Here is a 53,826-nt window from a genome sequence, read left to right as displayed (position 1 = left end):
AAAATCAAAGAAACACATTGACAACCATAAAATAATAGTAGGGGATTTTAACACCCCCCTCACTGAAATGGACAGATCATCTAAGCAAAAGATCAACAAGGAAATAAAGGCTTTAAATGACACACTGGACCAAATGGACTTCACAGATATATTCAGAACATTCCATCCCAAAGCAAAGGAATACACATTCTTCTCTAGTGCCCATGGAACATTCTCCAGAAGAGATCACATCCTAGGTCACAAATCAGGTCTCAACCAGTATCAAAAGATTGGGATCATTCCCTGCATATTTTCAGACCACAATGCTTTGAAACTAGAACTCAATCACAAGAGGAAATTTGGAAAGAACTCGAATACATGGAGGCTAAAGACCATCCTACTAAAGAATGAATGGGTCAACCAGGAAATTAAAGAAGAATTTAAAAAAATCATGGAAACCAATGAAAATGAAAACACAACTGTTCAAAATCTTTGGGATGCAGCAAAGGCAGTCCTAAGAGGAAAGTATATAGCAATACAAGCCTTTCTCAAGAAACAAGAAAGGTCTCAAGTGCACAACCTAACCCTACACCTAAAGGAGCTGGAGAAAGAACAGCAAATGAAGCTTAAACCCAGCAGGAGAAGAGAAATAATAAAGATCAGAGCAGAAATCAATGAACTAGAAACCAAAAGAACAGTAGAACAGACAACAAAACTAGGAGCTGGTTCTTTGTAATAATTAATAAGGTTGATAAACCCCTGGCCAGACTTATCAAAAAGAAAAGAGAAAGGACCCAAATTAATAAAATCATGAATGAAAGAGGAGAGATCACAACCAACAGCTAAGAAATACAAACAATTATAAGAACACATTATGAGCAACTATATACCAGCAAATTAGACAATCTGGAAGAAATGGATGCATTCCTAGAGGTGTATAAACTACCAAAACTGAAGAAGGAAGAAATAGAAAACCTGAGTAGACCCATAACCAGTAAGGAAGTTGAAGCAGTAATCAAAAATCTCCCAACAAAGAAGAGCCCAGGGCCAGATGGCTTCCCAGGGGAATTCTACCAAACATTTAAAGAAGAATTAATACCTATTCTCCTGAAACTGTTCCAAAAAATAGGAATGGAAGGAAAACTTCCAAGCTCATTTTATGAGGCCAGCATTATCTTGATCCCAAAACCAGATAAAGACCCCATCAAAAAGGAGAATGACAGACCAGTGTCACTGATGAACATGGATGCAAACATTCTCACAAAACACTAGTCAATAGGATCCAACAGTACATTAAAAGGATTATTCACCATGACCAAGTAGGATTTATTCCTGGGCTGCAAGGTTGGTTCAACATCCACGAATCAATCAGTGTGATACAATACATTAATAAAAGAAAGAACAAGAACCATATGATCCTCTCAATAGAGGCAGAAAAAGCATCTGACAAAGTACAGCATCCTTTCTTGATTAAACCTCTTCACAGTGTAGGGATAGAGGGAACATACCTCCATATCATAAACGCCATCTATGAAAAAGACACAGCGAATATCATTCTCAATGGGGAAAAACTGAGAGCTTTCCCCCTAAAGTTAGGAACATGTCAGGGATGTCCATTATCACCACTGCTATTCCACACAGTACTAGAATTCCTAGCGTCAGCAATCAGACAACAAAAAGAAATAAAAGGCATCCAAATCGGCAAAGAAGAAGTCAAACTCTCACTCTTTGCAGATGATATGATACTTTATGTGGAAAACCCAAGAGACTCCACCGTAAAACTGCTAGAACTCATACAGGAATTCAGTAAAGTGGCAGGATATAAAATCAATCCACAGAAACCAGTGGCATTTCTATACACCAACAAGACAGAAGAAAGAGAAATTAGGGAGTTGATCCCATTTACAATTGCACCCAAAACCATAAGATACCTAGACATAAATCTAACCAAAGAGGCAAAGCATCTGTACTCAGAAAACTATAAAATACTCATGAAAGAAATTGAGGAAGACACAAAGAAATGGAAAAACTTTCCATGCTCATGGATTGGAAGAACAAATATTGTGAAAATATCTATGCTACCTAGAGCAATCTACACATTCAATGCAATCCCTATCAAGATACCATCCACTTTTTTCAAAGAAATGGAACAAATAATCCTAAAATTTGTATGGAACCAAAAAAGACCCCAAATAGCCAGAGAAATTTTGAAAAAGAAAAGCAAAGCTGGTGGCATCACAGTTCCGGACTTCAAGCTCTATTACAAAGCTGTAATCATCAAGACAGTATGGTACTGGCACAGAAACAGACACATGGATCAATGGAATAGAATAGAGAACTCAGAAACTGATGCTTAACTTTATGGTCAAATAATCTTTGACAAAGCAGGAAAGAATGTCCAATGCGAAAAAGACAGTCTCTTCAACAAATGGTGTTGGGAAAATTAGACAGCCGCATGCAGAAGAATGAAACTGGACCATTTCCTTACCATACACAAAATAGACTCAAAATGGATGAAAGATCTAAATGTGAGACAGGAATCCATCAAAATCCTAGAGGAGAACACAGGCAGCAACCTCTTCGACCTCTGTCACAACAACTTCCTCCTAGACACATCGCCAAAGGCAAGGGAAACAAGGGCAAAAATAAACTATTGGGACTTCATCAAGATAAAAACTCTTGCACAGCAAAGGAAACAGTCGACAAAACCAAAAGACAACTGACAGAATGGGAGAAGATATTTGCAAATGTCATACCAGATAAAGGGCTTGTATCCAAAATCCATAAAGAACTTATCAAACTCAACACCTAAAGAATGAAAAATCCAATTAAGAAATGGGCAGAAGACATGAACAGACATTTTTCCAAAGAAGACATCCAAATGGCCAACAGACACATGAAAAAGTGCTCAACATCGCTCGGCATCAGGGAAATCCAAATCAAAACCTCAAGGAGATACCACTTCACACCAGTCAGAATGGCTAAAATTAAGAAGTCAGGAAACAACAGATGTTGGCGAGGATGCGGCAAAAGGGAAACCCTCCTACACTGTTGGTGGGAATGCAAGCTGGTGCAGCCACTCTGGAAAACAGTATGGATGTTCCTCAAAAAGTTGAAAATACAGCTACCCTTCGACCCACTAATTGCACTATGGGTATTTACCCCAAAGATACAAATGTAGTGATCCAAAGGGTTACGTGCAGCCCAATGTTTATAGCAGCAATGTCCACAATAGCCAAACTATGGAAAGAGGCTAAATGTCCATCAACAGATGAATGGATAAAGAAGATGTGGTATATATATACAATGGAATATTATGCAGCCATCAAAAAAAAAACAAAACAAAACAAAACAAAAAAACGAAATCTTGCCATTTGCAACAATGTGAATGGAACTAGAGGGTATTATGCTGAGCAAAATAAGTCAATCAGAGAAAGACAAGTATCATATGATCTCACTGATATGAGGAATTTGAGAAACAAGACAGAGGATCATAGGGACAGGGAGGGAAAAATGAAACAAGATGAAACCAGAGAGGGAGACAAACCATAAGAGACTCTTAATCTCAGGAAACAAACTGAGGTTTGCTGGAATGGAGGGGGGTGGGAGGGAGGGGGTGGGTGGGTGATGCACATTGGTGAGGGTATGTGCTATGGTGAGCACTGTGAATTGTGTAAGACTGATGAATCACAGAACTGTACCTCTGAAACAAATAATACATTATATGTTAAAAAAAAAAAAAAAGGAAGAAGAAGATAGTAGGAAGGGAAAAATGAAGGGGGGGGAATCAGAGGGGGAGACAAACCATGAGAAACTATGGATTCTGAGAAACAAATCGAGGGTTTTAGAGGCAGGGGGAGGGGGATGGGTTAGCTCGGTGATGAGTATTAAGGAGGGCACGTATTGCATGGAGCAGTGTTATACACAAACAATGAATCATGGAACACTACATCAAAAACTAATGATGTAATGTAGGGTGACTAACATAACATAATAAAATAAAATTTAAAAAAAAAAAGTAATCTCTACACCCAATGTGGAGCTCAAACCCACAACTCTGAGCTCAAGAGTTGCACGCTCTACCAATTGAGCCAATCAGGCATTCCATAGATATTTTTAATCAATAAAAATTTTAGCACCCATCATCTATCAGTCACTTAGTAAGTGCTAGGGATGCACACTATTCCGCTCTACTTATTCAGTTTCACTTTCCAGGGTTTCAGTTATCCAAGGAAACCATGGTCTGGAAGCAGATGATCCTCCTTCTGACGATATGTCATAAGGTCAATAGTACCCTAATACTACTTTACAGTGACTATGTCACTCACCTCACTTCATCTCATCACATAGGCATTTTTATCATCTCACATCCTCACAAGATGAAGAAGTATGAGTATAGTATCATAAGATATTTTAAGATAAAAACTACATTCACGTAACTTTTTTATAGTATATTGTCTTATTTTATTATTTTTTATCTATTTATTTTATTAATGTTGTTGTTAATCTCTTACTGTGCCTAATTTATAAATTAAATTTTATCATAAGAATGTTTGTATAGGAAAAAATATGGTATATATAGGACTCAGTACCGTCTGTGGTTTCAAAGATCTACTGGGGGTCTTGGGACATATCCCTGGCAGATAAGTGGGGATTATTGGAATATAGAAGAAAAATGGGGTTCAGATTCCAGTAGATGGACAAATACTTCCTTTTTCTTTTATCATATTAAGACCTGGAGGAAGAGCATTCTAGACAATAGTGCAAAGCCCCTAAGGAGAGTATGAGTCTCATTTGTTTAAAGAACAAGATCAGTGTGGCTGGAACAAGATTAAGAGAGTTTGTAGAGAAAAAAGTCATGTAAGACATGGCAAAGGCTTTTGATTTTATCCTAATGTTAATCAGTGCAGAGGTCTCCACCCTAATACTTGATTATCATATTTCATAAAGACAAATAGAAACACGAAATCTGTCAGTGATTTTTTCTGCTTTTTTTCTTTTTTTTCTTTTCTTTTTTTCTGCTTTTTTTCTAAAGATTTCTTTATATTTTCAAAAATAAATCCAGACAATAGAATATTATTCAGCACTGAAAAAACTATCAAGCCATGAAAAGACATCTAGGAAACTTACATGCATATTACTAAGTGAAAGAGGCCAATCTAAAAAGTTTACATGGTGCATGATTCCAAGTGTATGACACTCTGGAAAAGACAAAACTATGGACACAATAAAATATCAGTGTTTGCCAGGAGTTGGGGGGAGGGAGGAATGAATAGGCAGAACGCAGATTATTTTTAGGGCAGTAAAACTATTCTGTATGATACTATAATGATGGATACATGTCATACACATTTGTCAAAACCCACAGAATATACAACACCAAGAGTGAACCTAGTGTAAACTATAGACTTTGGGTGATAATGATATGTCTGTGTAGGTTCATTGATTGTAACAAACATACCACTTCGGTGTGGGATGTTAATAGTGAGGAAAGGTGTACGTGTGTAGGGACAGATGATGTATGGGAACTCTGTATTTTCTGCTCAATTTTGTTATGAACTTAGAACTGCTCTAAAAAACAAAATCAATTTGAGGAAAAAAATATACATACATACATACAAACATGTAAATAGAAATAAAGAGATAACATAGAACAGTAGAACCTAAGGAGAAGCAAATCAGGAAGAAAGATATCAGGAAGTAAGAAAGAGCTAGTAGTTTTCATTGGTAACAAGAGGAATTAAGCATTCCTACATTGAAAGAATGGGGAAAGAACTTACATTTTTGCACTCTTGCAGGGCGAGGGTGGGGGATATAAAGCTGGCCCTGGATGTCCACCAACAGTGAGAAATGATGAGCAGTGGCCCCTCAGAATAGAAATGTGTTCTCTGAAAGCTCAGAGAAGAGACACCTAACCCAGACTGGGAGAGGGTGTTTATGTTGAAAGAGTATTTCAGGAAAGAATTTTCTGTGAGGAAACATTGACTATGAGTCCCGGAGGACATTACACAAGCCCTCACCTAACTGCCCACCCACATGCCCCCCCATCTCTCATCTCACACCCCACTAAGTAGGCAAAGGCATTCGCATGCTACTTGTCCTCGGTAACCATAGCAACTTCAGATCTGCTATGACTTTGTGTCACCTGGACTTTGTCAGTCCTTAGAATTTCCTAATCTCAGAGGTGACTTTACACAGACTCTTCAAGTTACAACAGAATTAATAGCTCAGAAGTCTTTTATGAATAACTGAAACCTGATCTGACAGGGCCAGCTGGTTCCACCTGACCCTAGCCTTCTTTAGATTTCTTCTTGACATCGTCTTCATCTGTGTTCTATTATTAAGGCAGTCACTGCCAAGAAATGCCTGAGAAGATAGTGACCCAGGAAAATATCTTGGTTCTGGGTAAAGTCCTTCTAATTATCCTATTTGGCAAGAGCGTAGTGCAAACAGATGTGGGAATGGAAGTAGGAGACAGAAAAGGAAACGGAGTGAATATGAGTGGGAGCAGTTGAGAACAGTCAAGGGAGACTGCCCTGGTGAATACGATATGAGTAAATCCAGATGCTCTCAGTTTTGGAAGATCCTTGAGGACATATGCCAGAAAGATACCATCTTCCTTGATCAACATCTCTCAGAATCTATGCTTTATGAGTAGATTTCAATATCAGAACCTTCTTCTACTACCAGAGGACCCAAGGTCTTATTTTGAATCTAATTTGGAAATCAAGAAATATATAATGAAATTATTCTGTAGTTTTATTTGAACCAACCTCAGTAATTTTCAGTATTCTCCAATGCATTTTTTCCTTCACTAGCAATTACTAATTAATCACTTAATTGTTTTGTAATGTTTTCATGTCTTATACTTTTTTAACCTATATACCATCTTTGGACAACCATTCGTATTAATTATGTGCCATTTAGAGTATACCTTTTGTCACAAATTTTCCCTTTCAAATCATTAAATGAGAGTATAAGGGGTATTCTCTTTTTCATTTTGGGGAAACTAATGAATAAACTAAATTAGTAGATGCATAATCATAAACACTTCAGAGGTCTGTTATGAACAGCAATTGACAGATTTTGCAATAGAGAGCTGTACATGTTGCTTTTTATTAGAATGGGTATGCCTTCAATTTTTTATAGGTCTATCAAAATCAGGTATGTTTCTTTTTTCTAATCTAGAGTTTAATCTCATAATGATCTGTGAGCTCTTTTTTAAAGTCGGGCACATCTAACCATTTCAGGTCGTGACTCTGTGTCCTGCCCAGTCATCCCCAGCTGCCTACACAGTTGTGTCCCCACAGGGGTCCTGACCTAACAAGCCCACATGCACTTACACACAGTCCTATTCTTGGAACAGATTTCCCAAAAGCAGAGGCCCAAAAAAGAGTCTGTGTCTGAGAGCTGAGGCCAGAGAGCTTTTTACTGTCTCATGCTGAGAACAGATTACATGCTCACAGACCATTTTGGCTTTTGCCCTCATATCATTCTTCTCTGATAGTCCCAAGCTTACTTAACTTATTAATGTAATGTACATTGAGATATCTATATTAAATATGTAATGTATACTAAACAATGTGTTGTAGTGTCACAAAATTTTAATTTATTTAGTAAATATTTAACACTATTTAGTGCCAGGCATTGTTCCATGCACTTAAGAAATAATAATCCTCATAAAAATCATATAGGATCAAATACTATTGTCATTCTCATTTTAGAGATAGAGATATTAAGATATAGAGATGTCAAGTAACATATCTATGTTCACATAATCATTACATGGCAGGATGGCATTTAAACTCAGAGGGAGAGGAAAAAAGGTTATGTATTTTGGCCTCTCTATGTTTCTGTTACCACACCACACAAAAGTAGTGCTAGAGATTTGTTATGCGTCAGTAGCCAGAGCTCACTCTGCAGGCCCATTGTAGGTGTGGTGCTCACAGAGGAAGGCAAAGTGAGTGTGGAACAGGTGATGATTACTGCTGCTATGACAGGGTCAGGGATAAATTCTAAAACATCTCACTGCGTAAGTTAAGGATTCATTGAAAAAATGGAAAACTTCAATGCCAAGGATCAACCACATAAGGAAAGGCCACCTGCCCTCTCCCACAGAGGCATCTACCTTCCAGAGCTGGGACCTCACCTCCTTATTGTTCCCCTGTTTATAGGGCAAATGTGAGAAGGTGGCCTTGTCAGTGGGGATATTCAGATTGGTGCCAAGAAGAGAGGATTTGGGCAGATATTTACAAGAGTTGTCGGAGGTGGGGGGAGCTGCCTGGGTGGCTCAGTGGGTTAAGTGTCTGACTTTTGATTTTGGCTCAAGTCATGATCTCAGGGTCATGAGATCTAGCCCCAAGTTAGGCTCCATGCTGGGTGGAAAGCCTGCTTAAGAGTCTCTCTCTCTCCAACAGATGAATGGATAAAGAAGATGTGATAGATGTGTGTGTGTGTGCACACACCCGCGTGCACACACTCACAATGGAATATTACTCAGCCATCAAAAAGAATGAAATCTTGCCATTTGCAATGACTTGGATGCAACTAGAGGGTATTATGCTAAGCAAAATAAGTCACTCAGAGAAAGAAAAATATCATATGATTTCACTCATATGTGGAATTTAAAAAACAAAACAGATGAACATAGGGGAAGGGAGAGAAAAATAAAATAAGATGAAATCTGAGGAGACAAACCATAAGAGACTCTTAACTCTAGGAAAAAACTGAGGGTTGCTGGAGGAAAGGTGGGTGGGGAGGAGGGATCATAAGGTGATGGGCATTAAGGACAGCACGTGATGTAATAAGAACTGGGTGTTATATACAACTGATGAATCATTAAACACTACTCTGAAACTAATAATACACTGTATGTTAATTAACTGTTTTAAAAAAAAAATGGAAAAAAAAGATTCTCTCTCTACCCCTCCACCCCCTCTCCCCCCCCCCCACTCATGGGCACCCATGCTCACACTCACTCTCTCTCAAAAAAAAAAAAAAAATTTTTTTTTTTTTTTAAAGAGTTGTCTGGGAACACTATGGGGACCTTCAGCCCATGGGAAGTAGTAATTCTTCTGGCAGGAAGTTGACTATTGGCCTCAGTTCAGCCCCAGCAGCTGGCAAAAGAGGCTCCCTGGGCCAGACAATCCAAGTGAGTACATAGGTGGCCTTCAGCCTCTCTTCTCGCTGCATGGTGGTGAGTCAGGGTGGAGACCTACGTGGCTGCTCAATGCAAAACACCATGGTCAGAAACCAAACGAATGGTGGCTTCAAATATGAGCCACTAATTTAAGAAAAATACAAGGTCTGGATTGCAGAATTGCAGAAATTGGTTCTCAGTCAAGTTGTAATTCACATGAATTCTTGTAGCATATCCAGATAAGGGCAGCAATTTTAATATGTCTCAAGAAACACCATATCGTGATGTGTGTATGAATATGCAGATGTATATATATATACATGTGTGCATATATATATTCATATTCAGATAAGCTCTAAATGTTAACAAAACTATTTATCTGAGGAGGAAGATAAAAAAGAAAAAAGAGGACTCCATGAATGGGGTTAAGGAAGAAGAAAAATAATTTATATCATTTAGACACTTCTGACAAAAAGAAAATCTTTCTAGATTTCTAGTGACTAAACTGCTTTAAAGAGCAGATGAAGCCTTTTGTACAATAATTAGAACTAAAAGACTCAAAATAGAAAGACTGTTGGTTTTATACAAATTTGTGAAAGGAGCACCAAACGGAAAGTAAAAAAAAAAAAAGTTTAGCACTAATTGACCTAATGACTATGACAGTAGATAAGCCATTTAGACCAGTATGGCCTGTATTTTTCTACTTAATTCTTTCATTGAACAAATATTTATTGAGTGGCACTGTTCTAGGCACTGGAAATACACTGGGGGGGTGGGGGGTGGGGAATAGGCAGCATCCCTGCCCTCCTGGAGCTCAGTTCTAGTAGGACGACATTATACTCAGCAAAATGCATGGATTTCCGAACTAGATCATCTCTATTGTCCCTTCTAGGCCTAGGGACATCTCATGGTGATTGGGAGGCTGGCCTGTGCCCTGAAGTCACTGAATAGCCAATTTGCCAAATGGCCTTGCTTCTTGTTAACACCTAAGTTTTAATTAGCTAGATTTTGTTTTATAGCCATAAGACCGTTTTACAGAATATCACATTCAATTTGTCTTTGACCCAGCTCCCTGTTGCTATAGCTGCAGACTTCCTCAATAAAGGCTGGGCGACAGCCCAAGAAGGGGAGCTTGGGGAAAAGAGGACCAACAGTGAAGGGACAAACAAGAGGGCTTCTGTGACTGGGCTGGAAGCCTCGAGCCTCTCTTCCCCCTGCCCTGGATTTCTGTGTCCCCCATAACTCTGTTCAGACCCTTGCAGACTGACATGATATGAGAAAGGAAAGAGATACAAAGGCTACATGGGGAAAGCCCCTTAGAAAATACTAGACTTCCACGGGGATTCCCTCCATAGAGGAAGTTCAAAAATTTAAATTTCGGTCTCGATGGCCATCTGGTGGTCAAAGGGCCACATCACATCCTTTTGTTGCATAACAAAATCTGATTCAAGTTTAAGATTGTTAAATTTCTTTTTTTTTTAAGATTTTTTATTTATTTATTTGAGAGAGAGAATGAGAGAGAGAGCACATGAGAGGGGGGAGGGTCAGAGGGAGAAGCAGAGTCCCTGCCAAGCAGGGACCCCTATGCGGGACTCGATCCAGGGACTCGATCCAGGGACTCCAGGATCATGACCTGAGCCGAAGGCAGTCACTTAACCAACTGAGCCACCCAGGCGCCCTAAATTTCTTGTAAGAAACAAAACAAACGAGGGGCGCCTGGGTGGCTCAGTCCTTAAGCATCTGCCTTTGGCTTCGGTCATGATCCCAGGGTCCTGGGATCAAGCCCTGCATCAGGCTCCCTGCTCGGCGGGAAGCCTGCTTCTCCCTCTCCCACTCCCCCTGCTTGTGTTCCCTCTCTCGCTGTGTCTCTCTCTGTCAAATAAATAAATCTTTAAAAAAAAAGAAAGAAAGAAAGAAAAGAAACGAAACAAACAAGCAAAGGAAAAGAGAGAAAGAGAAATCAAGAAACATACTCATAACTATAGAGAACAAACTAGTGTTTCCCAGAGGGGAAGTGGGTCGGGAGATGGGTGAAATAGGTGAAGGGGATTAAGAGTACAATTATTGTAATGAGCACTGAGTCATGTACAGAAGAGTTGAATCGATATATTGTACACCTGAAACTAATATAACACACTATGTTAACTATACTGGAGTTAAAATTTAAAAATAAAATAATAAAAAAGATTGTTAAATTTCTTAACTTTTTTCACCTGGAATTTTATTAGAAAATGTGTCCATACCTGCATCCTATGTTATGTTAATAAAGCTTGTGCCCTTCCTAGGGTGAAAACTTTAACATTACAATGAAGCAGAGGTAACTCAGACAAGGGGAGGCAGGAGAGTCAAAGGAGATGTGATGACAAGCAGAAATCTGAGTGAAGTGAATGCTGGAGGGGCGACAAATGAAGAACTTGAGGTGGCCTCTAGAAGCTGGAAAAAGAAGGATATTCTCCTCTAGAGCCTCTAGAAGGAATGCAGACCTGCTGACACCTTGATTATTCCCATATGACCTATTTCAGGCTTATAACCTCCTGGATGGCCAGACAATAAATTTGTATTGTTCTAACTCACTAAATTAGCAGTTATTTGTTACAGCAGAAATAGGAAACTGATAATGAAAAGCAATAGAGCTCCGAGCTCAAGTTCTGGAGTCAAACAGATTTGAATTCTTATCATAGCTACATTACCTCCTACCCATATGAACTTGGGTGTTCATGAACCTCTCTAAGCCTCTATTTTTCACCTGTAAAATGGGACTGCCCAATAAAGTCTGTGTGTGGAAAGAAAAAATGGGGAAGCAGTGAGGTCTGCTGTTGTTCATAAGAAGCCTGATACAAATATTTGACATTTTAAACCATGTCTACTTATAACTTTGTTTAAAAGGTTAAATGAGGGGCGCCTGGGTGGCTCAGTCGTTAAGCGTCTGCCTTCGGCTCAGGTCATGATCCCGGGGTCCTGGGATCGGGTCCCGCATCGGGCTCCCTGCTCCGCGGGAAGCCTGCTTCTCCCTCTTCCACTCCCCCTGCTTGTGTTCCCTCTCTCGCTGTGTCTCTCTCTCTGGCAAATAAATAAATAAAATCTTAAAAAAAAAAAAAAAAAAAAAAAAAAAAAAAAAAAAAAAAAAAAAAAAAAGGTTAAATGATTCTGGGGTGCCTGGGTGGCTCAGTCAGTTAAACAACCAATTCTTGATTTCAGCTGCAGTCATGATCTCAAGGTCCTAGAATCAAGCCCTGTGTTGGGCTTTGAGCCATGCTTGGTGTGAAGTCTGCTCAAGATTCTCTCTCTCTTCCTCTCTCTCTCTCAAAAGGAAAAAAAAAAAAAGGTTAAATGAGTCTAAAGTATTAAAATACTTAGGGAAATAAAAAGAAGAGAGGGGGGCGGAGCAAGATGGCAGAGGAGTAGGAGACCTGGATTTCGTCTCCTCTCAGGAATTCAGCTGGATAGGGATCAAACCATTCTGAACACCTACAAACTCAACAGGAGATCGAAGAAAAGAATAGCAACAACTCTCTGAACAGAAAAGCGACCACTTTCTGGAAGGTAGGACGTGCAGAGAAGTGAATCCGAGGCGTTATTCGGAAGGATAGACGGCGGGGGAGGGGCCTCCGTCGGCCGCTTCTGGCAAGTGATAGAGCCACGGAGCACAAAATCGGAACTTTTAGAAGTCTGCTCCGCTGAGGGACGTCACTCTGGTGGCGAAGTGGGGGGTGGAGCCCTCGCGGGACAGTGTGGTCTCAGGACCCTCGGGGTCACAGAAAGACCGGGGGTGCCTGAGTGCGGCAGAGCTCCCAGGTATCGGAGCAGGGAAGCCGGCAGCAGAGACGGAGCCGAGGCGCGGGCTCTCAGCTCGGGGTTGCTATAAGCCGTGATCCGCGGCACAGTCGGGCCACTGCTCCTCCAGCAGGGACCCAACAAGCGGCAAATCCGGGGAGACTCACCTTCTTCCCCCGGGAGGAGAGGTGCGGGAGCGCACCGCGGGGATCTGCTGGGTTTGGAGACTCCACCCGGGGTCGGGTGCCAGATAGAAAGGCGCGGTCACAGGCCGGGTGAGCGCGGAGTGTGGCCGAGACCGGGGAGACGGGAGTGACTGACTGCTTTTCTCTGGGGGCTCGCTGAGGAGCGGGACCCCGAGTTCTCGGCTCCGCGGGGGCGGAGACTGGGAGGCCGCCATTTTCACTCTCCGCCTCCAAAGCTGTACGGAAAGCTTGCAGGGAACAAAAGCTCCCGAGAGCAAACCCGAGCAGATTACTTAGCCCGGACCGGGCAAGGGCGGGGCAATTCTGCCTCCGGCAAAGACATTTGGGAACCACAGCAACAGGCCCCTCCCCCAGAAGATCAGCGAGAACAGCCAGCCAAGACCAAGTTTACCGATCAATGAGAATGGCAGAACTCCAGCGCTAGGGGAATACTGCACATAGAATTCATGGCTTTTTTACCATGATTCTTTAGTCTTTCAAAGTTAATTATTTTTTTTAACTGTCTTTTTTTCTTTTTTCCTTTTTTCTTTTTTTTTGAATTTTTCTTTTTCCCTTTTTCAACCAACATCTTATCAATCCCTTTTTAAAAAAAAAAAATTTTTATTTTTCATTTTTAAAGTCATATTCTATCCCTGCATAGTAGTTACCCGTATTTTTGGCATATATATATAAGTTGTTCTCTCTTTAAAATCTTGAGATAGTTTCTTCTAACAGATCAAAATATACTCTAAATCTCTAGTGTATGGTTTTTTTCTACTCCCCTGCCTGATCACATTCTCTCCCTTTTTTCTTTCTTTTTTTTTATCCTCTTCTTTCTTTTTTCAAACAACTTATCAAATCCTTTTTTAAAATTTTTTATAATTTCCATCTTTACAGTCATATTCCATCCCTTCATCATATCAACCCTTATTTTTGTACATATATAAGTTTTTCTTTCTTTACAATTTTGGGAGGGACTTTCTTTTAACAGACCAAAATACACCCAAAATCTAGTGTGTGGCACTGATCTATAATCCAGCCTGATCATATTTGATCACATTCTGTTTTTGTTTTGTTTTGTTTTGTTCTGCTTTTGTTTGTTTTTATCTTTATCTTTTTCTTTTTTCTTTCTTTCTTTCATTTTCTTTTTTCTCTCTTTCCCTTTCTTTTCCCACTGCTTCAGGTCTTTTCTGATTTGTTTAGAGTATATTTTCTGGGGACGTTGTTACCCTGCTAGCATTTTGTTCTCTCATTAATCTATTCTCCTCTGCACAAAATGACAAGACGGAAAAAATCACCTCAACAAAAAGAACAAGAGGTAGTACCGACTGCCAGGGACCTACTCAATACGGACATTAGTACGATGTCAGATCTAGAGTTCAGAATCATCACTTTAAAGATACTAGCTGGGCTTGAAAAAAACATGGAAGTTATTAGAGAAACCCTTTCTGGAGAAGTAAAAGAACTAAAATCTAACCAAGTAGAAATCAAAAAGGCTATCAATGAGGTGCAATCAAATATGGGGGCGCTAACTGCTAGGATAAATGAGGCAGAAGAAAGAATCAGTGAGATAGAAGACCAAATGATGGAAAATAAAGAAGGTGAGAAAAAGAGAGATAAACAACTACTGGATCACGAGGGCAGAATTCGAGAGATAAACGATACCATAAGACGAAACATTAGAATAATTGGGATCCCAGAAGAAGAAGAAAGAGAGAGAGGGGCAGAAGGTATAATGGAGCAAATTATAGCAGAGAACTTCCCTAATTTGGGGAAGGAAACAGGCATCAAAATCCAGGAAGCACAGAGAACCCCTCTCAAAATCAATAAAAATAGGTCAACACCCCGACATCTAATAGTAAAACTTACGAGTCTCAGAGACAAAGAGAAAATCCTGAAAGCAGCTCGGGAGAAGAGATATGTAACCTACAATGGTAGAAACATTAGATTGGCAACAGACTTATCCACAGAGACCTGGCAGGCCAGAAAGGACTGGCATGATAGATTCAGAGCACTAAATGAGAAAAATATGCAGCCAAGAATACTATATCCAGCTAGGCTGTCATTGAAAATTGAAGGAGAGATAAAAAGCTTCCAGGACAAACAAAAACTAAAGGAATTTGCAAACACGAAACCAGCCCTACAACAAATATTGAAAGGGGTCCTCTAAGCGAAGAGAGAGCCTAAAAGCAACATAGACCAGAAAGGAACACAAACAATATACAGTAACAGTCACTTTACAGGCAATACAATGGCACTAAATTCCTATCTTTCAATAGTTACCCTGAATGTAAATGGGCTAAATGCCCCAATCAAAAGACACAGGCTGTCAGATTGGATTAAAAAACAAGACCCATCGATATGCTGTCTGCAAGAGACTCATTTTAGACCCAAAGACACCCCCAGATTGAAAGTGAGGGGGTGGAAAACCATTTACCATGCTAATGGACACCAAAAGAAAGCTGGGGTGGCAATCCTTATATCAGACAAATTAGATTTTAAACCAAAGACTGTAATAAGAGATGAGGAAGGACACTATATCATACTTAAAGGGTCTATCCAACAAGAAGATCTAACAATTGTAAATATCTATGCCCCTAACATGGGAGCAGCCAATTATATAAGGCAATTAATAACAAAAGTAAAGAAACACATCGACAACAATACAATAATAGTGGGGGACTTTAACACCCCCCTCACTGAAATGGACAGATCGTCTAAGCAAAAGATCAACAAGGAAATAAAGACTTTAAATGACACACTGGACCAAATGGACTTCACAGACATATTCAGAACATTCCATCCCAAAGCAACGGAATACACATTCTTCTCTAGTGCCCATGGAACATTCTCCAGAATAGATCACATCCTAGTCATAAATCAGGTCTCAACCAGTACCAGAAGATTGGGATCATCCCCTGCCTATTTTCAGACCACAATGCTTTGAAACTAGAACTCAATCACAAGAGGAAAGTCAGAAAGAACTCAAATACATGGAGGCTAAAGAGCATCCTACTGAAGAATGAATGGGTCAACCAGGAAATTAAAGAAGAATTAAAAAAATTCATGGAAACCAATGAAAATGAAAACACAACTATTCAAAATCTTTGGGATACAGCAAAGGCAGTCCTAAGAGGAAAGTATATAGCAATACAAGCCTTTCTCAAGAAACAAGAAAGGTCTCAAGTACACAACCTAACCCTACACCTAAAGGAGCTGGAGAAAGAACAGCAAATGAAGCCTAAACCCAGCAGGAGAAGAGAAATAATAAAGATCAGAGCAGAAATCAATGAACTAGAAACCAAAAGAACAGTAGAACAGATCAACGAAACTAGGAGCTGGTTCTTTGAAAGAATTAACAAGATTGATAAACCCCTGGCCAGACTTATCAAAAAGAAAAGAGAAATGACCCAAATCAACAAAATCATGAATGAAAGAGGAGAAATCACAACCAACACCAAAGAAATACAAACAATTATAAGAACATATTATGAGCAACTCTATGCCAGCAAATTAGATAACCTGGAAGTAATGGATGCATTCCTAGAGATGTATCAACTACCAAAACTGAACCAGGAAGAAATAGAAAACCTGAACAGACCTATAACCACTAAAGAAATAGAAACAGTCATCAAAAATCTCCCAAAACACAAAAGCCCAGGGCCAGATGGCTTCCCAGGGGAATTCTACCAAACATTTCAAGAAGAATTAATACCTATTCTTCTGAAACTGTTCCAAAAAATAGAAATGGAAGGAAAACTTCCAAACTCATTTTATGAGGCCAGCATTACCTTGATCCCAAAACTAGACAAAGACCCCATCAAAAAGGAGAATTACAGACCAATATCCCTGATGAACATGGATGCAAAAATTCTCACCAAAATACTAGCCAATAGGATCCAACAGTACATTGAAAGGATTATTCACCACGACCAAGTCGGATTTATCCCTGGGCTGCAAGGTTGGTTCAACATCCGCAAATCAATCAACGTGATACGATACATTAACAAAAGAAAGAACAAGAATCATATGATCCTCTCAATAGATGCAGAAAAAGCATTTGACAAAGTACAGCATCTTTCTTGATCAAAACTCTTCAGAGTATAGGCATAGAGGGTACATACCTCAATATCATAAAAGCCATCTATGAAAAACCTACAGCGAATATCATTCTCAATGGGGAAAAACTGAGAGCTTTCCCCCTAAGGTCAGGAACGCGGCAGGGATGTCCACTATCACCACTGCTATTCAACATAGTATTGGAAGTCCTAGCCACAGCAATCAGACAACAAAAAGAAATCAAAGGCATCCAAATTGGCAAAGAAGAAGTCAAACTCTCACTCTTTGCAGATGATATGATACTTTATGTGGAAAATCCCAAAGACTCCACCCCAAAACTGCTAGAACTCATACAGGAATTCAGTCAAGTGGCAGGATATAAAATCAATGCACAGAAGTCAGTGGCATTCCTATACACCAACAACAAGTCAGAAGAAAGAGAAATTAAGGAGTCGATCCCATTTACAATTGCACCCAAAACCATAAGATACCTAGGAATAAATCTAACCAAAGAGGCAAAGGATCTGTACTCAGAAAACTATAAAATACTCATGAAAGAAATTGAGGAAGACACAAAGAAATGGAAAAACGTTCCATGCTCATGGATTGGAAGAACAAATATTGTGAAGATGTCAGTGCTACCTAGAGCAATCTACACATTCAATGCAATCCCCATCAAAATACCATCCACTTTTTTCAAAGAAATGGAACAAATAATCCTAAAATTTGTATGGAACCAGAAAAGACCCCGCATAGCCAGAGGAATGTTGAAAAAGAAAAGCAAAGCTGGCGGCATCACAATTCCAGACTTCCAGCTCTACTACAAAGCTGTCATCATCAAGACAGTATGGTACTGGCACAAAAACAGACACATAGATCAATGGAACAGAATAGAGAGCCCAGAAATGGACCCTCAACTATATGGTCAACTAATCTTTGACAAAGCAGGAAAGAATGTCCAATGGAAAAAAGACAGTCTCTTCAACAAATGGTGTTGGGAAAATTGGACAGCCACATGCAGAAGAATGAAACTGGACCATTTCCTTACACCACACACAAAAATAGACTCCAAATGGTTGAAAGACCTCAATGTGAGACAGGAGTCCATCAAAATCCTAAAGGAGAACACAGGCAGCAACCTCTTCGACCTCAGCCGCAGCAACTTCTTCCTAGAAACATCGCCAAAGGCAAGGGAAGCAAGGGCAAAAATGAACTATTGGGACTTCATCAAGATAAAAAGCTTTTGCAAAGCAAAGGAAACAGTCAACAAAACCAAAAGACAACTGACAGAATGGGAGAAGATATTTGCAAATGACATATCAGATAAAGGGCTAGTATCCAAATAAAGAACTCATCAAACTCAACACCAAAAGAACAAAGAATCCAATCAAGAAATGGGCAGAAGACATGAACAGACATTTTTCCAAAGAAGACATCCAAATGGCCAACAGACACATGAAAAAGTGTTCAATATCGCTCGGCATCAGGGAAATCCAAATCAAAACCTCAATGAGATACCACCTCACACCGGTCAGAATGGCTAAAATTAACAAGTCAGGAAATGACAGATGTTGGCGGGGATGCGGAGAAAGGGGAACCCTCCTACACTGTTGGTGGGAATGCAAGCTGGTGCAGCCACTCTGGAAAACAGTGTGGAGGTTCCTCAAAAAGTTGAAAATAGAGCTACCATATGATCCAGCAATTGCACTACTGGGTATTTACCCCAAAGATACAAAAGTAGGGACCCGAAAGGCTACGTGCACCCCGATGTTTATAGCAGCAATGTCCACAATAGCCAAACTGTGGAAAGAGCCAAGATGTCCATCAACAGATGAATGGATAAAGAAGATGTGGTATATATATATATATATATATATATATATATACACAATGGAATATTATGCAGCCATCAAAAGGAATAAGATCTTGCCATTTGCAACGACGTGGATGGAACTGGAGGGTATTATGCTGAGCGAAATAAGTCAAACAGAGAAAGACATGTATCATATGACCTCACTGATATGAGGAATTCTTAATCTCAGGAAACAAACTGAGGGTTGCTGGAGTGGGGGGTGGGGTGGGAGGGATGGGGTGACTGGGTGATGGACACTGGGGAGGGTGTGTGCTCTGGTAAGCGCTGTGAATTGTGCAAGACTGTTGAATCTCAGATCTGTACCTCTGAAACAAATAATGCAATATAGGTTAAGAAAGAAAAAAAAGAAGAAGAAGAATGTAGCAGGAGGTGAAGAATGAAGGGGGGGGAATCGGAGGGGGAGAAGAACCATGAGAAACAATGGACTCTGAAAAACAAACTGAGGGTTCTAGAGGGGAGGGGGTTGGGAGGATGGGTTAGCCTGGTGATGGGTATTGAGGAGGGCACGTTCTGCATGGAGCACTGGGTGTTATGCACAGACAATGAGTCATGGAACACTATATCTAAAACTAATGATGTAATGTATGGGGATTAACATAACAATAAAAAAATTTATTAAAAAAAAAATAATAACATTCAACACAAAGAGTACGGCCACAGGAATATAGAGACATTTTATAATGATCTAAGGGTCAATTCGTTAGAAAAATATGAACTCATATACATGTATGCACCAAATTAAAGGAAGTAATAAATAAAAAAAAAAAAAAGAATTACTGGGAACTCCAAAGAGCTTTAGTTTATGTGGGTTATGTCAAGCAATACTTATCATATTAGAAATTAAAACTGAAAAACTTTTAATATTCATTTGTTCGTTTAAATAACAGTAATAAACCCATGACATGTTAACATAAATAACATATTTATGAAAAGTAGCTATATTTTATAGCACAGAAAAAATAGTGAGAGAAAAGGAATTCTTTTACATTTTAAAAAATCTTTTTAAAGATTTATTTATTTAAGAGAGAGAAAGAACACACCTGAGTGGGGGGAGGAGCAAAGGGAGACAGAGAGAGAGAATCCCAAACAGCTCCATGTGAGGCTTCATGTGGGGCTCAATCTCACAACCCTGAGATCATGACCTGAGCCAAAATCAAGAGCTGGAGGTTTAATCGACTGAGCCACACAGGTGCCCCTAAAAAATCTTTTTAATGTCTCACTTAGTTATGACTCACTTGGTCATATATTCTTCTACATTCAGTCTGTAACAATATATTTTTACAGACTTAATATGTTTTGGTTAAAACACATGAAGAAAATGTGGCCTCACTCAGATAGGTAGCTGGAAAGAGGGGAAGAAATTTAATAGCCTTTCCGTTACTGTGTATATTCTTCTTTGATAAGACACTAAAACTCAACAAATGGTAGATTTTTACAAATTAGTTGCAGTGTGGAATCTGAAATCTTATCAATGATCTTTTCATGTTCTGTTATGTTAAAATTCATTGGTCTACCTTGTACTTTGGACCTTCTAACCATGATAATTTTGCAGTATCATGCATTGATCATTTGGAAAGAGGTTCACAGGATTATGCCAATCTCCAAAACGTTGACACGGTTCACTAAACAATATGAAAAGATCGTATTTGGTAATATCACCATTAATCTCATCCAAATAATCTTTATTATTGGGAAGCTGCGGCAAACACAAATTTTCCAAGATTTTAATTTTCTCTGGAGAACTGATTTTCACTGTCAATATCATTTTCTTTGAAGTGACAGGCTTCTTTTGTTTATTTTTGAGAAAATGTCTACCAAACACACCCAAGGCATAATAACCATAGTGTGTCGGTCGGTCACTCTTTCAAGAAAAATCACAGTCCATTCGAAAGAGAAGAGAAGGCTAGTTTTACCCACAAGCCAAGCAATTACACAGTGCTTTTTCACAAGATAAATGTCTTTCCATCACTTTGCAGCAGAAATGCTAATTTGTCACATCGTGTATTAAAAAGATGCCTATTTGAGATTCAAAAGTTAGTAAAGCTAATGATTTTTATTGCTTTATCAAGGCTATCTTTAAGTGAAACTGGTCTTTTTGAGGATTTTTCACTGCAGGTGCATGGCAGCCAAGGATACCATGACTACTTGTACAGTTTGGTGTTACTGCCTGGATTCGCGCTAAGGCACCAAAAGTTTTACGCACCGTAGATTTTGCATCACCAGTACAAATACAGTGAAAAGAGCAAATAAGATCTTATTATTATTATAAAAAAAAGTTTTGACCTTACAGATCCCGCAAAAAGGTCTCAAGGACCTCCTGGAGTCCACAGACCACAACTCGAGAACCACTGTACTCGAGGGACACTGACATAACAGCATTAAACATGTTATTACTCACAGAACTAAGACTAAAAAGGGAGCAAGTATCCTGTGTAATGGTATGTGATCCATTAATCTAGATATAGGATAACTATAAGAAGGAAAAATGATGAGAACAAAGCAAAAGGAATATTAACGGTTTTCAGTTATCATTTTGGTGGTTGTTTGTAGTATGAGTATCATTATCCTCAGACAGCTGTGTGCATTCATTTGGTAAAAGCAAGTGAGTATGGGTGGATATTCTAATTGTATGTATCCCTGTGTCTCTGTTTGTGTGGAAGAAAGGAGACACAAGTGTAATATAGAAGGGATTAACTTTTTAATTATAGATACATAAATTTTATACTTCTATAAATATGAATATTGCACAAAAACATTTTGTTTCCACCAGAAAGACCTGATATAATGACGAACTCCTAACTCCACATTATGGTCTTAGTGACATTTCCCACTAAAAGAAGCCAGGGCTTTCTAAAACAATAGCTGGTTGCAGGTCTGGGCAGGAGATGTACAGAACATCTTGTCATGTAACAGATAACAAAGAAACTATCAAAAGACTGTGTCAAAAGGACTTGGGAGCCACTTGAGGAAGTTTCCATGCACCTAAGGTGATACGATTGAACTCATGGCTAAAAACTGCCATGAGCTAAAATCCATTGCATACATTCAAATCCTTGAGCTTATAATGATACAAAAAACAAAAAGTAAAACCTAACTGCTCATCTTTGGATAATAGTAGGAACCAAATTAGCTGGAAAACTAATAAAGGTAAAGAGTTAAACACTGATCCTTTCTTTCCACTGTACCACTGGGCAACCCACCAGTAAATGAAGGGAAGTGTCTCTTTACGGAAGCAATAAAGCACATAAATGAAGAGGAATGACAGAATGAGGATATCCCCATTCTGCAGCCGCCAGTGAATGAAAGGGCCTAGGCAATGATCACCAGTAGTGACAGCACCATAAAAAGAGACACAACTGGACGGTCTGTGCCTCATGGTGAAAAAACACACTGCCGCCTACAGACTTGCCAAAGAAATTAAACCTAAGTCTATCCAGCCTCTGCATCCAGATGCCAACTTGCAGAAAATGCAGAGGACACAAGGACGTGCTAAACTGCACCAGGTGCATGCAATTGGTAAAATCCAGACTGTGGGAAACTCTGCAGGTCAAATGCCCTAGGCTTTTCAAAATATTAATCATAAGGGAGGGAAAGGGATGCAGAAGAAACCAGTAAAGTATGAGACACAAAAGACAACTAAGCTATGTTGTCATAAATTCAGACTTGAGTGAATAGGGAATTAAAAAAATACAACAAAGTGGTTACTCTGACAGTCAGAATAGGATTACTTTTGAGAGGATGTAGGGGGGATTTGATGGGTCTGAGGTACATGGAGACCCCTGCATGGCTGGTAAAGTTCTATTTCTTGACCTGTGTGGTGATTACAGGGGTTTTGCCTTAAATAATTCATTAAACTCTACATTTTGTGTGGTTATCGGTATCTCAGTTTTATTTTACAGTAAAAAAAAAAGGTAATAAAAAACAATGAAAAAGAAAGAGTGCCTCTGCGCGTTTCTCTTCTGGAGACAATGGAGAGCACAGTTGGAAAGAGGAAGACGTGAGGGTAACTCACAGGGCTCCCTTAGTCCTGGGCTCAAGCCCCTCGGTACTACTTCAGGCTCCAGGGCAAGAAGTTTTCGTTGGGACTTTAGCATGGTTGTGGTGAAGGAATTGCGCTTGAGACCTGCAGGGACAGTGATCAGGGTCTCAGGAGGGACCCCACCCTCCCATTCTAGAGAGAATGCACCCAGGGCCACCCAGCCAGAGCCAGCCTTACATCCTATCCCCAAGACGTCTCCCTCTGGCCAAAGCATTGGGAGAACAATCAGCCACCCAAAGACAAGGAAGAAGACATTACCTCATCACCAGACAACTGAGTCTCCGCATATCCTGGAAGGAGAGCAAGAAACAGAATGCCTCTCATTAGGACCAAATGTTGCGATTATCCTGAAGGGTGGGGGGTGACCTGAAATATCAGAACTCCATCTCTGCTGACCCCCACCCCAAATGTTTCTGGCTTCAGAAAGGACTATCCTGGCGATTCCTGAGAAGTACAATGAGCTTTCCCTGCCTTGCATCTTTGAAATTAGGGCAAGGGGGAAGTGCGAGAAGCCATGGGGCAGGTGGCGGGGGACTCCTGAGAAGCTCATTTACCTTTCTGAGCACTGAGGCAGATGACAGTCCCCATCAGAAAGAAGATCAGCCCAAGCAGGAAGGCTGCAATTCCACTTAGCATCTTTCTCCAAGAATATGCAGACTGAGCTCCTATGGGAAGCAGGTCTTAAAATTAGTGAAAAGCTCCCAATATTTGGTGTGCCTTCCTGGAATCCCAGAGCCTGTACTGGACACCAAATCAAATGCTATCGGGAAAAGAAATACATTTAGAAATGGTTCTTTGAAGCCAAGGTTTGCACGCATGGAGTTTCTGTAACTGATTCTTGCAGCCCACAAGAATGTCCCATAACCTACTAAGACAAAGTATTAGAGGACACTAGTTCCCACAGTTGGAAATAAGTGATGAGGTGATTAGACCTCCTTATTTCTTGGAAGATACAAGCATAGATATCTGCCATGTCTTTTCCCACCCTAACCCAAGGACCCCGATTTCCATGACTCCCTCAGATCAGGGGAAAGAAGAATGAGTGTTGGGACCAAGATGAATGTGGAGGTCACACAGGCCCTGTGCTGAGGCAGCATCACCCTGAGTCGGACCCAGAGAGTATAAGAAGCTGATTCTCACTCCACTCCACAGCAACAGGGCTCAGCAGGCTGGGATGATTAACAAGGCAGGTGTAGACATCTCCAAGTTCAGAAGTCATTTCCAGCATCACCATGGTCTGGAAGGTCCAGTCTCCATTCCTGATAAGGCCAGTGGACACGACCCCGACACTCTCCTCCTGCCCATTCCGGAACCACCTGATCTTGATGTCCCCTGGATAAAAACCGGTCACATAGCAGAGCAGCAGGTTGTGGTGCTGCAGGGACGGGGTCCTCTCTGGATACACTGTCACCTCTGGTTGTACTGGGAGGGGAGAGAACAATGAGACATTGTGAAGGAAAACCACCAAGCCAGGACAGGTTCCTTGAGACACTATCTCTGCCGCTAATCTCCATCTCATACCACCCAAGTGGAAATTGGAAATGGGAAGAAATCTCTGCCCCCAAGACTCAGAAACTGGGTATGTCAATGCCCCACGGAGGAGTTAGGCCTTATCAGAGACTCCCACAATTACCCCTTCTGCTTGAGAGCCCACCGTGACTTAAAGTCCTTGAGAACTTCGGGGGTCTGGGACCAAGACCACAGTGACCTGACCTGTGAGGATAATGAGTGAATCACAACTGGGGGGGACGGAACATATATACAGACTCTCCTGCTCATAAGCCATTGATCCTGAAGCAGGAAATTGCCTATCATAAGGAAGTAAAGCCCATGGTCAGGTTCACGTGTGGGAGATTCCTGAACCCCACCAGACCTCACCTTCCACCTCACCTTTTCTCCCCACAGTGAAGGGTGCACCCAGCCTGTAGTTATGCCTGCAGAGGGCATCCACAGAAGCTCTACTCCTCTCCAGTATATCCGGCCGACTGTTCCACAGCTCAGCATCAGGCTTCCCCAGCTCTGTCAATGCCACAAACATTCCCACATGGCTGTCGAAACGTGCATACTCTTCCAAGTTAAAAATAAATCTCACCACAAACTGCACCTTCTCTGTCCCATTGATGAAGTAACAGTCAGCCTTTGCTTGAATCACAAAATCTTCTAGAAAACAACAACAAAAAAGACTGTAAACCAACCCCCACTTTTAGGAAACCATACATGGTAAATTATGCCAGACCACATGGATTTGAGGAGGCTTTTGACCTCAGTAAATAGGTCAAGGTAGCCTCTTTTCCCCTGGGCCCCACCCTAGTTCTGTTTAGCAAAGAGACATCCATTGTGGAAAGAAGCCTGAGGCCCATGCTACTGGGCCAGCCAAACAGAAGACATGTAACCTAAAAAAGGCAAGCCAAAGAGAGAGTCCCAAGAGACATAAACATTCATTCCGCAAATACTTTTTGACCGTTTGTGTTTTGCTGACACGGCTGGTTTCTCCAAGCCAAGTTTTCAGAAGCCCAAGGTTTTAACTCCCCTTGTTATCAAGTCAAAAACATCCATCCCCAAACGAAATAACTCAATAGTACTCTTGTCCTTAGCAGGTGCATTCTATACATTCCTTCTGGGGTGAAGGGAAGGAGTGATGGCGGGGGGAGGGGGGTGACAGGGACGACAAAGAAATGCAGACTAGGTAAGCATTTTGATGTGAAACTAACTTCCCTTCTACTTTTCACTCACTACGGGTTTTCTCCAAGAATTTTCTTTTGGATCTTTCCCCTTGCACTCTTACTTAGAGACCTCACCCCTCTGCTGGCTCTACTCACCCCTCTGCTGGCTCTAATAACGTAATGATTTCATTAACTTTGTTGGTGTGAAGTAAAATAATACTAATCCATGACTCAAAGAGTAATATTATCATCAGCATCATTGGCAACATACCTACCATTCCAGTAGCTACAAGAACATGGTGATAGGGAATATACGGTTAGCTTAAACCTTCTTTGGGGGGTTTTACATGAAATAGTGCCATTAAAGGTGGAATAAAAAAAATACCTAATTCCATTGTCCATTATGATTTTCTACTTTCAGAGCACCTTACTAATGTTGATAGTGATTAGTTTGAGCTACGTATTCTTTCATACAAGGTCTACTCTGCTCATGTTCTTCAATGTAATTTAACACTCAAAAATTATGTAATCTGTCCTCATTGGTAAGAAAAAGTATAATTCTTATTCACTGAGCACACAGCGTGCTCTGGTCTGAGTGTTTGTGCCCCTCCCCCAAAATTCATGTGTTGAAATCCCAACCCCCGAAGGTGATGTTATCAGTAGGAGTTGCTTTTGAGAGGTGCTTGGGTCATGAGTGTGGAGCCATCCCTCACAAATGGGATTAGCCCTTATAAAGGAGGCTCCAGAGAGATCCCAAGACCCTTCCACCACATGACACAGGGAGAAGGTGCCACCTAGGAACCAGGAAGAGAGTCTCCACCAGAACACAGCCATGCTTATGCCTTGATCTTGGACTTCCCAGCCTCCAGAACTGTGAGCAATAAACTTCTGTTGTTTATAAGCCACCCAGTCTGAGGTATTTTGTAACAGCAGCCAGAATGGACTAAGACACCATGATATCTGTCCTAGATTTAAAGATCTGAAAAATTTTAAGTGACAAATTGGTAAACAGCCCCGGGTTACGTTTCAGTTTATCTGAGTACTAGTTCTATATCCAGTAGTTGTACCTAGAACCACTTCCCCTCCCTGACCTGCTTTCCATTGAAAACAACACTGAAGCAGAGCTCGAAAGCATAGTGTTAAGTGACAAAAAAAAAAAAAAAAAAACAGAATGTGATTCAAAGCACAATGACGTTTATTAATGTTTTAAAATACACATGAAAAACAATGCTAAATATTTGTAAAGGCCAGCCTCGTAAAGACACACCAGACACAGTAGAATGGATCTGTAAGGAAAGGAGGGCGTGGAAACGCAGACCACGAAAGAGGAGAGAGTCCTTGCGAGGACAAATGATTGCCAAGTGCTGTGAATTCACTGGGTAGGATTGATGCAATTCTCTGTATGCACTCGAGAACAACAAAAATAAAAGGAAATTCAAATGGGTTGATAAGGCAGGTTGGTCAGAAAAGGTCTCCCTGCAGAAATGGCATAAGTTAAGGCTTGAAGAGTAATTGTTACTGATCGTGAGTTGTAAATTTGCTTTCATTTCTAAACTCAGAGGCCTCCTCCAGGAACTATTGAGCTGAGCATTAAGGACCGCAGCATCCTTCTTGGATCAGCTCTTACCAGCTAAAGTCACCTCTAACCTCCAGTGCTCTTCCTTCTTACAGTTTAAATCAGAAAAAGAAAATTATTTTTGGGTAAGGTTTAAGATCTGAACTGACTTTATTTTTTTCATTTGTGTTGTTTAATGGACATTATAAGCTCAGAGAGGTTTCTATTCTGGGAGAGTAACGATCCTCTCCTACCCAGCCCGCCCTCCCAGGTTTGTTCCTCTTTTGTGTTTAATGAAACTTTGACGTTTAAACAGGCTCTGTTTTTAGTGCATTATATCCTGTTTTCTACTGATAAATATGTTTTCAGGGTGTAATACTGCCTCGTGTTCGCACAGCCCATCTCCTCGGCTAGAAAAATAACAGCAATAAATACCAGGAACCTGAGGACAGGCATGATGCATTCAACTTCTCTTATTTCTAAAAACTGGGGTTAATAAATGCCACAAGAAGAAACCTATGTTTCCAATTTCTTTTGTCCACATGTATCCCAGTTGGATAAATGTAAAAACAGTTGCAATCATCAAAGCAAACTCCTGTCTGGAAAAATGGCAACTATTCTCAGACTGGCCCCAGTTGATACAGTTCTTGAGACTGACATTGGTACAATAAGGACTCTAAGCAAGACAAAATGTTTCCCTTCTTCCTACTACCCTACTCCTTGAAGCTGCAGCTCTGGTACAGGAAGTCCCTTTTCCCAGCAGTCCATTGTGTGTGGTAAAGAGGGGAGGCATATTTTAATTTCAAAGGGAAGAACACTTTGAAGCCAGAAGCCATTTCAGTCTGGTCTGCAGCCTGGACCTACAGGGGAAAGCATCCCTGCCCCATGCCCATTCTTGCATACACACCTGAAAAATATTTGCTCTGTTCTTACCTGGAGAGTTTCTGATGTGAGTCATGGAGGAATCCAGTCTGATTACATTCACTAGCAGAGCCACCATCCATGGAACCCACCCAGAACTCATTCTGGAAGGAAAAATTAAAAATTAGACGGTAAAATCATCAACTTCTTCAGAATGGGGCTTACCCCCACAAAACTCAGTCAAAAAGTATTTATGAAGAGTATGAATACCTTTCTGGTTTCCTCGGATTGGAAACTCTTCACACTGATAACCAATCATGATAGAAGAGTTTTACATCATTAGATGCTGGGTAGACTACTTTCATAAAGTCATGTATACCACTCAAGAATTGTTTACCTGCAGAATCACTGATGGTAGTCTAAGGTATGTGGGAAATGGACTGTGAGAAAAATTTTTTTAAAATAGTGTACATAGTATATGGTCCTAGAAGAACTATGCAGATTGTTTATTATACATTCTGCTATCTTTTAACCAACAAGTCTCTTCTCCTATGGGGTGGCTGACATTGCCAACAGAGTGTGCAAATAAAGCAGAAAGTAGACAGCATTCTGAAGCTTTTGCCTTAAGAGGAGTTAATGACAGGATTATCAGAGAAGAAATAGAAGAGATTGAGAACCACCTGGACAGTATGATTTCCTATAAACCAAGAGAGCGCCACAAAAAAAGAAAATGAAGAGAAGATTCTCAAAAGAATAAAATGCTGCAAAAATGTTCAAGAGGGGGGCTCCTGGGTGGCTCAGTCAGTTAAGCATCTGACTTTGGCTCAGGTCATGATCTCAGGGTTCTGGGATTGAGCCCCTGATGGGTTTACCGCTCAGTGGGATTTTGCTTGTTTTTCTGTCCCTCCCCACACCCCCTCAAATAAATAAATACAATCTTCTTTAAAAATGTTCAAGAGGATAAAATATAAGAAGGATAATTTTGTTTTATAATTAGTGGAGCACCAACAACCTTCACTGGGACATAGAGTATTAGAAACGAAGGCAGTAGATATAAACAGTCCGTCAAGAATGTTAGAAGTGAAAACAAGGGAAAAGATGGGACTCTAACTTGAGCAAAAAGCCACACAAAAGATAAGTTACCTTTAAGAAAGACCTTAACAGCTAAATGGATGATGGGTATTATGGAGGGCACTTGTTGTGATGAACACTGGATGTTATATGTACATGATGAATCACTAAATTCTACTCCTGAAACCAATATTACACTATATGTTAACTAACTAGAATTTTTTTTTTTAACTAACTAGAATTTAAAAACTTGAAACGGAAAAAAAAAAAAAAAAAGGAAAGACCTTAACAAGTTTCTCAGTCAAGTGGAAGGCATCTGTACATGGGAGAAATTGAACATAACAAGAAGAAAAAAGAAATTACCCCCAGAATTCTTAATGGAATCCAAAGAAAGAGATTGTCAGACTTGGTTATAAAAAGGAACACTTGTTCAGAAACTAGAATGGAGACAGGGAGATTGGAGGTGAGAAAGAGGGGAATAAGGAAGTTCTAGTTGTATGGCTTCATTGGACTCCATTTACGACAAGGCAAAAATCTCTTTTTTTTTTTTAAGATTTTATTCATTTATTTGATAGAGAGAGAGAGCACAAGTAGGCAGAGCTGGAGACAGAGGGAGAGGAGAAGCAAGCTTCCCGCTGAGCAGAGAGCCTGATGTGGGGCTCGATCCCAAGACCCTGGGATCATGACCTGAGCCGAAGGCAGATGCTTAACTGACTGAGCCACCCAGGCGCCCCAAGGCAAAAATCTCTTGCTAGAAAGGAGTTGGAAGAAAATCTATTTGACAACTACAGAGAGAAGGCTGCTTTTTAACCAAAGTAGTCTATATTATTATTTATTTAGCACAGAGCCATCCATGCCCAATATTATGGACCATGCAGTGATGACACAGACATGTTCCTTATTCTCAAGAAATGTGTAACCTAAACAGAGTGACAAGGGGACAATCTACTGTAATGCCAGGAAGAATGAGATTAATTTGCTAATGTTTGGGCACATGAGAAGAGTAAATTTTAACATAATCTAGAAAGAGTTCATGATAAAGTTGATAGCTGATACAAGTGACATAACAAGCAGAGATTTTTAGAATTAGGAACACCCAGTACATGTGGACAACAGAAAGGAGATAAACAGTGAAATAAAAAGTTTATCCAGAATCCCTTTCAAATTCCTGATTATCTGCAATAAATAAATACATGCCTACTACTTCATTGAAAGGGAAAAGATATATATTTTTTTAATTCTTCACTTTCCAAAGAGAACACACATGCTTTGGTGTGTATGTAAGGTAGGATTATGATGGTAGTTGACCAGGACACCCAGGAATACTTGACTTAATAATACGCTTCGGAGGCCCTCAGGAAATCTCTACCCATAAGTAGTAATGCCAAATTGTAAATCAAAGACTGACTCTGTTATTAGCTGGTCAATTCTCTGTTACCCCAGGAGAAAGTTTTATGATAAGTTTCTCTGAAGCATGAAACCCAAGCAAGGTCTCATGTTCCCTCTTAAATCCCACTTGTACCGCTAGCCAGCTATAAATCCTGAAGGATTAAGAACTCTCAAACATAAGAGTAATAACGTGGGTCACAAAGGGATTCTGTTCAAGATGGCAGAAATAGGATTCAGAAAAGAGGTGAAATGCAACTATGTAACCTTTAAATACTGTGGCCCTCACACTCTTGGTAAACACGCCCTGCCCTGGAATCTGACCAATCAAAATAATAATGCCTTCTACTGGGAGATCACAACAGATAAAGAAAAAGATGGGGAAGTGGGGAAGACATCACTAGTGTTCACCAACATCTTCTACTTCCTGGGCACATGGAAAACTGTACTTCCTGGTTTCCCAGGACTGTGTGACTAGTTCTAGCCAATGGTTAGTGAACAAAAAGGTTCTTAGTCAAAGAATTTAACTACCATTGGATGACTCTTCTCTTCTTCCCTTACCAAGTCAAACGAGACAGCCTTGTGTTGAAATGATAGAATCAGAATACAAAAGCAGTCTAATTAGCAGAGTCATCATGAAGAGGAGAAGCCCTAGAGAGTCACCCAAACCCACAACAGGTGCTGTATGAATGAGAGAGTTTTGCTTGATTAAGGCTCTGAGGGTTGTTACCACAGCCTGGCCTAACTTAACCTAACTAATATAGGACAAGAACAAGAATGTTGACCTGCGCCCTCCACATCCCTCAAGTAGATTGGAATATTCATGAATTAGAAGCCTGAGCACAGGCCAAAACTGGTAGACTCTGTCCACAGAGCATCTGACCCATGACTGTGGGTACTTCTTCTAGAGGCATATGGTTGTGTTGCTACCACTTGGGAGCGCAGGTGTGGAGCTGAGTGAAAAGGTGGTAATCAGAAGGAGCTCAAGCCACTGAGTTTTAACTTCCTCCCTTCCTCCTACCCACACCTACCTTAGTCTTTCCCATGTATTTTATCTCATTTGGAAGTGGAGAAAAACATTCTACTTGAGGCTAAGTGAATGAGAACCTGACACTGATATTATCAGAAGCAGCAAAAGCATGAGAGGGTAACAGAGGCTTAAGTCCAAGTCTGGTTAGCTCCTCTGCAGGCAATACTGTAGCTGGGCTTCTCAAGGATGAGAGAGAGATCTTGAGGAGAGGGAAAGAGTGAGGCCTAGAGAATACAGATAAAAGGTGTGCCTGTATTTGGATTTAGAGGAAGAGAAAGAGTTGATTGAGGGGAGAATGGAGGATGTGGATGCTGAACCAGAAAGTTAGGAGGGCTGCTCTTTCCTACTTCTGGTGTGAACGTGTTTAAGGCTCATAAACTCTAAAATCTGACTTGCTACATCATCATCGTAATAGCTAATATTTGTTGATTATACATTATGAGTCAGTTTTCTAAGCACTGTGAATGTCTGTGTGTATGGTGGTGTGGGATGAGGGGAGAGAGAAAGAGAAAAAGAATAGAGAGAGAATCATAATAATAACCCTTTGCAGAGATATTATTATGATCTCCCTTTTATAGCTGAAGTAGTGAAAGAATAAACCAAGGGTCACATAACTAGTAATTCCATCAGCAGTGCTTTTTCCATTGCATGCTATTTCTTACTTGGGGGCCCAGGAAAGCTTTATTTCTACTCCTTCAGTATCCTTGCAATGATAAGATGCACAAAGGAGCAAAATAACTGAAGGATTTTATTAGAACTTCTTGGAACCAGAATAGACCCCCATCATATCCTACCTCACAAAAGGAAATCAGTGGTCTCATATATCGCAAGCAAAGAGTGGCATAGAACCTATCTATGGGCACTAAGAAGAGAAAGCAGTTTCAACCTGTGAATCTCCCTTGTCCATGGCCTCTGACACAAGCATCAATTCATGCAGTTAGAAACTTTGTTGAATCAGTTCTGGGGAGAAGCTAAAAAAGGGAGAGGTGGTGGCCTGGCTCCTTTCTCCCATGTTTTTGTCTTTGTGTTCTACTTGTATGAGCTTGAAAAACAAGGTGGGGCATTCTGATCTCCCTCTTCCTGTCTGATTTCAGCCAAGAGCCCTACCTAATATAGATACAGGCTCTTCTGTGATTTTTCACTCAAATCTGTATCTTGCATCCCTCTTCCTCGTTCCCTCTCTATTCTATTCTCTAGGGAGTAAGAGAAGGTAAGTATGATAGATGTGATTGTTTCCTTTTGTTTAGAGAGAGAGTGCACACTGGAGTGGGGGCAGGTGGGGGAAGGGCAGAGAGAGTCTTAAGCAGACTCTGCACTGAGCGCAGAGTCCAACATGGGGTCGATCTCACAACCCTGAGATCATGACCTGAGCCGAAATCAAGAGTCAGACGCTTAACCGACTAGGCCACCCAGGCACCCAATGTGATTGTTTCTTGAGAGAGGTATAAAATCATTATTCTCCCTAGTATCTGACACAAATCCCCCTTCAATTACTATTTTGGTGATTTTAAGTTGAAACAAACTGCTCATTTACATTCATTTTCCTCTTCCTACACCTTCCTATCACAAGAAACATAAACCGCCTTGGAGACATTAGAAAAATATTCTGAGTTACTGAACAGAAAATGAAAACATAGGGGCACCTCGCTGGCTCAGTTGGTAGAGCATGAGTTTGAGCCCAACGTGGGGTGTAGAGCCTATTTAAAAATAAAATAAAAATATTTTTTAAAAAAAGAAAGAAAGAAAATGGGGTGCCTGGGTGGCTCATTTGGTTAAGCATCTGACTCTTGATTTGGGCTCAGGTCATGATCTCAGCGTCATGGGATCAAGCCCCGCATGGGGCTCCCCCACGCTCAGTGCAGAGTCTGCTTGTCCCTCTCCCTCTGCTCCTCCCCCTTGCACTCTCTCAAATTAATAAATAAGATCTTATAAAAAAAAAGAATTAAAACATATTTTTAGGGAACACTGTGTGTTGAGACACAGTTTAACTGAAGGAATTGTACTAAGAATTTTGCCAGCTCAAAACATTTGCTAAATTCTCCTTCAGTGCTGATACAGTGAGGGGAAAGGTAAGAAGGAAAGAGTATGAGAAACAACAGAAATTGTTGGAATTTGGGGTGTCAAAAGCAAACTTGTGATCTTAGTCTGTGAGAGTCCATTTGGGAATGAGGAACCAAAAGGCCGGATTCTAATCAGCTATCACTTGTTTAATATGACTGCTGGCTCAGTGGATCCACCCAGCATACTGATTTATGCTTACTATATGACACCTCTCTCCTAGGATGGTTTTGTCCGTCACATCATCCTGGAAAAGTGAATGTTGGTGGTTTTTTGTTCTGCTAATTTGTTTATTTGAACTCATTATTCTTAGGAAATACCCACTGAAATTATCATATTATGAACTTTAAAAAGGCTCTCTAGAACAAACCCAACCCTATCTTGATGTGTTTTTTTTTTTCAATTTGTGCTACATTCTGTTGTAAACAGAATGTTGTAAATATTTTTAAGGATTTTTGCATCAATATTAATAAGTAAATTCATCTATAGTTTTATTTTCATGCATTGTCATAGTTTAACATTGATATTATCCTTACTTCACTAAAAGAACACATTTGCTGCTGCTGAACCATTTAATTAAGATTAGAATTCTCTTTTTTCTTTTTCTTTTTTTTTTTTTTTTAAGATTTTATTTATTTATTTGAGAGAGAGAGAATGAGAGACAGAGAGCATGAGAGGGAGGAGGGTCAGAGGGAGAAGCAGACTCCCTGCTGAGCAGGGAGCCCGATGCGGGACTCGATCCCGGGACTCCAGGATCATGACCTGAGCCGAAGGCAGTCGCTTAACCAACTGAGCCACCCAGGCGCCCACTTTTTTCTTTTTCTTTGAGGACTTCATTACACTGCCCTAAATATCTGGACCTGAAGTTTTATTGGGGTAGCTCTTTTACAATTTTTCCTGTTTCTTCATGGAAATTATTCTATACAAATATTCTACCTCTAAAGGGATTGATTTTGGTATAGAGAATTATTCATTCAATCCAAGTTCTCAAGTTTATTTTTATAAAATAGAATAAAACAATTTTGTGTGGTTTTTCCCCTGTTCATTATTAATTTTGTCCTTGTCATTTCTTATTTTCTCTACTTTTTTAGTAAAGAAATTAGCCAAATTAGGTTTGTCAGTGGTTTATTTTACTGAAATTTTTTAGAGCTTTTGAATTTATTCTATTTTTCTGTTTTCTAGCTCTTCAGGTTCTGCTTTTATTTTTATTATCTGCTCCTGTTTTCATGTGACTGATTGTGTTGTTCTTTTCACTTAATTCGCTTGGTTTCCTTCTTTCCTTTGATTTAAGCAATTAAGGCCATGAATTCTCTGCTGAGCACTGCCTGAGCTATATCCCATGACTTTTGATATGTGATTTTTAATTATCATTTTTCTAGAAATTTTTCATTTTTGTTTTTCTCTCTGATCAAGAGAGAAATGGTTTCTTTGAGTTTCAATGTGGATCAGTATTTATCTTTTCTGATTTTTTTATTATTATCCAGCTTGTTCCATTATGGTCAGAGAATAGTATCTATATCATTTCTACTTTTAGGAACTTACTGAGGTTTTTTTTGTACCGTAATATGTAGTCCATTTTCATTAATGTTTTGCTGGAACTTGAAAAGATGTGTTCTCTATTTTTTTGTTTTATTTTGTTTTTTCTTTTTTTTTTTATGTTATGTTAATCACCATACATTACATCATTAGTTTTTGATGTAGTGTTCCATGATTCATTGTTTGCATATAACACCCAGTGCTCCATTCAGTACATGCCCTCTTTAATACCCATCACCAGGCTAACCCATCCTCCCACCCCCCCTCCCCTCTAGAACCCTCAGTTTGTTTTTCAGAGTCCATTGTCTCTCACGGTTCTTCTCCCCCTCCGACTTCCCACCCCTCATTCTTCCCCTCCTGCTATCTTCTTTTTTTTTTTTTTTCTTTTTCCTTAACATAAAATGTATTATTTGTTTCAGATGTACAGGTCTGTGCTTCAACAGTCTTACACAATTCACAGCGCTCACCATGTGTTCTCTATTTTTAATGAAGAAAGTTTAATATAGATCCATCAGATCTAATTTTATACTGTTGGAATATCTTCTGTGATCATACTTATTTTTGTCCACTGAGAAAAGTAAATTAAAGTCACCTAATACTAATTAAATTAAAGTCACCTAATACATTTCTGAATATTTTCCTTGCATCTACCTTAATTTCAGCTTTATGAGAGTTCCTTATATGCTATCTAGAATTTAAATGCACATCTCTTACATATCCATTATGAATTTTACACTTCACATTATAAAGTGCCTTCTTGTCTCACTCAACTTTTTCCATTTGAATTTCACCTGTTTAATAAAGGTGTTGTGATCTCTGCTTCCTTTTTATTTGCATTCTTTCGCTATGCTTTTCCCATCATTTTATTTTTTGAATAAATGAATGGACCTTTCTGAGTCACTCTATTTTAGGTGTGTTTTTTTGTATATTGCAAACAGCAGTTTTTCTTTCAATCTAACCTAAAACCATTTTTATTTTATATATCGGTTAAGCCCATTTACAGTTAACATAGCAAATAGATGCAGTGTAATTTGTGATTTGTAAGTAATATTATTTTGTTAAATATGCCATTTATATGAGTATATCTTTTAAAAAAATCTTTCATTGTGTCTCGTGTTTTCTAAATTGCAGTTTTTCAGATATTTTAAAAGGTGTATATTTTGGGGTTGTCCTGATAATTTTATTCTTATATAATACAATAAGTTTCCTCTTTCTTTAGATAGTTTCTATCAGTTTGAACATCATAAAAGTGCTAGCATACATCCTCTCCTCTCCTCTTCCATTTTCCTTGTGTTTACCTTTGTACTCTCAGTATGTTCTAAATACGAATACTTGTTTTACCCATTTTGTGAGATAGCTTTAGACTCCCAGATATTATAGACAAGGCCATAAATAAGCTTATTCTATATCCTTACTCATTTTTCCAATCTACAATTATTGAGAAATATGTTTCTGTTTGTCAATTTCTTCTAATTCTGACTATATTTTCCTACATATTTTGTGGTATCTTTGTTAGGTGTAGACTGAGTCTGTTTTAGTATAATGTTCTAGTGACATCTTGGTATCATTATCCAATGATCGTCTTTGTTTCTACCAATGCCTTTGCTCTTAGACTATATTTTTAGGTATCAAAGTAACGACAAACATTGTCTTCTGTTAGTGTCTGTTTCATATACCTTATTGCATGTTTTGGTTTTAAGCTTTTCATGTCTTTAGGTTTTCTTTGTGATTAATATGAAGAGCGTGTAACTGGATTTTGTGATCCCCTCCCACAGCTTCACTTTCTGCAGTTTCATGACATATGGTCAACTATCACCCACAAGTCAAGGATCCTCCTTCTGACATCAGAAAGTCAGAAGGTCAATGGTAGTCTAATGCTAGGTCACAATGCCTACATCACTCGCCTCACTTAATCTCATCACATAGTCATTTTATCATCTCACATCATCATAAGAAGGGTGAGCACAGTACAATAAGGTATTTTGAGAAAAAGAAACAATACATAACTTTTATTACAGTATATTGTTATATTTGTTCTATTTTATTATTAGTTACTATTGTTAATCTCTTACTGTGCCTAAATTACAAATTAAACCTTATTATAGGTATGTACATATAGAGAAAAGCAAAGTATACATGGAGTTCAGTTACTATCTGTGGTTTCAGGCATCCACTGGGGGGTCTTGGAACATATCCCCCACAGATAAGGGTAGGACAGCTATATTATTAATCCAATCTGAAAACCTCTTTAACTTCAAATTTAAGCTATTTACATTTATTAGGATTACTAAATTATCTAGATTTGTTTCTACTATTATTGTGTTTTCTATTTTGTTATGTTCTTTCTTTGCTTTTTTTTTCTCCTTTCATCACTTATATTAAATTGATTACATTTTTAAAGTACTCTCTAATTTCCTCTTACTGACTTAAGGATTTAAGATTTTATTTATTTATTTGACAGAGAGAGACACAGCGTGAGAGGGAACACAAGCAAGGGGAGCGTGAGAGGGAGAAGCAGGCTTCCCGCTGAGCGGGGAGCCTGACGCAGGGCTTGATCCCAGGACTCTGGGATCATGACCTGAGCCAAAAGCAGACGCTTAATGACCGAGCCACCCAGGCGCCCCCTGGCTTAAGGATTTTAAATTCTATTAGTTAAGAGTTACCCCTACACTTTTTAAAATTTTTTATTTAGGGGTACCTGGGTGGCTCAGTCGTTAAGCGTCTGCCTTCAGCTCAGGTCATGATCCCGGGGTCAAGCCCCGCATCGGGCTCCCTGCTTGGTGGGAAGCCTGCTTCTCCCTCTCCTGCTCCCCCTGCTTCTGTTCCCTCTCTCACTGTGTCTCTCTCTGTCAAATAAATAAATAAAATCTTTAAAAAAATAAAAAAAATAAAAATAAAATTTTTTATTTAAATTCAATTTAATTAACATATACTGCATTATTAGTTTCAGAGATAGAATTTAGTGATTCATCAGTTGCATATAACACCCAACACTCATCACATCAAGTGGCCTCCTTAACACCCATCACCCAATTACCCCATCCCCCTTCAGCAACCCTCAGTTTATTTCCTATAGTTAAGAGTCTCTTATGATTTGCCTTCCTCTCTGTTTTCATCTTATTTTATTTTTCCTTTCCTTCCCCTATGTTCATCTGTTTTGTTTCTTAAATTTCACATATGAGTGAAATCCTATGGTATTTGTCTTTCTCTGGCTGACTTATTCTGCTTAGCATAATACCCTCTAGTTCCATCCATGTCGTTGCAAATGGCAAGAATTCATTTTTTGATGGCTAATATTCCATTGTGTGTGTGTGTGTGTGTGTGTGTGTGTGTATACCACATCTTCTTTATCCATTCACCTGTCAATGGACATGTGGGCTTTCTCCACAGGTTGGCTATTGTGGACATTGCTGCTATAAACACTGGGGTGCAGGTGCCCCTTCAGTTCACTATGTTTGTATCCTTTGGGTAAATACCTAGTAGCGCAATTGCTGGGTTGTTGGGTAGTTCTATTTTTACCCCTATGTTTTTAACATAGCTACCTAAACTGGCAACATCCGAAGTTAAACTCTACCCTCTTCCCAAATAAGACAAAGGCTTTAGAATGTTTTACTTTATCTGCCTCATTCTCATGTTGTGATTGTTCTATCATGTTCTTAAATTTAATGGCCATAACTGTTAGTGATTTTTATAGTCATTTTTCATTCCTCATTCTGATTTACCAATATTTTAGACAGATGTTTTGTTGTTATTGTTGTGTGTGTGTGTGTGTGTGTGTGTGTGTTTCTCATCTTTGCTTCCTGTGTCCCAAATTTTCTTGCTGAATTTAGTATCCTTATGTAAGTGGTAATAAAAGAAAAACAAATGACAACTACCACATGATGTCACTTTTATCCATAAGATTGACAAAACCTAATTTAACAACACTCCATATTGATGAGAATGTGGGAAAACAGATAAATTCATATATTGCTGATGGAACTGTGCATGAATACAACCTCTATGAAGGCAATTTTGCAACATATATCAATATTAGTAAAGTATATACAATTGGACTCAGCAACTCCCCCTTTAGAATTTTATCCTATGGATATTCTTGCACATATGTATTATAATGTCTATACAAGGCATTGCTTATAATAGCTAAAGACTTCCAGTAACCTAATTACCCATCAATAGGAGAAGACAAGCTAAATGAAATACGGTACTTCCATAAAATAGAATGCTATATAGTCATATATTTCTAAGTATAAAAACTAAAGTTCAGAACAGTGGATCTAAGGACCTGCTATTTGTAAAAATAGGGAACAAGAACGTATATACATATTTGCTTAAATATACATGAAATTTCCCTAGAAGGATAAACATAAAGCTTGGAGCATGGATTGTGTATGCAATCTCACATATACATCGAGAAAAGTAAAATTAACCCTTGTTTCCCATGGCAAACCTTTTTGTGGCTTCCTCTGCATACCTTTTTGTGGCTTTTGAATTTTAAATCACATTAATATATTGCCTATTCACATAAATTATATCTTTAAGAAAGAATAGTAGGAGGGTAAGCAGATAGAGGGAGTATAGGCAACTCTTTTGAGGAGTTTTGTAGTAAAGCTGGGCAGAGTCCACCTTTTCCAAGCTTTGTGACCCAGGCAATGTGCCTAAACCTCCATTTTCTCATTCTTAGAATTGATATAGTAATATCTGCCACATAGGATTATCTTGAAGAAAAAGTACAAAGATATATGTCAGGCACTTAGCATAGCACTTGAATGATTATTGTCATTAAAGTTATTACAATTCATAAGTCCATAAAACTCTAGGTTCAAAACCCAGTATTTCCTAGGATCACTAGATGGGCATCAGACTCAATCAGATGGGTGCTTTTTTGGCTCACTCAGCACCAAAAACCGGGAAAATCTTTGTTTTCCTTGCTCCCTACTCCTTTCTCCAAAATTCTGACAACTGCACTCTTCCTCCTCTTGAACCACACTGCCATGTGGCCTGCAGGTGGGCTACCTACTCTGCTGGGGAACAAAGGACTTGAAATTCAACACCATTTCCACACTGGGCAAAGCAGATGGGGTGGGAGGTTGTCTAGGGGCTCCAAAGAAATCTATGAGAGTTTCTTAGGTTTACCCTCTCCATTCATACCATCCTTTGGCAAGAGTAAAATACGACCAAATGGGAAAGATGCCGAAAGTAAGTGACAAGAAGGGGAAGTTAAGGGGCTGGCAGATCAAATGGTGTTGGAGGGGAGGGGAGGTGAATGAAAAGAACTAGAACTCGGGAACAGACTAGAATTACCCATATCTGTGGCTACCAGACAGACCACACTTGTAGGCATTTGCCGAAGTTCCACTCTTTGACCTCCAGGGAACATTTCCAGAATGTGTCCCTGACATAAGGCCTACTTGGGAGATTCCCTGAAATAACCAACTTTCGAGATATCCTAAGATCCTGAGGTCTGCTGCATCTTTCTGAACTGCCCATCTGGATGCCTGAGTTTTCTTCCCAGCTCAATCACTGAGTAGCCCTGTGATTTCAGGCCAGTTTTCCTTTCTGTAAAGTAAGATTTGACTGCTATGTTACTTTTAAGATGCCTTCCAGGCTTAAACTATTAGGAGTCTATGGGTGTCATACTGAGGATAGCAAAGAATTTTAACAGATCATCTTCTTCCATGAGGGCAACAGTTTCCCTAAGGTTGGGAGATATAGGAATGATTATTCCCATTGTATAAGTAGAGGAAGGATGTTTGGTTGAAAGGGGAAGGAATTAGGCCAGACTTCTCTCTTCCGTGGGTATTTCAATATTCGAGACACAAACAGCAGAATGAAGCAAAGGCTTATCTGCATGAAAAAGCTCCCTACTCTCACCCTGCCTCGTTCCCAACAGTTACCAGGCAGAAAAAAAAAAAAAAAATGCAAAACAGAAGTTCTGGCTAGTTCATTGCTAGAGCTGGAAAGTACCTGGTGTTTCTGGGAATGTGAAAGTTTCTCTTTCCTAGAATAGGAACCTTCAAAGGTAAGTCCCTCCCAAAAGGCAGTAATGTACACAGCTCTGAATTTTCAGTGGTTGGCATATAGAGAGGACAGAGAAGATTTACTCATTTGTGCAACAGACATTGGCTTATTGTCTGCTATGAATCGACAACCTGTACCAGGTTGTCAGTATAAAGCTTAATAAGACATATGGCCTTCCCCCCAGGAGCTCATGGTCTAGTGGGATAACAGAGAGGTGGGAGGATAAGGAGTTTATTACAGGCTGTGAAATAGGTAAACGCTCGGGTGATAGAAGCACATGGAAAGGACACTTTCTCCAGACTGAGATTAGGAAAGGCTTCCTGGAAGACCTGATCCCTGAGTTAAGCCTTGAGGGACTTGGGGTAAATCGGGAAGGGTGGTTCAGGAAACAGCAAGAACACACCATATGCAAAGGCACAAAGGCATGAGGAGGGCAGTAAGTTTGCTGCAGGAGCTCAATGCAACAGGAAAGGGTGCTGCAAATGAGCTGCACAACCTTGCATGCTGTGAGGAAGATCTGAGCAGAAAGGAATGAAGAGCGCTTGAAGGACTTTACGGAAGTGACGTCATCTTATGTGTCTGCTAGAAAGAAAAATTACTTCACAAAGAATGGCTGGAAAAGGTGAACCAACGGTGGGGAAACCTCTTTGGAAATGAGATCGTCTTAAGACTAAATGAAAGTTATAATAACAATGGAACTAGAGAGAAGGCAGTGGATTCAGAGCTATTTACTGGATCTGAGTATGAATTCGAGATTATGAACACATGATGTTATATAATTTATTGGTTGAGATTGTGGACCTGGGTCAGGCCTGGATTCAACTCCAACTCCACCACTGTATAACCTTGGAAAAGTTATTTAATCTCTTTGAGACTCAGTTTCCTCATCTGTAAGATGGGGATAATAATAATCAACCTCATAGGGTTGAGGAAAAGGACTAAATATGATAATGCCTGAAAAACATCTAGCATAGTTCCTATTCATATTAAAACTCTATAAATGGTAGATATTACCAATGTTTTATTAACACTGTTAATTAGGAAACTGTGCTCTACCCCTCCATACCCTAACTTCCCCCAAAATATCAGATATCAGTGCAAATGGAGAAAGATACAGAAAGGCAACCTCATGAATATTTATATCATATTGGCTAATATTTATCTCAAAGAACAAATAAGACACGATAGGTAGCTGGCAAAATAGTAGCTATGGTGACCTCTGGGAAGTGAAACAAGGGTTAGTTTTATTTTTCTTGATGCATATGTGCTATTTACATAATAAGGAAAATATTTTTAAATAGATGTATTATATGCCACAATACACTACTCAGCACGAGGGAAATGGTGTTAGAAACAGACGGCACGCCCCTCCCCCTCACTCCCAGCCCCAGTAGGAGCACACATGGTCCAAACTCCCACCCTGCCTCCAGCTCCATGAACAACTACCGAGGGGCACAAGCCCAGGGAAACTCCGAGCATGAGCTACTGTGGGTCACAGAGATGGCCATGAGAAGGGCCCCGGGGACGGGGCCTCAGTCCTCCAGTAGCTGCTGCGCCAGGCGGGAATAGAGGTCCTGGCCCTCCATGAGCTGTGCGTGCTCCAGCAGCTCTCCCTGCCTGAGCACCAGGATCTGGTCAGCACTCTGCACCGTCTGCAGCCTGTGAGCGATCACCAGCACAGTTCGGTCCCCATGGGATTTCCAGTCCTGCAGCTGAAGGGGGAGGATCATAATGCCTCAGAAAGGGAGGAACAGGGGCACTTGGGTGGCTCAGTTGCTTACGTATCTGCCTTAGGCTCAGGTTATGATCCCAGGATCCTGGGATCAAGGCCCAAGTTGGGCTCCCTGCTCATCAGGGAGTCTGCTTCTCCCTCTCCCTCTGCTGTTCACCCTGCTTGAGCTCTCTCACTTGCGCTCTCTCTCTCTCTCTCAAATAAATAAATAAAATCTCTAAAAAAAAATAAATAAATAGGGGCGCCTGGATGGCTCAGTTGTTAAGCGTCTGCCTTTGGCTCAGGTCATGATCCCAGGGTCCTGGGATAGAGTCCCGCATCGGGCTCCCTGCTCAGCAGGGAATCTGCTTCTCCTGCTCCTCCCCCCACTTGTCCTCTCTGTCTCTGTCTCTTTTAAATAAATAAAAGCTTAAAAAAAATAATAATAAAGGTAAGAACAGGATGGGCACCATATCCCAACTGGGCACCATGTCTTGTGGCATAGGGTAAAGAAGGCGTGGAAGATGAGAAAGTCGGAAAGAGTGGACGATAGAGTCTGCACTGCCCTTCACTCTCAGCTGTCCTACTGCAGGAGGCACATAGAAAAGGGAGCTGTGGACAAAGAGGGGGTGTTCCCACACCGCATACTCTCCATTCCACTCCCCACCCCCTGCAAAAGCACAGATACTCTTCCATTCGTCTTGCCTCTGCCCAATTCTGCATAGGCTGCTCCTTCAACCGTGCTGCTCAGGTCCCACTGCCCCGCCCTCCCACACCGGTACTCACGGCCTGCTCACACTGGACATCCAGGGCGCTGGTGGCTTCATCCAGGATGAGGACTCGTGGGTCCCGCACTAGGGCCCGGGCAATGGCCAGACACTGTTTCTGTCCCACAGCCAACTGGTTCCCCTTCTCCCCTACATCTGAGGAAACGGAGAAATACCTTTCCTCAGACACAAGTGGCCACGACAACATCCTCCCCATGAGCGCGGGCAAGTGCACAGCTCGTCTTTCCACCAGCACCCATCAGGAGACATGAGAGCCGGTGTCAGGAGGGCAGGGGCGGACACCTGCTGGGGCTGCCCTCGGAGAGGGAGCACAACTACCCTGTGGCCGTTGGGAACAAAGTCTCCTGAACAGGACGGGCAACTAGAGAGCTCCTGGTGCTGGGGAAGGCGGGGAAGTGGGAGCCGAGCAAAGGGCAAGGAAAGAGCAGACACAACCCGCACCCCCAAGAAGCAGCTCCAGTTCCTCTTCTGACTGAAGATACCTGTATACAGTCCATGCTCCATCTCCTGTATGAAGCCCGCCGCGCTGGCCGCCTGGGCAGCTGCCATCACCTTCTCATCACTGCAGCTCTTCAGCCCGTACGCAATGTTGTCCCTCACAGAACCAGAGAAGAGCACAGGCTCCTGCCCCACCGAAGTCACCTGTGCAGAGGGAGGGGATGGGAGCGGGGGACGGTGCGTCAACCCCCATGGCAGGGATCCTCTTTTCCTCCTGGTCTAGCTCCCTCAGAATGGGCTCCTTGTGTTTATTCCCACGGCTCTCCCACACTCTCTGCACACGCTTCTTCCCTCCTAGCTCCTGTCCCTCTTCTTCCTCCGCCACCACCCACCTGTCGGTGCAGGTAGCAGTGTTCATACTGGGAGATGGGCTTCCCATCCAGCAGCAGCCTTCCCCCCGTGGGCTGGTACAGATTCTGCAGCAAGGCGGCCACTGTGCTCTTCCCGGACCCATTGGGCCCCACCAGAGCCGTCATCTGGCCAGGTCGTAGGGTGAACGTCAGCCCCTAGAAACGCCAGGAAACAGTCAGAGGCTTGCCTCAGGGCCCTCCCCGTCCCGTTCTGCCGGAGGGAAGATCCACTTCTCAGAGGCAAAGGATCTACAGGCCGTGCTGCCCGGGAGCGAGGGGCCCGGGTTCCCTCCCCGCGGCCCCTTTCAGGCAGGCACCTTGAGCACAGGCTGGTCGGGGCGGTTGGGATACGCGAAGGAGACGTCTTGGAATTCCACCAGCCCCCGCAGAGTGGGAGGGGCCAGCGTCCCGGGCGGAGGCAGCTTGGGCTTTCGGTCCAGGTACTGAAACACCTTCTCCGCAGCCCCGACGTTGCTGAGCATATCGCCACACATGTAAACCAGGGCCTGGAAAACAGGAACAGAGGGGTCAGCTTCATCAGAAACCAGCTCCCCAGCTCCTCCCTGCCACACACCGCCGGGCCAAGCTTCTCCTCCCCTCATCCAAAAAGGATTCCCTACCCCTAAATGTGCAATTCAGATGGAATTTAAAGGCAACCCAATACCCCAGCAATGTAAAGGATGGAGAGGTCCATACTTAATTTGCAATGTAAAGGATGGAGAGGTCCATACTCCTCCCGTTCAGCGCTACTTCTATTCCCAGACCTTCCAATGCCCGTTAGGTATTACTCGCGCACAGCTCTGTTTTGCCTAGCTGGACAGGGTGCTCCTTAAAAGCAGGCATGGTGCCCACCTCATCTTTGCAGCCACCAGAGTGCCTAGCCCAGCTCTCCATACATAAAAGATGATTCACAAATATCTAGGAAAATTATAAAATAACGACCAAGATGAAGTAACTAATTATTTTTGAAAACTGGCAAATATAGGGAAAGAACTAAATGCTATTCTGCCTTTCCTACTCAAACTGTACCAGTGGGTTACCAAAGAGTAGACGAGGGTAAGTCTCCCTGGATAGATGTATTCAAGCTAATAAGTGGAGGAATGGTAGTGTCACCGTCTTGCAACCCCTCATGATTTTAATGGATCTAGGCACTGGGCGTTAATGGCTGATCCTACCAGACATACACGAGAGAGATATATGTCATATATACACATATGTTACATGGATGAGACAAGTGGAAATATAACCCCTGTATTTGATGAATTTTAGGAATTACTGTTATACTTTTTTGGTGTGAGAAGGGCTTCGTGGTTATATTTTTTTAATGTTTATGTTTTAGAGATACGCCCTGATGCATTTACAGATAAAACTACATCTTGAATTTGCTTCAGAATCATATGGGTGGGGATACAGTTGAAACAGAATGGCCATCAGTTGATAACTTTAAAGCAGGTGATGTGTACATGCAGGTTCATTATGGTTTATCTTTTTTTTTTTTTTTTTTTGCGTATGTTTGAAATTCTCCATAATACAATGAGTTGGGATTTTGTTTGGTTTTGTATTTTTTTTTAAGATTTCATTTATTTATTTGAGAGAGAGAATGAGATAGAGAGAGAGCATGAGATGGGGGAGGGTCAGAGGGAGAAGCAGACTCCCTGCTGAGCAGGGAGCCCGATGCAGGACTCGATCCCGGGACTCCAGGATCATGACCTGAGCCGAAGGCAGTCGCTTAACCAACTGAGCCACCCAGGCGCCCTGGTTTTGTATTTTTAAGGGGTGCAAATAAAGGCCAAGGCCCAGAGGCCAGAAAGAAAAACAGGGGGGGCCATGGGGAGGGGAAGAGTATGCCCAGGCTCCTGACTCACCTGCACATAATGGTCCGTGTCCTCCTGGTAGAGCAGGAAGGAGAGCAGCCCACCTTGGGTGAGGTCCCCAGCTAGGATCTGCTGCAGTCCACAGTTCAGCATCAGCACCTGCATTCCCAAGTGCAGCATCTGCAGGGCAAGAAGAAAGCACTAAGAAAGAGTCCACTCCTACCACACTGAGCAGCGGGGACCCCATTGCCTTCCCTGCCCCTCCCTGGCTCCTAGCCCCAGCCACGCAGCCTCCTCACCCTCTGAAAGAGTAAGTAGAGGGCACGTTCCAGGTCTCGTTGCCACCACAGCTGCCGGCACCGCTCCAGGGCCTCCTTATAGAGACAGCTCTCATGCTCCTCAGCCCCAAAACTGCGCACCGTCTGCAGCCCTCCAACTGCCTCCCGAACCACCTGTCCTGCTCTCGCCACAGCATTCTGGATCTCCTGAAGCACTGCCTGCAAAAGTGAGCCAGGGGGTATAAGGGGCTGATGGGGCAGAAGACAGGAGACCACCCCATGTCTCATCCCTGCCCCGGGGATGCTCCCCCGAGCTACCTAAAACTATCTAACCATCCTCTTTCCCTCTTCCTTACATTTCTTTCCAGAAGGACTAATGAGAGTAGAGAGGGAGGGAACAAAATGTTACGGAGCTCTCAGTGCTGGGTAGTGTAGGGGATACAGGTGATTTTTGCTCCTTCATTTAAGGGAAGTCACAACACCTTCGGCATCTGAATGAAGGCAGAAGGGATCATTTTCCTAAGTGGCCGCAGCTAGTTAACAAAAGGTGGGAATGTAACTCAAAATGGATCAAAAACCTAAACCAGAGCTAAAACCATAAAACTCTTAGAAGAAAACATCAGGGCAAAGCTTCATGACACTAGATTTGGTGATGATTTCTTGGATATAAACCTAAAGCACAGGCAACAAAAGAAAAAAACAGATAAATTGGTCTTCATCAAAATTAAAAACTTTTGTGTATCAAAGGACTCTATCCACAGAAAAGGAACCCCACTGAATGGGAGAAAACATTTCCCAAATCATGTATCTGATAAGGGGCTAATACCCAGAATAGTGAAAGAAGTCCTACAATTCAACAAGTAAAACACAACGCAATTTAAAAAATGAGCAAAGAACTTAGACATTTCTCCAAAAAAGATATAAAAATGGCCAACAACCACGTGAAAAGATGTTCAACACCGCTAGTCATTAGGGAAATGCAAATCAAAACCATGGTGAGCTATCACCTCATAAAAATTAGGATGGCTGTTATTTTTTTAGAAAGTGGTGCATGTAGGTATACAGCAGAATTTTACTCAGCCATAAAAAAGAAGGAAATCCTGCCATTTGAAACAACATGGATGGACCCTGAGGGCATTATGCTAAGTGAAATAAGCCAGACAGAAGACAGATACTGTATGATCTCATTTATATGTGCCATCTAAAGAAAAAAAAATTCACAGAAAAAGAGATCAGATTTGTAGTTACCAGAGACCAGAGACAGGGGTGGGGATTGATTGGAGGAAGGTGGTCAAAAGGTACAAACTTCCAGTTATAAGATAAATAAGTACTGGGGAATGTAATAAAGAAGAAACAAACAGAAGATAACAAGTGTTGGAGAAGGATGTGGAGAAATCGAAACCCTTGTGTATTGCCAAGGGGAATGTAAAATGGTGCAGGCGCTGTGAAAACAGAGGCAGCTCTTCCAAATATTAAAAATAGAATTACCATAGGATCCAGCAATTCTACCTCTGGGTATATACCCAAAAGAACTGAAAGCAGAGACTCGAACAGATATTTGTACACCCATGTTCACAGCAGCATTATTCACAAGAGCCAACAAGTGGAAGCAACCCAAGCATCCAGCAACAGAGGAATGGATAAACAAAATGTGGTCTACGCATCAATGGAGTAATAGCCTTAAAAAGGATGAAAATTCTGACATGTGCTACAACAGGGATGAACCTGGAGGACATTACGCTAAATGAAATAAGCCAATCACAAAAAGACAAATACTGGATGATCCCACTTACATGAGATACCTAGAGTAATCAAATTCATAGAGACAGAAAATAGACTGGTCATTGTCAGGGGCTGGGAGAAGGGGAAGTGGGGAGTTATTATTTAATAGGTACCAAGTTTCAGCTTGGGAAGATGAAGAAAGTTCTGGAGATGGATGGTGGTGATCCTTGCACAACAGTGTGAACGTACTTAATGCCACTGACATGGCACAATTAAAAATAGTAAAAATGGTAAATTTTATGTTATGTATACTTTTTTTTTCATAGCTATCTTTGGATCTTTATTTTCCCACATAAATTTTTTTATTAACATATAATATATTATTTGTTTCAGAGGTACAGGTCTGTGATTCAACAGTCTTACACAATTCACAGCGCTCACCATAGCATATACCCTCCCCAATGTCTATCACCCAGCCACCCCATCCCTCCCACCCCCCACCACTCCAGCAACCCTCAGTTTGTTTCCTGAGATTAAGAGTCTCTTATGGTTTGTCTCCCTCTCTGGTTTCATCTTATTTCATTTTTCCCTCCCTGTCCCTATGATCCTCTGTCTTGTTTCTCAAATTTCACATGTCAGTGAGATCGTATGATAATTGTGACTGGCTTCACTTAGCATAATCCCCTCCAGTTCCATCCATGTCATTGCAAATGTTATGTATACTTTACCACTATTTTTCTAAAAAGAGAGAAAGCGGAGCTGATATTCAGACTCAGGACTTCCTGACTGCACTTTCTACTTTCTCTACACTCCATCCAAATTCCTTTCTAATCAGGGGAAAACTCTATCTAAAAATCCTCTAAGACAGCATTTTTAATCTTTTGTGGGGAAGGTATGGACAGACCCCTTTGAGAATTTGGTAAGAAGCTATCCTGCTCCCACCTCCTACACTGTTGGTGGGAATGCAAGCTGGTGCAGCCACTCTGGAAAACAGTGTGGAGGTTCCTCAAAAAGTTGAAAATAGAGCTACCCTATGATCCAGCAATTGCACTACTGGGTATTTACCCCAAATATACAAATGGAGGGATCCAAAGGGGAATGTGCACCCCGATGTTTATAGCAGCAATGTCCACAATAGCCAAACTGTGGAAAGAGCCAAGATGTCCATCGACAGATGAATGGATAAAGAAGATGTGGTATATATATACAATGGAATATTATGCAGCCATCAAAAGGAATGAGAGCTTGCCATTTGCAATGACGTGGATGGAACTGGAAGGTATTATGCTGAGCAAAATAAGTGAATCAGAGAAAGACATGTATCATATGATCTCACTGATATGAGGAATTCTTAATCTCAGGAAACAAGCTGAGGGTTGATGGAGTAGTGGGGGGTTGGAGGGATGGGGTGGCTGGGTGATAGACACTGGGGAGGGTATGTGCTATGGTGAGCGCTGTGAACTGTGTAAGACTGTTGAATCACAGACCTGTACCTCTGAAACAAATAATACATTATATGTTTAAAAAAAAAAAAGAAGAAGAAGAAGAAGAAGAAGAAGAAGATAGCAGGAAGGGAAAAATGAAGGGGGGGAAATCAGAGGGGAGAGGAACCATGAGAGATGATGGACTCTGAGAAATAAACTGAGGGTTCTAGAGGGGAGGGGGTGAGGGGATGGGTCACCCTGGTGATGGGTATTAAGGAGGGCACATACTGCATGGAGCACTAGGTGTTATACGCAAACAATGAATCATGGAACACTACATCAAAAACTAATGATGTAATGTATGTTGATTAACATAACATAATAATAAAAAGAAATAAAATGAGGCTTATAATAGTGGGGAAAAAAAAAAGAAGTTATCCTGTTCCCAGAAAAATGTTCCCTCTTCTTCTCTCTCTCTCTCTCTCTCTCTCTCTCTCTCTCTCTCACACACACACACACACACACACTTACATAAAATCCCAGGGGTCAGCGCCCTTCTCAGGCCTGTCAGAACTGCTGCTCTTGAGGCTGAGAAGAGAAGACCTCTGGGAGAGTTTTCTTCTGCCCTGGGGATCCCCTACCACCCCCACATACCTGACGGCGGACGTCGTGCACTTTTTGAGCCGTTACTGCCAGAGGCACCTTGAGCAGAGAGAGGAGGGCGAGTCGCGGGGACAGGCTGAGCATGAAGCTGTACAGCCCCACCACTTTGACCAGGCTTCGCAAGAACACGTTGGCGTTAAGAGCAAGCCAGCTGCTCATCAATTTGGTATCCGAGTTCAGCCTCGAATTCAGCTCCCCTGGGGACAACAGGGCCGGTGAGGAAACCATGCGTAATGCAGAACCCCCAGAGACTGACCCCAACCCTCCCCATTAACACAGGCCTGTCTTCTAAACACCACCCCCCCGCCCCCCGTCACCACAGAGACTGGGGAAGGCGACTTCACTGCCCCATCCCAAAAGAGAACTCAGCAGCTCCTCAGCAGCGCCTGGCACAGTGAGCGCAAGAGAGGCTATTTACGGGCTGGAGGGTAACTGAGGGGCAAGAAATGTCCAGGGGAATCCCAGACCCGGACTCCAGGCCCCACCTGTCTTAGTATCCTGGAAGAAACTGAGGTCCTGGCGCAGAAGGGAGGAGAAAAGCAGCTGCCGGACGCGCACATTGATTCTGGACATGGTGAAGATGAAGCAGCTTCCCCGGCAGCCGGCACACAGTGAGCTGTGGGGGAGGGAGGGAACGGAGATGAAGGGGACACAGGTGCACAGGAGGGAATGAGTGCGAGAAGCAGAGGAGAAAGCACAGAATGAAAAGAAATACAAGGCTGGGGAAAGTGTACCATGAGAGGCAGAAGAGAGGCAGAGAGAGGGAGACAAGGGGAGGGGCCGGAATAAACAGAGGGAAGAAAAACAGGACAGGAAGAGCTAGATGTGGGAACAAAATCATAACACATACAAATTCACGAGTATCTGTGGAGCTCACTCCGTGCTAGACCCAGGGAAGACTATAACAGAAATGAAGAGATGTTGTCCAGAGAAATAGCCTATGGTCTCCTTCAGTGCTGTCCCTCTACTCTCCCCCTCTGTCTTGGTCTCTTTCCTCCCCCCAAAGTCCTTCTTCCTACTTTATTGTAGGAACTGCAGCAATGAATTCCCTTGCCCTCTGCTTCTCTGGAGCCCTGGAGACATGCTGTTCCCTCATCTCTATTGTCCCTGGAGTTGAGCATTCCTCTTAGGCCAACCATTTATACAACTAAACTTAAAGGGAAAATGTGAAAACATAGAAGCAAGTATTTCACAAAATATGGTTTCTGTGTTTAGAAGGTTGCTGGGCTAGTCAGACATAAAATGAGGAGAGTTTGAACTCCAGCGATCACAGTGAGAATGGCCAGAAAAGCGCCACAGGAGAAATACTTTGAAAGCAGAAAATGATGGGGCTAGTGTCTGAACATCAGAAAGGCACCAACAATACTGATGCTTGGAGCCCAGGAAACTGATTGTTTCGTACATGGGAATAAAAGAGGGAGGCACTTTCAACAAGACCAGGAGGGAGTGTGATACATTTGAAGCTCTGGGTGTGTGGACTGTAAGATGACAGTGGGTTGTCCAATGGGAATGTCAAGAAGACAACTGGACTACAAGACTAGAGCTGGGTGTAGAAATATGGGTCTGGGAGTCACTTCTGAGGAACTGGTTCCAGCAAAGAGTAGCAAGTGTGGATTAGAAGCATAATGTTGGGTAAATATGGTGAATGAAAGAATGAACGGACGAATGTGTGAAATAGAATGGCGAATAAACAAATTCACACATATTTTGGTTAAAGTATTTTATGCTTCGTGTACTAAAGGATCTGAAAACAGAGTTAGGAAATGCAAGGGGTCTGTAAAGATGAAGGGCTAGCAAATGAACCCAATCAAGCATCACCTACCTCCCAATGGAGAAGAGACACATGAAAAAGATGGTGCTGGCAAAGGCATCAGGGTCGAAATCACCTCTCAGGATATCAATGACATGACCTGAATAGTAAGGGATGACTGTCTCACCTGAAAGAGGCATGAAGGAGAACAGATGATCATGCTGGCACCAAGGGCCTTTGCCCACCTCCAATTCCCAATGCCCTCTTCCTGACTCACCCAGCACGGCAATAATAAGGAAGAAGAAGGCTGCAACAAGATAAGGCACGTCCGGCCGGGAGAGCTTCAGCAGCCTCCACATCAAGTCTGTGTTGTTCTCCTGGCCCTGCTTCCTCTCCCGGGCTCCTGGGGAGCTCAGCAGAGCCCACATGGCCCAGCTTAGCCACGCAGCTGCATACCCCACCAGCAGCCAGCTCCAGGGGACTGAAGCCACTCTGACTGGGGGAGCACCCAAGGCCCTTGAGACCAGGGCCCTCAGGGAGAGAAACAGCGGGGTCCCCAGGCAGAGCGGGGGCAGCAGTGTTCCCACCAATCCCAGCAGTCCTCCCACCTTTAGCAGCCACCAGAGCCCTCCAAGTCGCAGGGTCCCCTCCAGCCACAGGCCTGGAAGCCCCGGGGGAAGGAGAGCCCCCAGAGTCCCCTGAAGCAGCCAGAGTAGAGCCAAGTCTGCCAGCAGCAGGAAGGCGCAGGGTCTCAGGTCAGGGAACCGCATGGTGTTATCTAGCGGTAGAAGATGAGGAATTACAGCGCTGGGGTCCCCATCCTCGCCCCTATGCTCACCACCCCGACTCCGCTCAACCCGTCCATCGGCTTCTCATTTTACCCACCCCTACCCTGAATGATCCCCTGGGTCCCCGGTGCCCATCAGTACGGCCCGCTTATGACAGAAGGCATTCTGCCTGTCAGAGGAAGCCTCATCCTTTAAAAAAAAAAAAAAAGTGACCCCCTCCCCGTACGCCCCACCCCCACCCGCCCGCCGCCGCCCAGTTCCGAGGAGCCGCCTTGCGGTCCCCGCCCGGCTCCCTTGCACTCTCTGGGAGGCCAGAGGGACGGGAGGCGGGGGGCGCGGAGTGGGTGGCTGGTTGGGATGCGTCGGTTAGCGCTCCAGGCTTCCGGCCGCACGAACTCACCGGCGGCGGCTTCGGGACTGCAGCTCCGGGGGGGCGTCTTTCGGCTACGTGCTGAGCACCGAGCTCTGAAATCCGCTCGCGCTGGCTCACCTTCGTTTCCCCCTTCTGTCTGCTGGCGGCACTCTGCAAGCGGGGGCGTCCCGGCGCCCGCCGCTTTCGCTTTCGCTTTCCCAGACCGGGCCCCGGTTCCGGGCAGGGCGGCCACCAGCGGCGGACGCGCGACACCTGCTGTCCGCGGAAGCCCGGGGCCGAGCCGGGCGCGCACGCGCCCCGCCCCGCAGTGAGCCTCTTGCGGTTAGCAACTGTTACTCTGGAAGGGAAAACTCCTGCAAGTGTTTTAAATTGTCATTAACTAAAACAAAGCTATTTCAAGGATTGAGATGTTTTGTAATTGGAGAACCACTGGATTTT

General features: G+C 41.8%; 2 protein-coding genes across 4 annotated transcripts; both read right to left on the bottom strand.

The window, feature by feature from the left end:
* Window positions 1-21,690: 21,690 nt before the first annotated feature.
* LOC118552204 (HLA class II histocompatibility antigen, DO beta chain) lies at window positions 21,691-28,376 on the bottom strand. 2 transcript variants are annotated; one of them, XM_036118530.2, is made up of 6 exons: window positions 28,200-28,376; window positions 24,939-25,208; window positions 24,189-24,470; window positions 23,603-23,713; window positions 23,307-23,338; window positions 21,691-23,132 (listed from the first exon to the last, which is right to left on the bottom strand). In XM_036118530.2, the coding sequence occupies exons 1-6, from the start codon at window positions 28,288-28,290 to the stop codon at window positions 23,097-23,099; spliced, it is 822 nt and encodes a 273-aa protein (XP_035974423.1). In that variant the 5' UTR covers window positions 28,291-28,376; the 3' UTR covers window positions 21,691-23,096. The 2 variants fall into 2 exon arrangements, with proteins under 2 accessions (XP_035974423.1, XP_077911634.1); XM_078055508.1 differs by having other exon boundaries at window positions 24,189-24,380.
* A 10,704-nt stretch (window positions 28,377-39,080) lies between these two features.
* Window positions 39,081-53,626, bottom strand: TAP2 (transporter 2, ATP binding cassette subfamily B member). Of its 2 annotated transcripts, XM_036072369.2 has the most exons (13): window positions 53,416-53,626; window positions 53,119-53,204; window positions 52,505-53,005; window positions 52,300-52,414; window positions 50,963-51,093; window positions 50,469-50,674; window positions 46,690-46,887; window positions 46,442-46,570; window positions 44,894-45,082; window positions 44,559-44,732; window positions 44,211-44,370; window positions 43,727-43,863; window positions 39,081-42,941 (listed from the first exon to the last, which is right to left on the bottom strand). In XM_036072369.2, exons 3-13 carry the CDS (start codon window positions 52,995-52,997, stop codon window positions 42,762-42,764), a joined length of 2,112 nt encoding a protein of 703 aa, XP_035928262.2. In that variant the 5' UTR covers window positions 52,998-53,005; window positions 53,119-53,204; window positions 53,416-53,626; the 3' UTR covers window positions 39,081-42,761. The 2 variants fall into 2 exon arrangements, with proteins under 2 accessions (XP_035928262.2, XP_035928260.2); XM_036072367.2 differs by lacking the exon at window positions 53,119-53,204 and having other exon boundaries at window positions 53,416-53,625.
* Between the last annotated feature and the right edge of the window lie 200 nt (window positions 53,627-53,826).

This window comes from Halichoerus grypus, chromosome 9 (genome assembly GCF_964656455.1).
Source record: "Halichoerus grypus chromosome 9, mHalGry1.hap1.1, whole genome shotgun sequence".
Classification (NCBI taxonomy): domain Eukaryota; kingdom Metazoa; phylum Chordata; class Mammalia; order Carnivora; family Phocidae; genus Halichoerus; species Halichoerus grypus.
This window is presented reverse-complemented; position numbering and strand designations above follow the sequence as displayed.

What these genes read in the sequence shown, in the direction of transcription:
- LOC118552204 (XM_036118530.2), bottom strand. Translation starts at nt 28,290, where the DNA reads ATGAGTTCTGGGTGGGTTCCATGGATGGTGGCTCTGCTAGTGAATGTA. An exon ending in TCACATCAGAAACTCTCCAG is followed by an intron (nt 25,209 to 28,199) that starts GTAAGAACAGAG and finishes GTTGTTTTCTAG; the next exon opens with AAGATTTTGTGATTCAAGCA. An exon ending in CTTCACTGTGGGGAGAAAAG is followed by an intron (nt 24,471 to 24,938) that starts GTGAGGTGGAAG and finishes CTCCCCTCCCAG; the next exon opens with TACAACCAGAGGTGACAGTG.
- TAP2 (XM_036072369.2), bottom strand. Translation starts at nt 52,997, where the DNA reads ATGCGGTTCCCTGACCTGAGACCCTGCGCCTTCCTGCTGCTGGCAGAC. An exon ending in ACTGCTACCTGCACCGACAG is followed by an intron (nt 44,371 to 44,558) that starts GTGGGTGGTGGC and finishes CCCTCTGCACAG; the next exon opens with GTGACTTCGGTGGGGCAGGA. An exon ending in GGAGCATGGACTGTATACAG is followed by an intron (nt 43,864 to 44,210) that starts GTATCTTCAGTC and finishes CCGTTTCCTCAG; the next exon opens with ATGTAGGGGAGAAGGGGAAC.